Here is a 72,089-nt window from a genome sequence, read left to right as displayed (position 1 = left end):
GATGCAAAATTAATAAATTTGTGGATAGCTTGCCTTCTTATTCTAAAACTCATTAGATTTTCTTGTAAATTTTTCTTAATTTGCATTTTTATTTGACATTCATCATGATTAAAAACAGAATACAGGAACTGTACCTGTGTTCCTAGTTCTAGTGGCTTTTAACATTATTTCACAGAGAACATTCATTATAGTAATCTTTCAAAATGTGCAGAGTAAATTGATGCTTCATACAGCAAGGAGTATAATGTGTCCAGAAAGAAAAAATAAATTTTTAATTTGAAAAGTCTCAACAGCATTAAAAGGCCATTCAAAAACTTCAAAACTCTCAAATGATGCTGTAAGTGGTCTGGGGGGTGGGGGAGAGACTGGGAGGGAATGGCAAAAGCACACCATTGTGAGTGGTCCAGAGACTCCATGAATCCTTGGCATAGACTACCTCAGGAGAGGGTACTTCAAAGACCCAAAAGGCTACTGATGGGCTTCTGGTATTGCTGCTTTGGAGACTGAGGAAATTGAGCAGCTGTCCACCTTGCCTGCTCTCTCAGAAGATCCTTCTGCTGAGGGGTTGCTGAAAGTTGAAGAACAACAAGTGCCAATTGCGACCACAACAGTGCACCGGCGGCAATATCGCACCAACCGAGACTCCCTGATTCCCATCCATCAGCTGATCCGTAGACTGGAGAGTCAGGGGGTGATCAGCAGGACCTGCTAGCCCTTTAATAGCCCCATATGGCCAGTGCAAAAGTTTAATGGAGAGTGGAGACTAACAGTAGACTATCGTGGCCTGAATGAAGTCACACCACCATTGAGTGCTGCCGTACCGGACATGCTAGAACTTCAGTATGAACTAGAGTCAAAGGCAGCCAAGTGGTATGCCACGACTGATACTGCCAATGCATTTTTCTCAATTCCTTTGGCAGCAGAGTGCAGGCCACAGTTTGCTTTTACTTGGAGGGGTGTCCAGTTCACTTGGAACCGACTGCCCCAGGGGTGGAAACACAGCCCTACCATTTGCCATGGACTGATCCAGACTGCACTGGAACAGGGGCAAGCTCCAGAACACCTGCAATACATTGATGACATTATTGTGTGGGGCGACACAGCGGTAGAAGTCTTTGAGAAAGGGAGGAAAATAATCCAAATCCTGCTGAAAGCCGGTTTTGCCATAAAACGGAGTAAGGTCAAGGGACCTGCACAGGAGATTCAATTTTGGGAATAAGATGGCAACATAGACGTAGACAGATCCCTACGGATGTGATCAACAAGATAACAGCAATGTCTCCACCAACTAATAAGAAAGAAACGCAAGCTTTCTTGGGTGCTGTGGGGTTCTGGAGAATGCACATCCCAAATTACAGTTCGATTGTAAGCCCTCTCTATCATGTGACCCAGAAGAAGAATGATTTTAAATGGGGCCCTGAGCAACAACAAGCCTTTGAGCAAATTAAACACGAGATAGTTCATGCAGTAGCCCTTGGACCAGTCCGGACCGGGCCAGATGTAAAAAATGTACTGTACACTGCAGCTGGGGAGAACGGTCCTACCTGGAGCCTCTGGCAGAAAGCTCCAGGGGAGACTCGAGGTCGACCCCTCAGCTTTTGGAGTCGGGGATACAAAGGATCTGAGGCCAGCTATACCCCAACTGAGAACGAGATACTGACAGCCTATGAAGGGGTTTGAGCTGCTTTGGAAGTGATTGGCACTGAAGCGCAGCTCCTCCTGGCACCCCGGTTGCCCGTGCTGGGCTGGATGTTCAAAGGCAGGGTCTCCTCTACACATCATGCAACTGATGCTACATGGAGTAAATGGGCTGCACTAATTACACAACGAACTCAAATAGGAAATCTCAGTCGTCCAGGCATTCTAGAAGTCATCATGGACTGGCCAGAGGGCAAAGATTTTGGAATGTCACCAGAGGAGAAGGTGATGCACGCTGAAGAGGCCTCACCATATAATAAACTGTCAGAAAGTGAAAAACAGTATGCCTTGTTTACTGATGGGTCCTGCCGTATTGTGGGAATGCATCGGAGATGGAAGGCAGCTGTATGGAGTCCTGGACAACAAGTTGCAGAAACTGCTGAAGGAGAGGGTGAATCGAGTCAATTTGCCGAGGTGAAAGCCATCCAGCTGGCCCTGGACATTGCTGAACAAGAAAAGCGGCCAGTACTTTATCTCTGTACTGACTCATGGATGGTGGCAAATGCCCTGTGGGGGTGGTTGAAGCAATGGAAGCAGAGCAACTGGCAACACAGAAGTAAACCCATCTGGGCTGCTGCACTGTGGAAAGATATTGCTGCCCGGGTGCAGAACCTTGTGGTGAAGGTATGCCATGTAGATGCCCATGTACCCAAGAGTCGGGCCACTGAGGAACACTAAAACAACCAAGTGGATGAAACAGCTAGCCCTGACTTCCCTCCAACCATCATCCCAACTGAGAATGAACTTTGATAGAATCGGACGAGTTCTGCAGTAAAAGAATGATCAGCATCAGCAGGCAACAATCCAACACTGCACACAGCCTTTCCTGCCCTGAAAGATTGTTACAAGAGATGGAACCCGACATCATGGACGGAATGGACTCAGCAGCATTATAGGGATTGGTCCATGCACTAAGAAAATTGTCTCTTTCTCTTGGTCCCTGTGTGCATATGGATGTATATATATGGGAGAGTGATGGTATATTGAAAATGTGGGATCTGAGCATGACGTGAATGGTTTGGAATAAGGGGTGGATACTGTCCTGGGTTTAGCAGTAGCAGTCAATTTTTCTCCTTCTTGGTAGCTGGTGCAGTGCTGTGTTTTGACTTTCAGCCTGGGAACAGTACTGATAATACCAATGTTTTCAGTTGTTGCTAAGTGATGTTTACCCTGACCAAGGACTTTGTGAGGCTCATGCTCTGCCAGGGAGGAGGGGAAGCCGGGAGGAAGCAGAGACAGGACACCTGACCCAAGCTAGCCAAAGAGGTATTCCATACCACAGCACGTCATGCCTGGGGGGTAACTGGGAGTTACCCGGAAGGACACAGGGTCTTCTGGGTCAGACTTGTTTCTCGGGGAGTGGTATTGTATTCTCTTCCCTTGTTATTTTCTCTTATCATTGCTGTTGGTGGTGGTAGCAGTGGTGATTTGTGTTGTACATTGTTTGCTGGACTATTCTTGTCTCAACCCGTGGGTGTTGCACTCTTTCAATTCTCCTCCCCATCCCTCTGGGAGTGGGGGAGGGGAGAGCCCCCGGGGTGGGGTCGGGGCTCGATTGCTTCCAGCCGGGGACCACTCACTGGGAGTGAGTGAACAAGCTGTCTGGCTAGGTTTTAAACCACAACACTCAGCAGTTTTGGACACGCTGACATATATATGGCTTGCTCTTATTTTTAGCACTTAGGTTAAGCCACATCCTTCCACCATGCTGAAATGCAGAGAGGATCATAACTTTAAATACAATTTAATCAACCAATTTCCATAAGAATTGTAGTTTTCATTCCTCTCCTTTTAGTATTTACAAACTTTCTTATTTAATCCTGAGGTGTCCTAATCAACATGTACTCTTTTAATCTCACTTTGCTGATAGCAGTAGTCATTTCATTTCCCCTCCGGATTCTCCTTACCCACAGTAACCTACCAATGATAGCTAAATTGTTCCCACTGTCCTGTTCATAGTTCATCTTTCCCTCTCATAGTTATTCTTCAGGAAAAGTGGTGCAATTGGAGTGACTGAGTCTTAATTACTCTTCATTTTTAATTCAAATCTCTAGTGGCTTTGCCTTTTCTTAATATTTATAAGCAGAATTATATTTGTGCAATCATTCTTTCCTTTATGTCCAAATAGTATTGGGTGGTTTTGAACTATAAACAGAAATAAAGTAATATTTTAAATGTTTTAAACTTTTCTTAGTCTTTGAAAAAAGGCTTTGATCTTCAGAGTTATTTATGTTAACTATTGAAAGCTATTATTAGTTGAATCATTAATTACAATAATAACAATATGGGGAAAACAATTCCAACTAATCACAAAAAATCTCTTTGTTTCATTGATTTCCTGTTAATAACGAGTTCTTTAATACCTGAAAGCATGTTAATTTATCTCTGATTAACCAAAGCAATTTGTCATCACAGCATTTTTATACTTTCATATATTTCACAAGCTCTGGTGCAGTGTTTGTGTAGATGAGATAAAAATTCCACAGTAACATTGCCCTGCTGAAAATGATGATTGTAGAGCTTTTAAAAGCCATTGCCTATTCACTACAAAAAAAAAAAAAAAGGAAAAAGATGACTCAAAAAGAGTAAGACCATAGTAAAGTACTCACATTGTTAAATGAAGTAGTTAATAGATGCTAAAAAGTATCTTTTCATCTGTAGAATTGTAAATGCATAGAACTGTCTAGTACACAAGGATGAATTGGAAATACGAGGATCAGTCAAGGAACACACAGACTACATCCAAGAAATGGAAATCTTCATAAAGGTGTTTTTACAAAGGCCTACAGCTTTCTTGTCCTGCTTTGAAAATTTCTTCTGTTTTTAATGCATTTCCTTCACCACACCGTTTTCAACACTGCCAACATTTGTGATCTAAACAGGCAAATTCATTGATGGATTGATAGACTGGTTGTAAAAAAACTGAGAAAAAAAAAAGGATATAGACAAAAATTTGCAACAGAAGTCCTCTTATGCAGAAACTAGCAACACAGCTTTATGGAACTGATAAGTACAAAACCTGCTTTACTATGACATTTATACCTACTAAAAGATTAGAATATTTTAAATCTAGAATTTCCCGATGAGAATATTTTAAATCTAGAATTTCCCAATGAGAATATGATCGCTACAATGGACTTAATAACCATATATAGAGACAAAGTTTCTTCCCTCATTCTCTTTATGAGAATGTATTGTTTTTCCTCCTTCGATGACCATGACCAAAAAAAGAGACATGCAAATCCTAACTGATCATGTGGGAAAAAAAAGACGTTACCTAAAAAAAGACAAAAGAGTCTATGTCCAGTAAAAGCTTCCTAATGAGGATGCTGCTAACCTTAGAAATAGAGAAGCTGCAGAAATACTCCTGTGTAGCAATGAGGATTATATACAACTGTTCAGAGGAGAGTACAGTGCTGGATAGGTGTCCTGGGTTCAGCAGTAGCAGTCATTTTTCTCCTTCTTGATAGCTGGTGCAGTGCTGTGTTTTGACTTTTGGCCTGATGTTTTGGTTTGGCCAAGGACTTTTTGAGCCTCATGCTCTACCAGGGAGGAAGGGAAGCCAGGAGGAAGCAGAGACAGGACACCTGACCCAAACTGACCAAAGAGGTATTCCATACCACAGCATGTCATGCCCAGGATGTAACTGGAGTTACCCAGAAGGGCTGGGAAGGCGGGGTTGGAGGAGGTATTGGTCAGTGCTTGTTCGGGCTGGGGGGGCAAGTTATTGGTCGGCTGGTGGTGAGATGTTGTATTCTCTTCCCTTGTTATTTCCTTTATCATTATTATTATTGGTGGTAGCAGCAGTGATTTGCGTTATACTTTAGTTACTAAACTGTTCTTGTCTCAACCCGTGGGAATTGTATTCTTTTCGATTCTCCTCTCCATCCCTCCGGGAGCAGAGGGAGGGAAAGAACGGGGGGAGTGAGGGAATGAGTTGCCTGACTGGCTTTAAACCATGACACTAGGGTAACGGGCTGAGGGATCATGCTAATGCCTCACCCAACACCCAGTCACAGTCTCATGGTTTTACTAATTCACTGTGACTGGTTCCACCTCAATCGTTTAACTATACATTCACTGAGAAGTTCTAATACGTTCTGGCAGGATCACATAGATTCAGCAGCACTATTTGCTCCACAACAGCCTGAAGAAATAGTTATTCCCATTTCTGTCTGACCTTTTTACCAAATATTTTGCTTCTGTTTAGAATTTACATTTGCACATTCAGGCAATCTGCAATGGGAACTAGAAATTAAATTATTCCTTATGACGATGTTTTAAACACTGTTAACTGGGTCAATTGCTGAGGTGAGTAGCTCAAGAGAGGACGCCTTCCGCACCTTCTCCAGGGGAAGCTCTGGGTCTAGGAGCCCCAAATCACAGCGGCAAAACCCACCGGCGGAGCCTCAAATCCTCGACAAGACCTGCGCAGGAGCCGGCAGCTCAGATGACGAGAGCAGCTGACTCACAGGGGGAGGAGCCAGGAGCAGCGACACCAGCCCTGACTGGTTAAAAACCCGCCCTTCTCGCTCCCCAGACCGCCAATATGAGCAGGGTGTAGTGAGGTGGTTCGCGTGGGCCGGAGAGCCGGTTGGTTAGCACTCGCCTGATGACTGGGGCCCGGTCCGGGAGCTCTGCTCTGGCTGCCCCGGCGGTGGTCAGCGTAGGCACCCAGACAGAGCCGATGACAGGTGAGGCTGCAGTGCAGAGCTCGGGGTATAGAGAGTGCCCGCACTGGTCTTGTGAGGGGAGGGTGCACAATGGGCAGGGCTGCACTCGGTGCTCCCTGGTGGAGGTCCTCCTGCAGCAGGGACTGAGCTGCGGGATGCTGTTAATAGACTGCGAGATGTCAGGGAAGCTGAGAGGAAGCAGCACTGCTTGCTCCCGGCCCAAACTGTGCAGGGGTGTTGAGCTTCCCCTCTAGCTCATGAAGGAAAGAAGGAGGCCGTTAACCCTGGAAGCTGGGAATTAGTAACAAAAAAGAACAACAAAAAAAAGGAGAAAGAGGACACTTAAAAGCAAGGGGCTTCCGCCTGAATCTGTTGTCCGTGCCCAGAACGGCTTTGCTGTCCTGCAGGGGGCTCATGAGGAAAAGCACTCGCACCAGAAACAGCCGGCTGATGCACTGCTAAAGAAGATCTCTGATGGTGCTGCCAGGAAAAAGCGGCGGGTTGTAGTAGTAGGGGACTCTACACTGAAAGGGACAGAAGCACTCTTCTGTCGGCCTAACCCCGTCTCAAGGAGGTGTGTTGCCTACCAGGGGCACGGATCAGGAGTGTTGCAGAGAGGCTGACTGCTCTAGTAAGTCCCACGGACTGTTAACCACTTACGGTGATACATGTGGGTGCTAGGGACATAGATAGTAATAGCCTGGGGAGCATAAAGAAGAACTACAGAGCCATGGGAGAGGTGGTTAGGGGCTCTGGAGCTCAGATTGTCTTTTCATCAATTCTCCAGGATACAGGGGAGGACCTTAAAAGAACTAGGAGGATTGGCCAGATTAAATGGTTAAAATGGTGGTGTCATAGTCAAGGGTTTGGGGGTCAAGCTTGTAGGCCAGGTCTAGTGGGGGCTGGTGGAGCTGCTTGTGGTTTTTGGTAGGAGGTTTGCCAGACTTATCAAGGATGCTTTAAACTAGATGTGTTGGGGGAGGGGGGCATCATTCCATCCCAACACATCCAGTCAGTTGCCAGCACCTATAATAAATGCTCAGAGCGATGCAGAGATATTTCAGCCGCTCCATCCAATAAGCCGGCTTCATTTGGAGCTCGGCTCAGATGCCTCTATACAAATGCCCATAGTATGGGGAACAAACAAGAGGAATTAGAGATGTGTGCACGTCTATGGGGATATGATATAATAGGTATCACAGAAACATGGTGGGATGGCTGCTATGACTGGAGTGTTGGAATGGAACATTACAGGCTCTTTAGGAAAGACAGGCCCATCAGACAGAGAGGGGGAGTTGCTATTTATGTTAGGGATAGGCTGGAGAGTATGCAACTCTGTCTGGGGACAGGTGAGCAGTCAACAGAGAGTTTGTGGGTCAGGGACAGAGGGAGAACAGCGATGGGGTACATTACTGTGGGGGTCTGTTACAGACCGCCTGGTCAAGAGGACTCCGTGGATGAAGCACTCTGTAGACAAATAGGACTAGCCTTATGCTCGCAGGCCCTTGTCCTCATAGGGGAATTCAACCACCCTGATATCTGTTGGAGGGACGGTACAGCCTGGCACAACCAATCCAGGAGGTTCCTCGATTGTGTAGAAGACAACTTCCTTCTGCAAGTAATAGAGGAGCCAACAAGGAGAGGTGCCATGCTTGACCTCATGCTCACCTGCAGGGAAGGGCTGGCTGGAAACATGGTGCTCCAGGGCACCCTTGGCCACAGCAGTTGTGAGATGGTTGAATTCAAGATCCTCAGGGGTCACGGGTTAAAACTTAGACAGGGAAAATTTAGATTTGACATAAGGAAGAAGTTCTTTACTGTTTGGGTGATGAGGGACTGGAAGCTGTGAATGCTCCATTCCTGGCGGCATTCAAGGCCAGGTTGAACAGAGCTTTGGGCGACATGGTTTAGTGGGAGGTGTCCCTACCCTTGGCAGGGGTTAGGAACTAGATGATCTTAAGGTCCTTTCCAGCCCTAACTATTCTATGATTCTGTTCTGTGAAACTGCACTAAACTTTTTCCTTTTTTTGGTCACATTCATTTCTTACAACATTCTTGTATATATATATGGAACTCTGTATCCTTAATGAAAATTTTTAAAATCTTTTTTTTAGCCATTTAAAAAGTTTATGCAGTAGATACACAATAAATCTGATTCTGTAGTGACTTAAATCCCTGTTTCTCTCTCGTATGTAAGTACTTCATACTATACACATAGGCAAAGTTAAACAGGAATATATGTGGGGTATTTTTGTTTGGGGTGTTGTTATTATTTTTTGTCTATTTTTTTCTATTTTTTTTTTTCCCTCTGGATAAGCCCTCATAGCTCTTTCTACCCATAGTAATCTAAGTATGTTCAGTGTTGGATTATTTTCATATTCTGTCTGACCATCTGTGTATGAATTACTGCTGACAAATGTATAAATGTTAAGAAAATATAATAAGGCATATTCTCCTGCAAAAGTAGATTTTTAGTTATTTAGTTTTAATCATCTCTAGGGAATAAAATAAAATGCCCACTATTGAAACAATTAACATTTTTAATATAATATTATCATGCATTTTAGGTATCATTGACAAATCAGTGAAAATTACAGAGACAAAAGAAGAGGGGAAAAAATTACGTCTTACAATAAATATTTAAAAAACAAGACCTGAAAAAAGTAAGATCCAATATGTTAAATAAGTTTAATGCTTCCATAGAGTTCTCTGTTACCTCAGGGAATAAGAAAAATGAAGAAGAAGAAATAAACCTTAGCTTTTGACTACAGTTTTAGCAAGCAAACATTAGAAATATCTGCTATATGCCCTGCTTACACACTGCACAATACAAGAATATTTTTCATCAAATTGGACTAAAAGACCTATGCCCATGCCTAACACAGATTAACAGTGACACCTGTGGAGGATTATATGATAGAGGTATGCTTCTAATGATCTGCATATGTGAACAGTCTGCCAGCTTTAGGGCAACTTTTTGTGCCTCAGGAACATCGGAAGCTGAATGTTGTGCTTTCCTATGTGAGTTGATTCAGTAACCTTTTAAACCTGTACAAAATTATTGCGTCCGAAGCATCTTAGAAAAGCTGTTCCTATTCTGTATGAAAAGCAGATATCTGAGCTCTACTATATAAGGAAATAGCTCCTCATATTTCTTCTAAGACAGCATCCCAATTCTCATTCATATTTCTGTACTGCAAACAATAAACAAACCTTCGTTACCCAGGTTCTCCATGATACTTGCAATTTAAAACATTGATCATCTTTCCATTCAGTTGTCTTTTTTTGCAGGCTGGAGAGCCCTAATCTATGAATTGGTCTTTGAATGGAAATAATTCTGTCTCCTTCTTTAACTTTCAGGTACACTGTAGACTTGAAGTGAAATAATGCACGTCATTTGGTTTTGCTTCTTCCTATTAGTACTCTGGTCTTTTTTTTTTAAGCTCTTTTTGAACATCAACTTAGACTGCTTTGCAGAGCATTTTTTTATAAACTTCTTATAAGCAATACTTTGATTCCTTTTGTTTTTCAAAATAAATTCTATATATGCTCAGGATAAACAACAGAAAAACAGATTACTTTGATCTGTGGAAGGTGCTATTAGAGAATTAATTCTAATGAACAGCCCTGACATTTTAAAGTTCAAAAGACTGCTGCTTAGAATAAAAAAAATTAAAATTAATGAGTATGTAAAGTTATGAACACAAATGTTAATAGTATCTATATAAGTTTGGATCACTTTAAAGATAATCACTTGGAAGTTTAACAACTTAAAAATGAAAGTTATTTTCCAACTTGATGGGTATGTTTCCAATATGTTTTTAGGCTTAGCTGTTACTGTAAATTCAAGTTAAATATTATACTCGTTAAGATGGGACTGTAGATACAAGTAATATAAAAAGTACCTTCTTTTAACTGTGATAGTCATGGTTCCAGTTACTTCTATAAAGACATTCAAGTATTATCAACACCATTATCCTCAATACTTATTTTAATAAAAATAGTTTGCTATCAAGAGAGCAAGTATCTGGTGCCCAAACAGTCTGATAGCTGAATTCTAAGGAAAATTAAGCAATCCATTATCCAGTTTCTTAAGGCTCTATATGTATATATATTGGAGAATGTATCTCCCACCAGCAGATGTTATCATTACCACCACCATAAAGAGCAAATATATCTAAAAGTCTGTTGTAAGAAGTTCTTTCCTAAGCTTAATCCTTTATTGCCATAAAGCAATTAGTAGACTTCAGAATGGATTGCCTACTGTTTTGTGCTAGTAATAAGGAATGCAAGCAGTAAGAGAGGTGTAGATAGAGATCTCTATCTCTATTACTTATGCTAAAACCTAAGCTAGAAAAATAGATGGATAGATAGGTAGATAGATAGTAAAATAAATTAATTTACTCTTCTCCAAAAAAGAAGCATTCCAGGGACTTGTGATCCTATATTGTAGATGTTGTACAGCAACATCAGGGACCTTAAAACAGTACTGCCATGTGGGGAAGCAGGTTGGATTAACTAGTTCATGACAAAATCTGTCACCTTCCTTGATAATATATCATGACTTAGACAGTTAATGTAGAAATTGTTGTGAACATGCTTAAGAAATAAATATCAGTTATCTTGTTTTGTTTTAATTGTTTGGTATTGGGAGATCCACAGGACTGCCTGGAGTGGAATAGGCAAAAAGGAGATTGAGTATCATGGATAACAGCTCAAATGTCTCTGAGAAACTCAGACTCTGAAAAAGTATCTGTATTTCTGCTAGCTAACAAGAAAGAAAACCAACTGGAAAGGAAACTCTGCTGGGGATTAGAGATGTCCCTATTGGATTATCACCTTGAAAATGAGTCCATCAGACCTCAAAGCACCTGCATGCATCAGACAGAAGTGGATCCAAATCCTAAAGGATATGTTACTGGCCCTTCATTTTAAAATTTACTACTTTAAAAATCAGTAATACTCACTGCATGCTGAGGGAAGTATTCAGCAGATGTAAACTGCATGAAGAAATACAATCTCTGAGATACAAGCTAAGTAACACTAGTATTGTAAGCAGTGGAGAAACTAGACTTGGATTTTCACTTGTATTTGCTCTGTGGTGTTTTTGCTTACACATCAAAAACCCAACAAGTTGATTCAACTTTGTAGCAAGATGCCTGCCCTTAGCCACTGAATAGTAAATCATTTTTATACTAATGAGATAGTTACATAGTACAGGGGCAAAATGAAACTAGAAAATTTTGAATCCAAAATAAATCTGGAAGTTGCTACTCCAAGAAGAGCTATTAAATCTCAGTAAAGGAGGACATGCATGAACCCTGAAGAAAAATGTGCCTTGGGTACTGATTCTTGCAAATGCTAGAGGAGTTGATTATTTTTCTGATGATAAATTTTAGGTAGATGATTTGTAGTTCCTGTGGCTCTAAGCAAGCCTTAAAATGTCTAATATTGAACTAAAAATTCCAGAAAATCAACCATTCATATATATACTTCATTAATTTCTAGGGATGGAAAAAGCAGAGTAGAAAAATACTTGGCATTAGAATGGCATAGAAGGGTTAAAGTCTCCTCATCTCCTGTGAATCTGTGCTTGAGATATGTATTTAATCATCAAGTTTTTGTTAATACAAAAATTTTATTACTTTTGCGTTATAAATCATGGTGCATTGCTGCTCCATGCTTGAAGACCTCAACTTCTGTGGACATTTGTGTAGTCTGTAATGGTAAAGAAACCATACAAGTTTTCTGCTTTTTTGTTCTGAAGATTAGAACTGAATATCAGCATGGATGATTTAGAGATGAAATTATGCAAAATATCCCTTTATTACATCTGAAAGCCAGATAGATTTAGATGGCCATTTTTTGATGACAGAATGCAGCAGTAGTTAGAGTCCCTCAAGCCATTCTAGAGTTAGCTGACATGTCTGCTTTGTACAGTGTAACCTTAGTGAACTCTCAAAGTAGTAGTTGAATTGGAAGATAATTCAGCCTTTTTTAGCTCTACTGCCACGCCAATGTGTATGATCCAAAACCCATCCATTGTGCCTTACCTTGGGAATTTTGCCTTGTGTTCTTCTGCACAGGACAGGTAATGCTTGGCAGGATGTTTTTTTTCAATTCATTATATGTCAAAAACGCATAGGACAAAATAAAGTTTGCTAATGGCCCTTCAAGACTGAAGACTTTCCTTCCAGTTATGATGTTTAGGCAAACATCATATGTTTGCATTGAAGAGGAAATACTGCATATCCAGATATGTCAATGAAAGAAAAAAAAAACCCGCGAAAAAATAATTTTAACATCTCACTTAAAAATTAGAAGATATTGTTTTGCTGATGATGCTTATTAAGTATGTGACAACCACCAGTGCTTTCACTCATGTTTTATTTGAAGGTAAATTATATCACTGAGAGTCAGAACTAGAGGGTTGTTAAGCATCACTGCCAAAAAAAGAAATCCTGTCTGCCAGAAATTAAACTTTTTGTCTCAGTGTATCTACAGTCATACTTACCTCATAAAATTTCCTACCCACTCTAATCCAAGAGCTCTGTGGGAATCTTATGCCCTGGCTTCTTTCCCAGTTGTTGCTGCATATCCACTCAGGGAAAGTAGTTTCTGCAAGGAAAAGAGTGCTGCAGTGAGCTCTGTTATGTAAAAGATTTGTACAGGCTTTTCCAAAACTCTTCCAGGCCAAATACTGTCTTCCCTTCCCTCAGCTGGAGTTGCAGTTCTGCTGGTGTCAGGCATATGCATGTAGCAGTCCGTGTTACTGGCAGCTCTTCCCTTGGAGCTAGGGAAGTCTATGCCCACCAGAATGCTACAACACTCGTTACAATGTCCTAAGTTGCCCTGAGTCATATTTCCCTCTTGCATTAAGCACGGGTTATACATGCAGTCCATGCAGACTATCACTGTGTGTACCTGTCACGTACCCTTTTCCAACACATTGGGAAAGGAAGTGTAATGAATCAGCCTATCTTCCTGTAGAAAACCTCACCTGTGGAAAAGTATCGGTCACTGCTGTTACCCATACTACTACCCATATGCATATAGAATTGTACAGGGAATCACTAGCTTATCACTTATTAAAAAGTGAGACAGTTTGTGCCCTTCCTACTACTATCTAGAAGCTACTCTTGATTCAGCTAAAATCTGAATCTCTGAAATTAAACCTGTATGAACAACAGACTTCAGATATTTTTTTGTAAAACATTGCAAATGCTTTTGTTGCAAACAGTAATTCAATGATCTCAGCAGGTGTCATTCAAGACATATTTTAAGACTAAGATGGGTTCTGAGAAAATCCTGTTTGGATTCTCAATAGATATACTAGATTGATCATAAAATAGCCCAGGTTGGAAGGGACTTCAGAAGATTATGTGGTCCTCCTACTTTCGTAGGAAAGGGAGCCTAGATGAGATGATCTAGCACCCCTCCAGTTGTACCTTGAAAACCTCCAGTGATGGGGAATATTGTTTCAGTGGATGGTTGTTCACATTGTAAAAAGATTTCCTTCTTTTATCAAGATGAAACCTCTCCCAGTAAACTTATACTCAGTGTCCCTTGTCTTCTCCATGTGGCTTTTTTCAAAGAGGGTGATTCCATCCTCTTTGTAGATGCCCTCTAAGTACTGGAATGCTGTGATTAGGTTGCCCCTTGAGCCTTCTCTTCTTGAGTGAGAAAAGACCTAGCTCTTTCATTCTACCTTCATAGGTGAGGTTCTCCAGCCCTTTGATCATCCTTGCGACCCTCCCTTGAACCCGTTGGAGTTTGTCAGTGTTTTCTTCAATTGTAGAGAACAGAACTGGACACAGTAATCTAAATGCGGTCTGACAAATGCTGAAGAGAGTGGGATGATCACGTCTCTATCTGTGCTAGTAATACCCCTGCAGATGCAGCCCAGGATCCAATTTGCCACTGTTGCTGTTGTGGCATACTGCTGACTCATGTTCAGCTTGCTCTCCACCAGGACCCTCAGGACCCTTTCAGCAAGGCTGCTCCCCACATATGCAGATCCTAATACAAAAGGTGATTTATTGAAACCTGAGGAATAGTTGCATGAAGCTGCACTAACAAGTCTTAAACATAGTAGGGGACCTTAAAGGTTGGTGATTTCTGGTCTTGGAACAATTGCATTAAATGTGGTCCCACAGAACAATATTAATGTAAAAATCAGTAAAACTAAAATTCTTAGGCAGAGTTCTCCAAAACTCTTAAGAGGCTTTTAATTATTTTTAAAAGTTTGATTTAAATTCAAACCAAAGTAGGAATGTTAAAAAAAAAAAATCTATAAATCCTATTTTTTTTTTAAATAAAAAAGTCTAATCAAATAATTTAGAATAACTTTCCAGGGTCCAAATGGTCAGTTAGAGCAAGCACAGTTTTGAGTAAGTGCACATCTTATGGGTAAAATACTAGAAGGTGTTGGTGAGAAAATAAACATGGGCCAGCAGTGTGCGCTTGCAGCCCAGAAAGCCAACCGTATCCTGGGCTGCATCCAAAAGAGCGTGACCAGCAGGTCGGAGGAGGTGATCCTGCCCCTCTACTCTGCTCTTGTGAGACCTCACCTGAAGTATTGTGTGCAGTTCTGATGTCCTCAACATAAAAAGGACATGGAACTGTTGGAACAAGTCCAGGGAAGGGCCAAGAAGATGATCAAGGGGACTGGAGCACCTCCCATATGAAGGCAGGCTGAGGAAGTTGGGGCTGTTCAGCCTGGAGAAGAGAAGGCTGTGTGGAGACCTCATAGCAGCCTTCCAGTATCTGAAGGGGGCCTATAGGGATGCTGGAGAGAGACTCTTCATTAGAGACTGTAGTGACAGGACAAGGGGTAACGGGTTAAAACTTAAACAGGGGAAGTTTAGATGATAGGATATAAGAAGGAAATTCTTTCCTGTGAGGGGGGTGAGGCACTGGAATGGGTTGCCCAGGGAGGCTGTGAATGCTCCATCCCTGGCAGTGTTCAAGACCAGGTTGGACAAGGCCTTGGGTGATATGATTTAGCATAAGGTGTCCCTGCCCACAGCAGGGGGGTTGGAACTAGATGATCTTAAGGTCCTTTCCAACCCATCTATTCTATGCTTCTATGATTCTATGCAAGTGTTGGAGATTATATAGATACATAGATTATCTATATAGATATATAGATTATATATATCAATACAGTTAGATTACAGCACTCAGAATGAACAAATAATTTCACTGAACATCCCTTTGTATTTATGGTTTGAGACTTTATCAAAGTGAGTAACGCATCAAGGTATATGATGTTCATCTCTTACCTCCAGTTCCCGTTGGAAGAACTAACACTTGGAAGACCTGATTGCTGAAAAGAGCAGCACATGTGATTGCCTTCTGATTATGTGAGCAAAAATAGGGCTATGGTGACTTATAACTGATACACATTCTAAGAATATTTGATGCCTCTACAGTTCAAACAGTTTAATCAAAATCAGAAAAGAAAGATGTTAAACTTCTTAGAGCTTCTGATTCATACTTCATACTTAGGAGTTTGTCTAAATTACAGTTATTTTCTTTGAATTTCTTCATCCTTGGCATCAGGTACTGCCACCAGTAAAGAATAATCCTACCTCAGGTGTCTTACCAGATATGGGAAATTGATTTTAACTTTGAAGTATATCTTTCCCTTTCATCAATATTGTTCTCCAAAAGAATTCAAAAAATGTGCAGACTCTTTTATAGACATTTTCTTTATGTATGAAAAAATAAACATACATTTTTCTGTATAAAATCAAGTTCATAGCAGCAGTCATTTATCGGAACTGTTGTGAATAATGACTTTTTCTTCCTTCAGTTGTCATACTGCAAGGAAGTATATTCTGGGGATTGCTTAGGCATCACCTCCAGTTTCTGTCACATACATCACTAAACAGGATGATCAATTTAAGCTGTTAAAAATTCAAGTTAATTGAAATATTGTTACTATGTCTTATTTTGTTCAAATGATTTGTCTCTCAGAAAGCCTTTAAATATTTTAAATAGCTAATTTTAGTGTTTCAGTGAGGAAACTTACACCATCTGATTTCTAATATTTTTATACTGCTGTATCTGTAAACAACTCCATCAAAATGGGCTAAAACTGAAGTAAGCCAAAGGACACTGCCCAGTGTCTTATTCAGTTTAGGGAAGTTAATCTATAAGATTATGAGGACAAAAATAAAGACAAATATTTCATGCAGCTTTATCTAATAAGACCTAATTAAAAACAATTTTCTGCTCCTTTTCATAAGATGAGAAGTATTAAGGTTAATCATAGAATCATAGAATAGTTAGGGCTGGAAAGGACCTTAAGATCATCTAGTTCCAACTCTCCTGCCATGGGCAGGGATGCATCACACTTAACCATGTCACCCAAGGCTCTGTCCAACCTAGCCTTGAACGCTGCCAGGAATGGAGCATTCACAGCTCCCCTGGCAACCCATTCCAGTCCCTCACCACCCTAACAGTAAATAACTTCTTCCTTATATTCAATCTAAGCTTACCCTGTTTAAATTTTAACCCATTACCCCTTGTCCTATCACTACAGTCCCTAATGAGTAGTCCCTCCCCAGCATCCTTATAGCCCCCCTTCAGATACTGGAAGGCTGCTATGAGGTCTCCACGCAGCCTTCTCTTCTCCAGCCTCAACAGCCCCAACTTTCTCAGCCTGGCTTCATAAAGGAGGTGCTCCAGTCCCCTGATCATCGTCGTGGCCCTTCTCTGGACTTGTTCCAACAGTTCCATGTCCTTTTTAGGTTGAGGACACCAGAACTGCACACAGTACTCCAGGTGAGGTCTCACGAGAGCAGAGTAAATCACCTCCTTCGACCTGCTGGTCATGCTCCTTTTGATGCAGCCCATCATCTTCTTAAATTACAGTTTAAGCATTCTGAATTTTCTTTTTCTCAATCATGACTCTTTATAAGTGGAATGTGCTCTTTCCTTCATGACATACGCATTGCTGTAGAGGAAAATCTAACCTCTATAATTCTGCTCTTCTTCAGTATTTTCTGATTTCGTAAGTTAAAAGTTGTTAGTATTTTCAGAAAATCAGGGTTTTTTATTGGCTGCATTCTGACCTATTTAGACTTCTGAATATCTAATGAAATTATGGCTTACCATTCCTTGCAATTAATGTTTTCTACTACTAACCTGTAGATATTAAGGGGGGGGGGGGGGAGTGTAAAGACCTTTTTCTTAGATAATGTATTGTAGAGTCCTAGATAGTAATGTCCAAATTTTATTATGAAAACATTAAAGGATCCCAGAGTGTGCCTAAGTGGTGGATCACTGATTTTCCATCATTAGAATTAAGAATTAATTCATTCACTCTTTCCATACAAGTCCACACCAGACAGATCTGTCTCAGAGGAAGGTAGTCATAAACAGTGTTAATGCCAACTGCACACACCACTTAGACTCAGCATTACTCAGCAATAGTTTTACAGCTTGAGGCTATGATTACAGTAGCAAACTGAGCATAGACAAGATGCAGGACTAAGCACTGGTGAGTCCATTACCTGTTAGTGTGCCTACTGGTGCTGGGTCAGTAATCATTCCTGTAATCCAGAGTAGGCCTACATAACACCTTGGCACACTTCAGGGCATAAAATGGGATAGAGAAGTATTGATGAAACCACTTGTAAACTATGGAAGTTATAGTTAGCAAAGCCTTAAGATAGAATAGTATAGGGGCAGCATCTTTGTTGAGGAAATAAAATTTAAAAAAAGGAAAGACCCTGAAAGGATTTGCTTCAGGCCAGCATGGTACAGTCTCTTTATATGAAGTTTAAGATATATTTTATTTCAGGACATGTAATTTATGTAGAAAAGCATAATCTGAAAAGTCTTATGCTACTGGGCTCTTTGAACAGATAAAGAAAGAAGTTATTTTTTCAATCTCTTCTTACTTGACCTAGCCACCTATCTTTCTGATGAGTATACAGAAAGATGTCACTTTCAGAACAAAACAGCAGCTGAGTTTACCATAACTCATGATGGTAACTGTGTAGGCCTCATTTTGCAGACCTGTGCTCTATTGGAATCAATTCATTTTTTGTGTGATGACACTGTGTTATCCTAGACATAGCAGAATGACACTATTTTGATAAAAAATAAATACTACAAATACCTTAGAAAATTGTTATCATTTGACTCTAGACTATTTGGGTTTTTGAAAGGAGTATTCATTTTTAAGAACAAATCCTACGAAGTCACTTGCTTTTTAGGGAGTTAAGTTGATATGGGCTATTGTACAAGGGGGTTAGGTGAATTGTACAGGGGGGTTGTACAAAGGGGTTAGGTAAATTGTACAGGGGGGTTGTAGAAGGTGGTATTGCTTAAGTTACATAGCTTGCTTAACAGATATATCGCTCAGCAAATACCTATCGTGCTTTACCAGGCAGTACCAGAGCATAACCTCCTAATAAGGGAAACAGTTACTTAAGTTTCAGCAAAAACCATTTGGACATAGACCAGACTCATCCAGGCTCCTAAAGAGCATGCATAAGGACCAAGGGTGAAAAGTTCAGGTCTGAGGAAGACTTGTTTACTTCATCTGAAGACCCCTGCCCAAGACCACCAGGAGGCACTACGCATGAGCAGAAGACCTTTGAGCTCATTCTAATACGAAGCGGGGATAGGACATAAATATGTATAGGCGTATTGTGTAACCTAATGCATATGTAATACTTTAGAGGATAAATGTAGAGGAAAACGACACTGAAGCGCGCATGCCTTTGGAGGAGTAATCCCCCATGCGTCTTCAGCTGAATAAACGCATACCTACTTTACAACTTTAACGAGTTATGGAGTCTATTCTGACATCAATTTGGTGAGCCAGCCAGGAGACGTCTGTTTGACTGCAGGATCAGCAGAGGAGCAGACATCCTAGGCGCCCCAGGCCACTTGCCTGGAGGAGCTCCGCTCCTCATCCACTCACTGTGGGGACAGACAACGACCTGCGCCAGCAGCGGAAAAATGGTATGCTTAAACTTTGTTGATAATTTTGGAGGGTCTGTAAGTCGTACGCTTGACCTGGGGCTGCTGGTAAGGCACGCAGAGACATCTGGCGCACAGCGTAGTTCCCTTGGTAGGGCTTGCAAGCACGAAAGGATTCACTGACTGATAGAGTGGCCGCTAGCGACCCTGGGAGTGGGTCGGGTGAACCCAAGGATTCATCTGCTGATAGAGCGGCAGTTTGTATTGGACGAATCCTAAGAGGTCATGGGCTAGGAGAGCCCGCCGATAGAGCGGCCAAACATCAGTCGAGCTCCAGGTTTTGCTGAAGGGTGCGAGAATCCATCTGGTGGTAAGCGGAACCCAGTATGAATGTGTGTGGTACGAATGTAAGTGGCTTGTGTGACTGAGACGTGGCATAGCTACGAAGCAAGTGCAGAGTCCCGATCCGCGGTTCCGTACTCTCTGCGAGGGGAACGGCCGGAACGAAGTGTTTATGTTGTCTGTCCTGTCTGTGTCATATATTTTGTAACCATAAGCTGCTAAAAAGCTGGGGGCCGAGGTAAATTGCCCTTCCCTCAGTGAATAATACTGTGAAAAATACTCACTGATCGAAGGGAAGAAGGGGGCTCGTTTCTTGTCTTGCAAAACCCATCTGTAATCATTAGGCAGCTTAAGAATTGGGGAAGGGTACAATTGCCCCTCCCACAGTGGTTAGCTTTACGACAGATAACAGATCCTGAATTTTTGGTGCAACAGACAGAGCAGACCCTTCAATACTCAAGAGGGATCCCGTGTGTCCCCTGTAGAAATTTTACTGTGTACTGTAAGTGGCATTTTGCGTGGATAATACGGCAGTGTCCACTGTGTGAGTTTTACTTTTAGTCATTCACAGGAACAGTGGGTTTTGAGATACTGTTTTGGGTGTAGTTGGAAATATTGGAGAATTTATCACGCTCACCCTGAGGGATATCTTTTGGGACCCAAAATATACGGTTTGGTTTTTGGAAATAGTCACAAAGTCCCAAGAGCTTGCCTGGAAGTAAGGGCAGATCAGTGGATTAAAATTTGCAGGAGATAGCAAAGGAAGTTTAAGGGAAAGAAATATCTAAAGTAAAAATGAGGGCAGGTCAGAGCAAGGAAATTTTGAAAAAGAGCCCTTTGGGGTGTATTTTGGAACACTGGAGGGAGATCGTAGGACCCGGGGGCGTGGAAAATAAGAGGACCTTAATTAAATATTGCAATCAATGGTGGCCTCTTTATAAGTTAGAGGACAAAGTAAAGTGGCCACTTAACGGGACACTGGATTATAACACTATGTTGCAACTAATGCTGTTTCTGAGGAGAGAAGGGAAATGGGATGAAGTATCATATGCGGATATGTTTTTCACCCTCCGAAACCACCTGGAGTGGCAGAAAGCTTGCAGAATGATACCTCCCCAGGATCCCCTTGTTTGGCCATGGAAAGAGAGACAAGAGACAGCCAAATTAAGCCCAAATACTGCTGTTCCTCTTGTGATATTGGTCAGCGGTGTACCAGACAGGAAAAGGTCCGGCACCATGGTACACAGCAAGAATTAATAGATGTCTTTAAGCCTCCACCAAGGAGACGGGAAAGCACAGGGTGGTAAAGTTCAGAAACTCCCTCAGAAGGTCCAATTTTCCCCCGAACATGACATAAGTTTTACAGGCACCCCTTCGGGAAGCATTGGGACCAGAAGGAAATACCATGTTAATAAAGGTGCCCTTTATGACGTCAGATCTAGAAGCCTGGAAAAAGGTAGCCAGAGGTTATCATAATGATCCAGTTAATGTTACAAAATATTTACAGTTTTTAGTGAGACAGGACAATCCAGACTGGAACGATATACAGATACTATTAGAAGCAATGCCAGAAACTGAAAAACAATTAATTTTAAAAAAAGCAAGTGATCTGGCTGAAGACTATTATAAGACTAGACAACAGGATGTTAAAGAATTTTTCCCGCTACAGGACCCTAAATGGGACCCTAACCGATTGGCAGAGCGAGAAAGGTTACAGGCATATCAGGAGTGGATCATTAAAGGGGTGGAATGAGCTATCCCAAAGAGCATAAACTGGTCAGCATTATATGCTGTAAAACAGGGTCCTTCGGAATCACCTTCCGAGTTCTTAGATCGGCTCAGAGATGCAATGCGCCGACACACACCACTAGATCCTAGCTCAGAAATAGGAATACAACAACTTGTGTCTCTGTTTCTGGGTCAGTCAACTGGGGATATTAGAAGAAAGCTGCAGAAACTATGCCCAACAGAGGGAAGGAACCTAGAAGTGTTGCTGGATGAAGCTTGGAGGGTGTTCAGTAATCAGGAAGAAGGTTATAAACAGGGAATGTGAAGATTAGTAGCAGTTGTGGAGAAATAGAGGACCGAGACAGAAACCGCAGCTAGGAAGACAACAATGTGCCCTATGCTGAAAATTTGGACACTGGAAAAATGAATGCCCAAGAAATAGGGAAAATCAAAATCACCGTCATAAAACAGCCAAGAAGTGGGTAGTGGCACATGTAGATGATTGACGGGGACCGGGGGAATCCTCCCTAGCGGATCCACTGGTTATAATAAAGCTAGGGGATGAAAAAGAAGAAGTGGCATTTTTAATAAGACACCGGGGCAACATATTCAGTTTTGAATAAGGCATTGATAGCTGTAGGAGGAGACTACATTACTGTAAGAGGGGCAACTGGCCAAAGTGAAAAGGCATACTTTTGTAAGCCACCGAAATATCAATTGGGAAAGCAATGGGGCATTCATAAATTTTTATATATGCCTAATGCCCCAAAGGCTCTCCTGGGGAGAGATTTATTGGAACAGTTAGGGGCCACTATTACCTTCAAAGGAGGCAAGATCATTTTAAAAGTAAATGACCAGCAGTACATAGAAATGTTAAGTCTAGAACTGATTACACACCAAGCGGAAGAAAAAGTCAGGGAAGACGCATTAGATCAAGTATTCCCAGGAGTATGGGCTACAAACGTACCCAGAAGAGCCAAAAATGCACCCCCGATACAGATTAAGCTCAAGGAGGGAAAAAAACCAGTTAGGGTTAAACAATACCCTTTAAAAAAGGAAGATAGGGAAGGAATTTGTCCAATAATTGAAAACTTTCTGCAGTTAAGATTACTAAAAGAGTGCCAATCTGATTTTAATACCCCTATCTTACCTGTCCGTAAACCTGACGGATCATATCGGGTGGTACAGGACTTGAGAGCTGTTAACAAAATCACTGAGGATCTTTACCCAGTGGTAGCGAATCCATACACCTTACTAACTTGCTTAACTCCAGAACTAGCTTGGTTTACCGTTTTAGACCTTAAGGTCTAAAAGGCGTCTTAAGGACGCCTTCTTTTGCCTCCCTCTCCATGAAACCAGCCAGAAAATTTTTGCATTCGAATGGGAAAACCCCAAGAGTGGGCGCAAAACCCAGCTCACATGGACGGTGTTGCCTCAGGGATTTAAGAACAGTCCCACCCTGTTCGGAGAACAACTTGCCAAAGACAGTCTTAGGAAGCTCCACCGGAGGAAGGAAGAAGACTGCTGCAGTACATGGATGACATCCTAATTGCCACCCGGACAGAGGAAGCTTGTGTGGCTTGGACGGTAAGCCTCTTAAATTTTTTGGGACTCCAGGGATATAGGGTGTCTAAGAAAAAGGCTCAAATAGTAAGACAGAAAGTAATCTACCTGGGCTATGAGGTGAGCGCTGGGCAACGAACTCTGGGACAGGAGCGCAAGGAAGCAATATGTCAAACCCCAAAACCTCAAACAATAAAAGAACTACAAACTTTTCTGGATATGACAGGGTGGTGCAGATTGTGGATTTATAACTATGGACTGCTTGTAAAGCCTCTATATGCACTCATTACTAATGGGAACAGAAATCTCCAGTGGACGAGGGAAGCTACGCAGGCCTTCCGCCAGTTAAAGAGTGCTCTTATGTCAGCTCCAGCTTTAGGGCTCCCAGACGTAAGTAAACCATTCTTTCTGTTCTCCCATGAGAAACAGGGGATTGCTCTGGGGATACTAGCACAGAATCTGGGTCCATACCGATGAGCAGTTGCTTATTTCTCCAAGCAATTAGACACAACGGCCAAGAGATGGCCTGGTTGTCTTAGAGCCGTAGCAGCAGTCGTGCTAAATATCCAGGAAGCACGCAAATTCACTTTGGGCCAGAAAATGACAGTGCTAGTATCTCACACAGTGTCTGCCATACTGGAAGTGAAAGGCGGGCACTGGCTTTCTCCTCAGAGATTCCTGAAATATCAAGCCATCATGGTAGAGCAAGATGATGTTGAGATATGTAACTAACATTGTCAATCCAGCCTCTTTCCTCAGTGGAAATGAAGGAGAACCTGTACATCATGACTGCCTGGAAACCATTGAGGCCACCTATTCTAGCCGTCCAGATTTGAAGGATACTCCTTTGGATAGCACAGAAAGTTGGTTTACTGACAGGAGCAGCTATGTTGTCAGCGAAAAGCGATATGCTGGGTATGCAGTTACTAACTGCAGAGAGGTAATAGAATCTGGACCTTTGCCTATAAACACTTGCAAACAATCTTTTCTTAGTTCTCTAAGAAGAAATTATAAAATTCAATTTTCAATAAATATTAGTTTGAATTACTGTTTACCTTGAGAAGTAATGTTTGTAAATTACTAACTGTTCAACTGTAGCCTTCGTATTACAAAGTATTTGTCCTGGGTTCAGCAGTAGCAGTCATTTTTCTCCTTCTTGGTAGCTGGTGTAGTGCAGTGTTTTGACTTTCAGCTCGGGAACAGAGCTGATAGCGATGTTTTGGTTTGGCCAAGGACTTTGTGAGCCTCATGCTCTGCCAGGGGGGAGGGGAAGCCAGGAGGAAGCAGAGACAGGACACCTGACCCAAACTGACCAAAGAGGTATTCCATACCACAGCACGTCATGCCCAGGATGTAACTGGGAGTTAGCCGGAGGGGCTGGGAGACTGCAGGGTTGGAGGAGGTATCGGTCGGAGCTTGGTCGGGCTTGGGGGGCGAGTTATCGGTCAGCTGGTGCTGAGGTGTTCTCTTCCCTTGTTATTTTCCCTTATCATTGTTGTAGTTGATAGTAGCGGTGGTGATTTGTTGCTGGACTGTTCTTGTCTCAACCCGTAGGAGTTGCACTCTCTCGATCCTCCTCCCCGTTCCTCCGGGAGCGGGGAAGGGGAGAGCCCCGGTGCGGGGAGGGGGGGAGACGGACACGGACCTCGATTGTTGTCAGCTCGGCACCACTCACTGGGGGTGAGTGAACGAATTACCTGTCTGGGTTTAAACCACGACAGTATTCGTTTGTATAGCTTCCACTGCAGTATGTTGATTACATTCAGATTTATTATTAGAATTATTTTGAAGGTTAATAATCTCCTTTTGGATAGCTAAGCATGATAAACTGTTGAGAGATCAACATGCTGATATTCTAGAACCATACTTCTTTATGTTCTTGGGACTGCTGCACCATTTGGATTTGCTAAATAATCATGACTAAAAATGCTATCAAATTTTAGAAAAGAGAAGCCTTCTGTAGGAAAACCAATTAGCCCTGACTAGGACTTAACCATAAGAATCATCAAAGTCTATGACAGCTAACAGCAGGGGAGGATCTGCTTTTGAAATGAATGTGCAGCCCATAGGCTTGCTTGTTTTACAGGTGCACCAGCTCTTTATATGAAGTATTTGTGATAAATCTTCCTGAATGCCAGGAAGTCCTGGTGCCTGGCTATCCTTGGCTAAACATCAAGGGAAAGTGCCACTGCAGTGGTTGAGGGGAATGCCTCCATCCCTGCCCTTCTCCAGGCGGTGTGTGTGTCTGTGTGTCTATGTGCACAGAGGTGAGACTGGCTGTTCCCCACAGTGCTAGCAGAACCTGCGGTGGGAAGCAGCAAAGGGGCAGGGAGGGCATTCCTGGTGTCTCCTTCTCATGTCCAAGCATTTATCCATTATTATTGAGTGCAATTCTTTCAAGTGGTATGTGGAGAGCTTAACAACAGAATGGCTAAGTAACAGAGGTCATGATACTGTGCAGCTGGTGGAAATATAGGCCTCAAGGCTGCGCCTCAAGGCTGCGATAATCTTGTGGTTAATGCTTATTCTGAGTTGCTCAAGAAACAGGATGTACATCTTGCTGAGATAAGCGCAACGGTAATGCTTGAGCAAGCTGGGACATGGTGAAACATGTTGAAACAAGAAGTGGTTACAGTTATTTAGAGACCCCTGCGTCAATACAGACTAACCAATGATTTGCTGTATCCTGGCAGACAATGTACCTAACACCGCTGGCTATAAAAATGATTGTATCTTGCTAAATAAACGAGACTTGCTGACCATGATAGCATGAGGCTTGTCTCCCGCGACTCCAACAGTGGTACAAGATGAACCTTACTCACACGGGGTACACATTGAAGTCCCAAGAATTATCAAGTATCTTCTTTTGTACAGCATCTCTACGATGTCTTTTAATTCTCCAAGCAATCCTCTCTTTCTGTAAAATATAATTTTTCAGTCTCCCACATTGTTACAGTTGGAGATTTCAGCGTGTTGGGTTTTTAGTTTCTTTGCTTGCTTTGAACCCTGCAGTATTGGCTTACATAAGGTGTAGCTCGCAGCTGGAAATAGCTGTTCTAGTCCACAACATGGAAACTGCCACTGTTGCAGTAAATAACTAGAGAAAGGCTATTAGTATATGTCTAAAAGGCTATGAAAAATATGGGCCAGGGAATGAAGCTGAACACTAAATCATAGTCCACACTGTCCACACTGCATAGTTGTTAGTTCATATGCTGACAAGGTTTTGGATTGAGCTACTTAATGCATTTCTTTTTTTAATTTTTTATTTTTATTTTTATTTTGGTAGTGATATAGGTATGCGGACTGACTTATGCCATCTTCCTACAATTAGCCCTCATAGAGATGAATCTTTTATTGGTATCACTAAACAGGAAATAATTCCTGAAGTGCTTAATTTCTGAGAACCATGGGTCATCAGTTTCAGTATATAGGTCACTGCAAAAATATATAGGTACACTGTAATCAGTCAGTTAACCATACTTGAAGTATTCCCATGGAGATGTTTTGAAAACAAATATACAACAGAAGATAGTGAGTTACCTAATTGTTGAAACACTGGGGATCTAACAGCTACCTGACAAACTTTAAAAGTGTTCATGCAATTTATGAAAACCACATTTCAAGTGGATAACCCTGAACTACATAGTCACGTCTGAAAAGAAGACAATAACTGCAAGTCATCTAACAACCTTAAAGATAAGGTGGTTTAAGGAAAAGGATGATTATTTTTGTTTACTAAGACAACACATTTTATTTATGAAAACCAATTTTAAATGAAAAAGAAAATTATTGTATTTCAAGTTTCCACAGATCATTATGAATTTAGTACACATTTGGACTTGTAAACTGTAGTTGTACCCACTTCTGATTAATAACTTGCTAAATAGTATTAAAAATTAAACATCTGCTTTCCTTTGCAAAACAAATATATTGTTGTTAAATTTATAGAGGGAGAAGATGTGAGTTCAAAAGACTTAAGCTCCTAAACATGCTAACTGAAGATTGTTGAGGATATTAAAAACTGTTTTATAACTCAAGTCTCATTAGCACTTAAATCATGAAGCTTTAAAATGCAAAACATGAAGAAATTAATTAGCTGAAAGGATGAGAGGAAAACTATTATTATTAATGCTAGTAATAGTAATCATAATAATAAATAATGACAATGTTTAGGAGCAGGTAAACACATGAGAATGAGAAAAAAAAAACTACCATGCCGTGATTTTGCATAAACCAAAAAAAAAAAAAAAGAGGCTGCAATAAAATGCAAGCATCAGAAGTAAACACATTTTAATCAAGATGTAAAATTTCAGAAGCTTAGGGGTTTTGTCTGTCATCAAAAGGTTCCTTTTACCTTTTGCATGTAGGATGCATATCACATTCAATTATTTTTCAGTGTTCTTCAGTGTACACAATGATAATTTAATATGAAAACTGAAGCCCAGTTTATGCTCATAGAAACTAAATGTCACTCATTATGATGCAGCAGCCACCTATTATGATGGCTTCCTAGAGGAAATAATTACACTAATACAGAATTGCCCAGGTTGCCCAGAGGACATTAGTCTATCAGAATGTGTAAGCCCCTCCTTCAGGTTAAGCATGAATCACACACTGAGGCCTTTGGAAATGCATGTCTACATTCTTAATATAAAGCTTAAGTGCTTTATATTCGACTGGTAATTACGCTTCCAGTTTTATTTTTCATCTTTCATTTGCCAGTTACATCAGGCTTGATTCATCTGCTGAGATGTATAGCGGACTTTAAGATGCTGTTGTAAACAGGGCTGGAAGGACATTGAAAAACTCACACTACCCCTGGATGAGGACTGGAGGCCAGATGAGGTACTAGAGGAAACCTCAGAGGTCACTAGACCACTGTGTGCGGGGAACACAGACAACCTCCACACTTACTGTCATTCACATTTGAACACAGAAAACTTGCAGCCAGCCTTCAGCCAAGAATTTTCTCTTGACTGCAAACAGGCCACAGTGGTGCATGCTGATCCCTCTAGTCACACCTCCTGTTGCAGTGAACTCCTATGCAATGTCACTGAAATAGAGCATAAAGCTCTTCTTACTCTGCTGAATTTAATGGATTGTGTCCACAGAACTTTTTTGACCATAGGTCAAAAGATTCCCCTCACAGAAAAGCGGAGGGAATCCTTACTAAAAAGGGATGAATGTTACTGATCTGTTGTTAGTCATCTCGTTGCCTTCCATAGTTAATGGGGACACAGAAATTACTTCAAAAGGTAAATAATCCTACATATGAAATTAAGCAACTATTTTAAAATAGGTTAAACAATCTTATGCATGTGCCTCTCTCCTATTGTAGCATTTTAACCTGACAAAGGTTAATTTATTACATGCTATTATGCTGACTTTTACTTACATCAGGGACAAAAACATTATCTTTAGAATTAAATGGGTCTTAATTGCTGTAGAAATGTGAAAGTATCTTTTCTGTCACTGTGCTTGAGTACCTATGCATCTATGGCTCTGACATTCTTGCTAATTGTAATTAATGCTTCATTCGATGATTAAATTCCAATCCCACTCTTTTCATTCTCTGGAAGAGGGTATGAGTGGGTGATTGTTAGTATCTTAACATCAAAATATTAACTTCCAGGTTTAATTTATTCATTCAATTTCCACACCTACAAGGTAGTGATGATTTAACTCGGTACTGGATTTTAGAATCTTTGTAACAAGCTAAACCAAAGTCCCAGTTTCATAAGATTTTTTAAATCTTTGACATAGTATAGTTGCGGCATTACCCAGTATCTCCCACATCACTCTGGTAAACTATTTTGTTGTCAGGGTAAAGACAAAAAAACTTTCAGACAGTTGCACTCACCGACTGAACTTTGCATATATGGGAGGAGGATGGGAGACCAATTTTAGAGACCACTGATACTTAAGAAGTACAGAAGCAGCCAGAGGATACACTCCTGATAGTGATAAAAATAATACAGTATGTTTTGACAAGCACAGTGGACTCTTTGCATAGTCTAAATTCTTTGCTAACACTTAGTTCTTGAACCTTAATGTTAAATGTGTTTAATTTTAATAAGCTGCTAACCCTCTATGTACTCAATATACATATATGCAAGTATGTCATTTCATTAGTTTAAAATGCACAGCTGTGTGGTCCATGTTCCCACAAAAGACCTCAGACACTTTACGGACTGTGTTAATTATGAATCACTGAGATATATCAGAAGGTATGCAAAATAAAATAGAGTAGGTTTATGACAGCAATCAGCTGGCCCATCATACAATAAATACATGTCATGGGTTGAGGATATTTCCATGAATCCTTTCAAATTACTGTTTGCCATGAGAATAAGATTTTTGAGTGCTTGGTACTGCCACAGACATACTAAAATGAAGCAACTGCTGAGCACAGATAACAGCCAGGTTATTTTCAAGGACAGGAAAAGAGACAAGCAGTGAAAACCAACAAACCCATGGACTAGGTGCTATTACACAGATACTCAAAGACAAAGTGCTTGTTAAGTAATTGATTGAGACTTTGCATGGGGAATCAGCTTTCTCAAACACAATGGTCAGAGACTAGCTGGATGGTGACAGAAGTCTGTGTTGAAATGTTCAATGTCATCTCCAAATGGAAAGCATGTGCCTGCTCTGTCTGGATGCTCAAATGCCCTGAGAACTTCTACATGACACTAAACATTTTTCTGTAGGTCAGAGAAAGCTCTCTGTGCAGATTAAATAAAGTGTTTGAAGTTAGATGTCTAGAGCTATTATTAGGTGTCATAATTCCTTCCTGCTTTCAAGATGCAACTTGACAGTTCTTCCATTGATCCCATGTCAGATATGTCAAGCTGAGACCCTACTTGGAGTACAGTGAGACAACATTCCCCCCCCCGGAGAAATGTGTGCAGTTCTGGTGTCCCCAACATAAAAAGGACATGGACCTGTTAGAACAATTCAGAGGGCCATGAGGATGATCAGGGGGCTGGAGCACCTCCCATATGAAGACAGGCTGAGAAACTTGGGGCTGTTGAGGCTGGAGAAGAGAAGGTTGCATGGAGACCTCATTGCAGCCTTCCAGTATCTGAAGGGGGCCTACAAGGATGCTGGGGAGGGACTCTTCATTAGGGACTGCAGTGATAGGACAAGAAGTAATGGGTTTAAACTTATACAGGGGAAGTTCAGGTTAGATATAAGGAAGTTCTTTACTGTGAAGGTGGTGAGGCTCTGGAACTGGCTGCCCAAGGAAGCTGTGAATGCTCCATCCCTGGCAGTGTTCAAGGTCAGGTTGGACAGAGCCTTGGGAAGCATGGTTTAGTGGGAGGTGTCCCTGCCTATGGCAGGGGGATTGGAACTAAATGGAACTAAGGTCCTTTCTAACCCTCTATGATTCTATGATTCTAAGTATTCTAAGGCATCTAAAATTGCTCTTTATGTATACATGTTTAAGCATTTTGATTGCTTTCCTACATTTATACATCTAAATTTATTTGTATACAGTCTCATACTGAGAAATACCGCAAAGGATTCAGTTCTGTCTCCTAGTAGTTTCGGTTCATCTGAACTGTTTTTGAAATCTGTGTCAGGATGAAATGAATCCAGTTCTAAAAATGCTAATTTTCTTTTGCTCTTTAGCACAAAAGATGACCCCACGTTTTGACAAACAGGGCATTTAATCTCACAGGTTGCAATTACATGAACAAATGTTGAATTGCTTATGGCAGTATACATATCTTTTACAGACTCTGGAAAACATAAACATTTTCAGAGTGCCTTGAAGGAAATAATATTCCAACATTTTAGCAGCAAAGTATGTCAGTGCAAAAGCTCATAGGAAGGAAAGATGAAAGTATTTTAAAGCACAACTGATTTCAGTCTCTCACACTTTCATACTCACAAGTCCCAAGGCACATGTAAGCAGCTTGCAAGCATGAAGGCACTAAGATGCCTGTATCCAGGTTGTCTATGCAGGGTTGCTTGCAAGGGCATGGATGAGCTGGGGGGGAGGGATCAAGTGTGTTGAGCCCCTCCCCACACTTCCTGTGTTCCTTCTGGGTGTATTGTGATTTTGGATGTGTATCATACCCTTTAGGAGATGACAGTGATTAATCTATCTCTCTAACCTGCCCTACCTCTGTGAATCATCAGGATTTAGCCCCTGTGTCTGTTTCAGATCTCCTTGTCTTGAGCAATTGCAGGTTTTACCTGCATACTGGGATCTTGTTGAACTGATGCTGCTTTAGCAACACATGACATTTTTATTACCATTACCTACTCATATTTTGCCCCCATATATTCACATTTCCATCCAGACAGTGGTAATGGTAATATAAAATATTGTTATGGCAATTTTCCACAGCTCTAGAATTTTCCCAAGCATTGATTTTCTAATGCATTGTTGCATTGTAAAAAAAAAAAAAAAAAAGCAAGCCACATTTTATGATTCCTAAATTGTCTTCTCAAAAGATTACCAGGCTCACGGTGTTGCCCCTCTGTGTCTCAGCCAGTAGAGTATGGTAAACTTTCCACTTTCCTGGCCCAGAATTACAACTCTATGCAATCATTTATTCTCTAAATTCCAGTTTGAGCAAATCTTTATACTGTCCCTCTCTGTTTATAAGAATCACCTGAGCTTTATGGTGGGCCCTCCCACTTTCTCATTCTCTATCATTTACTTTACATTATCACTTTTTATCCAGGAGAGAATGGAAAAAAATTTGAGATGAAAGGGAAACAACATTTGCCATTGATAAGATGGACAGAAATAAACCTATCCAGTAATGGAAAAAAGCACTTATAGGTAGTATTCTGAATACTCTTTCATTGATTGTCCTGATCATTTAGCAAGGACTGCTGCATTATCTAATCAGAACTTGGTGGGTTGTAATAAAGATGTCAGCTGACATCAGATATTAGTCTCAATCCAGGTTCTATATGGGAAAAAAAGCCACATAATGATAAACTATCAATGTCTGAAGGGCAGGGACATCCTGGATATCCTGACCAATGAGATATTCCATACTTTATGATGTCATGTTCAACAATAAAACAAGGGGTTATTGGTGGGGGACCCATTGCTCAGGGATGGGCTATGCGTTGGTCTGTTGGTGGTGCACAAATGTTTTCATTTGCATCACTTGTCTTTGTTGGGTTTTATTTTTCTCTGTTATTACTATTATTATTAAGTATTTATTTTATTTTAGCTATTTAGATTTTTTTTTTTTTTTTATGTCAATCCATAAATTTTCTCACTTTTCTCCTTCCATCCCACTGGGTGGAGTGAACAAGCGACTGCATGTGCTTTGTTGCTGGCTGGGATTAAGCAGTGACACCTGTTTAAGCTATGAATTTATTTTTATGATAAGACATACCATTACACTGGTTCTTAAAAGAACCTACTCTGTGCTTCTTTCAGTAGACTTTCAGATCTTGCCGTCCTGTTTGTTGAGTGGGTTACCTTTCTTAGCCAGCTATCCTGTTGTGGAGAGAAGATTTAGTTTTCTTTCTCTAATTATGTTTTTGCTTGATGTGGAAATTTATGGTGTAAATAAACTCCAGGAAAAAGAAACCAAACTTTTGCCTGTGTGTACGCTCCTGTTTGTATATAAGTCTAAGTCTTTTGTTCAAAAGTTTCTTTCAAATAACATTGTGATGTAAGAAAATTTGATTAAAACTGTGACAACCACCTAAAACAACCTGTCCTTTAGACCCTTCAATATTATATATGCCATGCTTGGCTGTTTGCTTCCCTCAAGTCTCCTGTCACAGAACAAATGGAGGTAGATCATTTCTATAAAACAGAGCAAATGTTTCCCCTGGGTACAATACTGTGACATTTTACAAAAATACATCTTTTTTTCAGAATGTCAGAGTCTCAGTGATTTTTTTTTTTTTTTATCTGAGGATTTTATTCCAGTGTTCCTTTTCATCTGTCAGATTGACTATTATATGTTTGATATATGTTTACCCCCAGCAATGTTTCATTTACTGAAGACAGAGAAACCTGCATTTACTAATGGTAATAGTGAAAAACCTTAAAGTTGAGCTACTAATGATGTCCAAAATAGCTTACTCATACCCTGACATTGCAAGTATTGGATTTTAACTTAATCACAGTTAACTCAATTACAGTTTAAAAGGAAGGGCTTCAGAAATTTTGTAATGATATGGTGAACTCTATGGAAAATAGCTTTGGCATGTCTTTATCTGGAGCTCTTGAAGTTTCAATAACTGTGAAAGAATCATGGAATCAAAAGCTGTACAGCAAACTGTTTTCCTTGATGCAAGCTTTAGGCAATGTGGCTTACTTGTCTCCTTATTTATGAGGCTGCTAGGAACTTCTGGCATGCTTGTAAAAATGGAAATAGTGCGAAAGGCAGTGTTTTACACTTAAGGTACTTAAGGTACTATCTGTGTTTCTACATAGATACCAAAAAAAAAAAAAAAGCCATGAAAGAAATAAAATACATAGTTTTGCCTGAAATCCATCATAGAATTCATTTTTAAGCTATATAGGCTAGGTGTTTCCATTGTTTCTTTCAAGAAAAATATTAGATTTTGGGACATTTCAAGTGAATTCTCAGAGAGCAGTGTGGCTAGCAGTGAAAAGTAAAAGTGTGTCTTAGTATAGGTTGTTTTAAAAATATGAAGTATTAAATAGTAATAGTATTAAATAATATAACAGTTGCCCTCACATGGGCAATTTCATTTTTCATAAATTTCACCTGCGTTACCATTTCCCAATACACCATGCTTTCTTGGTGTGAATGATCAATAAACCCTTTAAGCAGAAGAAAGATTTACAAGGGCAACATGCTCATGAAGCTCAGGGAAATTTGTAGGGAATGACTGACTACAGCTCTTGAAAATACAGCTGAAATTATTTCACCACAAAAGAAGGGGGGGGGGGGGAAGAGGTTTTTATTTTAGATAAATGCCTGCAGCACTTGAATGTATCAACCAGCTGTGTTAGCTGGTGAAATCAAGCAGTTGTATCAGCTGAGTGAATCATCAGCTGTGTTAGTTTGTCCTTGAATTAACCAGAAGATTATAAATGTCTTCCTGAGTTAGTCAGACCACTATAGTGGACGACATTGTATATACGGCTTAGTCCAATGTGTAGTATAAAATTGAACAATCAACAAAAAAACTTGGAGTAGAACAACAGGTTTTAGCTGGTTTAAGCACATATATTCTGTCCCGGGTTTTGGGAGTGCCCAGCATCAAGATGGTGATTATATTGTAAATGGTAATAAGAATCACATTTATATTGTAAGTCAAATGTATATTGCAATTGCTGTAGTCTGCTAAGCATAATTTGTGCTTGTGTTTTGAGCACATTGCTATATTGCTCTGCTAAATCAAAATCCTGGTGTAAAATCATGTATCTTCAAGCAAGTAAATCTGGTGTTAAACTCTCCACGTGAAGAATGTCTAAAAAGAATCTGGCAAGAGAGTGTTAAACTCTGACTTGTTTTGTTACTAACTTGTCTTTTTTTATAAAGAACAACCCTGGATTCCCTTCCATTGAAAACACCTTTATAGAAGGCTTATCTTCACGGACCATGAAATCTTAAGCTTCTCCAGTATACTTGTGAAGGTCAGCTGCAATGCAGAAAAACCCACAAAATTTCAAGGAGTCAGAGAAGGAGCAAGTGAAATAAAACATGGTTATTTAACTTAATATTTACACCATGCAGCAGAAAAGGAAAGGCTTCTGGTTCCAGGATTCCTACTCAGGTGTTTGCTTATATATTTCAGGTAATGGCTGTCTAAAACATTGTCTTTCTGAGAGGAAAGGATAAGAAAGGTTAGAAGCACAACCCCATGACATAAAACTATCAGCATTACCTCTTAAATTAAAAATCTTCTCTCTGTTTTCCCAATGAATAACCATAAGGACTCTTTATATATGTGCCAGGTGCTTCAGCTTTGAATAACTTTTTGAGATTTCAAAACAGAATTGTCCTTGAAATGTCTCCTAAGTAAGTCTTCACAGTTTCTTTCTTTCTGTAAATAAGTATAGCAAGTTGTCTATCACTCCTCTGGAGATATAATGCACTTACCATCATGACGCAGAAACCATTTCCCAAGGCAGAGAGAGATTTTCTAATACATAATGTTTGAGAGCCTAGTTCCTTTATTGGATTTAAACTCTGAAAGTTTTGTTTGGGGCATTTTTTCCGTAATATTAAAGCCCAATAGGTACAAAATAATTTAGGAAAACAATGCCTCAATCTTCCTAAAAAATAATTCTATGGGCAGGAATACTCTTGGGGAACAGTTAGAATGCACTGTTTTAAGCTGAAAATTGTCTTAATACTTCCTCCTACAGTAACTTTTTTCAGATCTGTTTCACTTGGAGTATAGCAAATATACTTCAGATATTTATTTATGCTTTTTTCCTATGCTGTGCATCAGTTTTCTACTCTGAAGCTTGCTTTACATGTAGCAGTTGTTCCAAGTCCATACGGTACCATCTTGTATTGCATTCACTGCACTGTAGAAGTTGAGAAGATCTTTAAAATAGACCCTATGCTTTTCCTTTTTGTTGTAATTTCTCTTCAAAACAGTATTTCAGCAGCCATTTAATATTCTCATTATGAACAGAATAATGAACATGAAAAACTATGGACTTAACTGTATAGAATCTAGAAAATATTATCGGGGAATATGAATGTTTTGTTAACTTTTTGACTGTGAGTTCAAAAAAACCAAGGAGTTTCAGAGATTCTGAAAACTGAGCAGCTACAGCATCCTCCTTTTGAAGATGTAAAGACTGCTCTGAATAATAGATGAAAGATGAAGGAGTATAACAAAGTTGGGAGCCTTTCATCTCTCAGTTACTAACTCAAAACTAACCTATAACCATATTGACCTTATTGACCAAAAGAATATGTAAAGTGCTTGTTTAAAATATATCCCTACCTCAGTCATCTCCTTTCCTGGTCTTGCAACATCATCATGCTAATAGTGGTTTCACATTATCAGTCATTAACAATTATTTTCATTACATTCTTAAAGCAGTCAAAAGAATCTAATATTAAAAGACAAAATGTTGTATTAATGCTGGTGGCACATGAATAACAGCAACAAAATAGGATAAAATAGGGTAGTATTTTTCAGACATGAAAGTAAATACTAGAGGAAGGTGTCTTTCTTTGAAGAAAATTTATTATTAGAAAAAAACAAATATGAAATGTCTATAATATGTAACTAATGCTGTATGGGGAGTGGGGGTGGGGGGTGGGGAGCAAGTCTCCTGAATTGTTAATTTAGGATCACTAGAATAGAATAAACTATTTATTTCAATTGGAAGTGACCTTTAACAATCATCTAGTCCAACTGCCTTACAAATTCAGAGCTGACCAAAAGCTAAAGGATGTTGTTAAGGGCATTGTCCAAATGCCTCTTAAACATTGACAGTCTTGGGGCATCAACCACCTCTCTAGGAAGCCTGCTCCAATGTTTGACCACCCTCTTGGCAAAGGAACATGTCTGTTTTGTTAGCTGTGTTTGATGTGATCTTGAGGAGCTGTTGTCAACTAATAAATAATGATGTTTTATGTGACAGGAAGAAATGTTCCTTTTTTGTCCCTGTCAACTGTGCTAGGTTACCAACCAAAATAATGTCTCTATAATGCTAGAAAGGAAGTGACAGAACAGCTGTTGAGCATAAAAAACAAGGCTTCCCTGCAACATTCAGATAAAACTGTATTCTTCCATAATATGATATTTTTACCTGAAAATATTCAGACTCAGCAAATTAAATAAATATATCACCTTTCCTTTAGGAATGAGAACGTCATGTATTTTTAAAAGTGGAAGGAAGAAAGAAATGCTCTGTCTTCTCTAAACAGTTGCATTAATATGACACCTTGATAAATTCCAATATGTACTGATGTACAGGGCTATTTGTTGATCTGATTATTACTCCAGAGTGAAAAGATACCCTCAAAACACACATCACTAGCTTTGCTAATACCAGATGGGTCTCTACAAGAGATCCTTTTCACTCAGAATTTCTAAAGGGACTTCTGATCAGACTGGCTCTCCATGGCCACTCCCCAGAGACAAGAGATCAACAATTGACCTGTTGTCATGGTTTAAACCCAGTCAGGTAACTTGTTCACTCACTCCCAGTGAGTGGTGCCGAGCTGACAACAATCGAGGTCCGTGTCCGTCTCCCCCGCCCCCCGCACCGGGGCTCTCCCCTTCCCCGCTCCCGGAGGAACGGGGAGGAGGATCGAGAGAGTGCAACTCCTACGGGTTGAGACAAGAACAGTCCAGCAACAAATCACCACCGCTACTATCAGCTAAAACAATGATAAGGGAAAATAACAAGGGAAGAGAATACGATACCACCGGCCAAGAAACGAGTTCCACCCGGAAGCCCGTGTCCTTCCGGGTAACTCCCAGTTACCCCCCACCCCGGGCATGACGTGCTGTGGTATGGAATACCTCCCCGGCTAGCCCGGGTCAGGTGCCCCGTCTCTGCTTCCTCACAGCTTCCCCTCCTCCCTGGCAGAGCATGAGCCTCACAGAGTCCTTGGTCAGGGTAAACATCACTTAGCAACAACCGAAAACATCGGCTTCACCAACACTGTTCTCAAACTAGAAGTCAAAACACAGCACTGCACCAGTTAACACAAAGGAAAAAACATGACTGCTACTGCTGAACCCAGGACACCTGTGTATGGTAGACCTGTCTTAGGTTGTTGTGTAACCACAAAATTAACTATTTACCTACCAATATTCCTTATTTAGGAAGTGTGCTGACACATTTCAAAAAGGCGTGAAAAGAAGAAACACATTGATGTATTCTTTCAGATTTGGTTCAAAAAATCACAGACTAGTTAAAATAATGTAGTTAAAACAAAAGCAGACCCCTAACTCTAAGTGGTTCTGTCTTGAGCATCATTGGATAGCATGCTTTTTTCCTGTAATAGTACTTCATTCTTAAAAAGTAGGTTAAATTAGGAAGTGCACATTTTATATTCCTCTTCAAGAAGTTATAATGATGCATAGACAAAATTATTCAGAATTCATTCAGTTATAGAGAAGGAGCAAAGGGGGAGTTTGACTTTCTAATCAGTTGAGAAGGTAATTAGTCCAAAAGGACAGACCTGGAAAGCTTATCTGAAAATTTAATAATTATAAATTAAACAGGACCCGTTTGAGCTAATGCAGGTAGGGTGAATTTCTTGGTATGTAGGAAGCAAAAATTATTCCTCTGCCCCACAGTTCAGATATAGATGATGAAATTCAAGATTATTAAAAGAAGGGGATGCACAGGCAAACAAAGTAAGAGCTATGTATGACAAAGAATCTTCTTTAGATAATTCTGAAGAATAGAAAGAACTACAAATAAAGCATAGTGTTGTAAATTAAGTTAGTTGAATTCTTTTATCTAGATGTTTGTCTAAATGGATTCTCTTAACAGGAGTAACTAAAGTTCTTGAAGCCTTAGGCCACAAGCTGCTGAACAATTGAACTTTCCTTGAACTGTTGATTGGTTACAGGAAAAGGAGGTCCAGAGGCCCTAAAGACCAGTGCAAGCTGGAAGATAAGGAAGCCCTGACTATTAGTAGAAGGTGCAACCCATCCAGAGAAGAAACAGACAAACACTGGTCTGGGTACAGACAAAGATTCCAATAAGATCAAGAGGATTCCAGAACAAAAATCATCATGAGACCAAGAGGCACATGAAGAGCAGAACTTGAGAAGAATGGGTACATAGACTCTGTGGGTGTAAAGGCCCAGGGATTCCTTTGTTCTGGGTCCTTCCCCAGAGGCACCCAGCTTGAGCTGTTTCTACTACTGTACCCCTTGAATAAATTACTTTATTGGACTTAAAGCCTAAGACTGCTTTATGGAATACCTAGGGTGAACGTATTTCTTTAACAATAGATTAGAAATGGAGAATACAGAAGAAAATGTTATTTTGTTTCTATCCAAGACTATAACCAACAGTTTCCATATAATTATAGGAATAATGTGAGTTATTATTTCTTCAAAATATTTTATTTACCATCTCTGACATCTACCTCCAGGTAAAAGTTAGTAAACAATAGGAAAAATTAATTAAGTAGCCCTTTATATCACTAATTACTATCAAAATATTCAGTCTTTGCTTTCTACTTTAAAATTATGGTGCCAAGGAAAATTACTTTCTTGGGTAAAACTGTTATGCACATTAACCTCTGCTACACATCCATTTCATGATTAGCTGGGACCTATAGAATTCACTCATGAATAGGTTATTGCCTTTCAAAATCATGGAAGTGTAGTAATCCCAGCTAAACTTACATTATAGTAAGGTATGGATACATATGTAATAATTCATTCCATGGTCTCAGAATGCTTTGAATATTGTATTCAAATGTTGTATTCTCATACATTATTTATTGATTTACTAATTTGATTCTATTATTGTGAGAGGACATCCAACAATGGCTACTCACGGTATTTAATCATGCCCAGAGATACTTTTTTTCCTGACTGTAATGTCAGAAAACTATGTGGTGCAAAGAGATACTTCCCTTTTATTAAAGCTATAGCACTAATTTACATTAATAAATGAATGAGGCAGAAAACTAACTGAATGTACAGTATAGAAACTGATTAGTAAGCACACTGCAAAACGTAGCACAGGGGAGTTAGTTAGAATCAAAATAACAGACACATCATCTCTAAGGAGTGTTGCATAGTGAAATGCACTTAAACTTCTCAGAGGCCTTAGGAACACCCTTTTCCTCTAGAACTTCAGTTTCATGTCACTGGAATACATTTAATTTTGATTCATAGAATCATAGAATCATAGAATCCTTTCAGTTACTTGTTCCTAATCTGTTACTAATCCCCCTCTGCTAAAAGGCTAGACATCTTTCTCAGGGAGCTATTATTTACCATTTTCTTTGCCATGGGATATGATTGTTGCTTCTGATTCTACTTTAACTGAAATAAATAATCAGAGTTTGTTTCTAGGTAATTCTGCATCGTCGAAGAGTATCAAATATGTGACACAAAATCTGTGAAAAAGAGTGAGACTTATTTAACAGTAAGATATTCCAGATGTGACCTATTGTCCCATACCTGTAATTTGCTAAATGCATAATTAATATTAGCACTTAGGTATCTAGGCACTGAAGATCATGAATTGACTATTGACTATGTCTAATTTTGCTGAAGTGTCTGTTACAAAGATGTTCTCTTCAACTTACATTTGGAGAGTTCAAACTGTCCATTCCCAAATTTTCTAAATTGCTTTTAAAGTATATACTCTCAATCACTGTAAATGAGTATGAGCAAACTCCGTGTAGTCAGAGGGTTTTTTTGTTGTTTTTCACTTGACAACATTTTGTATTACAAACTCTTCAATTTTTGCTTCAAAAATATAAAAGAGAAAGTCAACTATATGATTGTTTTTCTTTAATAGGACATTCATGTTGATTTTAATGAACCTTATGATTCCCATATACAATTACGTAGGTTTAAAACTAAAGTCTATTTCACATATTCAAGGGAACATCAGTAGTACATAATTCCTTGTAAATGTTGTGCCTAATGTACATATAGTTTCCTCCAAGATCTGATGCTTCACAATGTCCTCTCTAGACAATTCACCACTTCATTAGTCTTACACTAAAGAGTTTTCTTAGAAACATGATTTCCAAGACTATAATATGTGTTCATGTACCCTGTATATGAATAGTGTATGTATATCCTGTATAGTGCATGTGTCAACAGCTAAGCTAGTCATATGGGAACTCCTTTTTAGTCAGTGTAAAGAACTAGACACTTTGAAGGTGAGCTTCCTCTTCTCAAATATATGTAGATGTTCTTTATGATGACATGAATGGAACCTAGAAATGTCAAATTTTCTAATATTATGCATAAAGGCAACCACAATAGATGAGTATGTTACAATAAAACACACTCTTCAACTAATCTTCAAAAACATGACATTGACTATACCTGAAAAATGACAGGTGACAGGCAACCTACAATAAAAATGGCTTTATGCAAATGACAGTTGACAGTTGCAGCCTTCAGCTACCCTGCTTACTTACAAATACAGCAATAAGGCAATACTTTATTTCATGTTTTATCTTGTTCTAAAACCTCATCTTAAAAGGATTTGGATCAAGGCTAATACTGACCATTAGAAAAACTCTGTCTAACTGTGAGACCGTTACTAGATGATATGGGTGAACACATTAGAAGGGAGAAGAATCTTACAAAGAGACCTTGACATGCTGAAAAAGTGGACTAACAAGAAAGCATGAAGTTTACAAAGGAACCCTCACTAAAAGAAAGACATTGAGGTGCTGCAGCATGTACAAGTAAGAAGGGCAATGAAGCTGGTGAAGAGTCTAGAGCACAACTCTTATGAGAAGAAGCTGAGGGAACTGTTTTTTTTTTAGCCTGGAGAAAATGAGGCTGAGGAAATACCTTATTGATCACTGCAACTACATGAAAGCAGGGACATGGTTTAGTGGTGGACTTAGCAGTGCTAGGTTAACAATTAGATTTCTGATGTTAAAGGTCTTTTCCAATCTAAGTGAGTCTATGATTCTATCCACATGAGTATTACTAACAAAAATAAAGATATGATCATCCCACTCTATTTGGAAATACTGGTGGATGGCCAAGGCAGGACTTAAAGTGTTCCAGTACTGAAGAGCATCTTCAAAGAGGATGGAATCTCTCTTCTCAAAAAGCCACATGGAGAAGACAAAGAACAATGGGTACAAGTTACACTAGGAGAGGTTTCATCTTGATACAAGAAGGACTTCAGTACAGCCCGAATACCCATATTTTTTTCCTTGTTTTCTTCCTTTTCCCTTTTATTTCTAAAGAAAAAAAATAATATCTGTGATGCTTCAAATCGTGGAAATGGAATATTTTCCTGCTTATTATCAGTTATTTGATTTTTAACAGTTCTCCAATAGCTAATAGTTCTTTGATTGTATTAGCTCTTCAGTAGTTTGATTTTTAGAGATAAAAATATCTATTTTCTCTTCCACAGATATTTTCACATTCAAAAAAGTGATGTTTATTTTCAGCTGTCATATAAAACACCCAGTGTCATGTAGTTGATGTGTTTTTCATGAACTTTACTATTGCTGCCAAGAAATATGATCAATGTGAAAATATGGATAACACTAAACTGATCTAGGTTCAGTACAGCTAGATCTGTGAACCCAGCTTTTTTAGATATTAATGACCACCCATCCAGTTTTTAGTCATTACTGCAGTGGATCTACACTTTCTTATTGATGCAAAACTAAAAGATGGAACAATGCATGTTGTATATCCAGAGGAAACAGTTTCTTTTCTCTAATTAAAAACATATTGATCTTTTTTTTACCATTAACTTTAGAATTAATTGATGACTAAATGCTACTTTAGACTTAGATTCATGTGTTTTCAGAAACAATAAGAGGATGCTTTCTTTGATTTTATACTGTCCCATGTTTCCTGTAGAACTAGGACTTTTATTTTTTTTTTTTGTAACAGAGTGCTTTCTGTCTTACTAAACATCCCTGTGGGAAAAACAAAATCAAACAAACAAACAAACACAAATTAAAAACGATGCCTTCCCTCTGGCCTTTGAGGTACCTTATCTTTGTGTGTGTAGCTGAAATGAGAGCTTAAATATGTTACCAGTAGACAATGCCAAGGCCTCAGGCAAATAATGAGATCAATCATGATGATGGTACAGCAGTCCTACTTCCCTGGGCACTTCCCCTACACTGTAAAGGGGGAATGGCTTGATGTTATCCATTTATTCTTAAGTCTCACTTAAGACATCTGAAGGTAAAAATACAACAGATGGATGGATGGATGCAAAGAAAGAAAAAGCAAAGAAAATACTTGCTATTGTCTTGCAGATTTAATGGGACAATGTATCAGAAAAACTGAGGAAGTTACTCTAGGTATTGTAAGAATTGTGAAAAGTAAATGAACCTGCTCGCTTAATTTTCACCCTGAAATATTAGTATTTTTAAAATGTGATATTTTCTGTATTTTGTCTCATAGGAGGCTTACACTGAAATGATCTCCTACAATTAACACTTAAACAAAAACCGTATTTTGATTTCAGGAAGAAGAAACTCCAAAATGTTTCAGACAAATCATGAGTACTGATCCCCTGATTAATTCCATGCAACTACAATAGTAGGCGTCAGTAGACTGCTCTGTCAACCATAGAGGTGCTTTCAAGTCTATATAGATTAGGTTTGCCTACATTTCCTTAATGACATTGTGCATGAAGAACTATATAGCTAATTTTACCCTCAGGTTATGAATGTGGCTTTTGCTTTTGATATTGAAACTGATAGAGAAATATGCTAGAACGATGATAACCTAAACAAAGCAAATCCCCAAAACAGCAGCTTTAAAGTAGTAAAATTAAAACTCTTTTTACTGTGTGGCATTATGGTTTATGTTGAAATAGACCTGTGAGGCAGAAAATAATGTTTTCTGCATAAGATGGAAAGTGCAGTCTCCCATGACTGTATAAAGACTGAAGACTTTTATCCTACTCTTTCTTGTAAGACAGAACATCAAAGTGCCAGCCAAAAAAAGGATTCTGCTATATATCACTGGCAGAAGACCATGGTTTCTTATGATGTGGTTATATGCCCCACAGTACAGATTTGGGGGTTTCAGTGAAAAGCTCTGTGATAATCTTAAGAGACGGTTTCCACAAAAAAAAAGTACATTGGATTACTGGAGACAACCTTTTTTATTATTCATGTCTACTACTAGTCTTTTTTTTTTTTTTCTTTTTTTTTTTCCTACCCCTCAGGAAGTGGGAGAAAGAGGGAGAATGGAGAACCAGAGCCGACTAGTGCTCAGATAGCACTGATTAAAAACAAATAAAAAGAAGCTCTGTCTAAAAATCCAGAAACTGCTCGACCTCTTGCTACTTTATATTTGCAGAAGGAAATGACTGCACACATTTGCTGTCTTAATTCCAGTGGTCTTTATGAAAGAATGAAGAACTGCTTGCTCTTTTTGTTAACGTGGTGTCTTTTGCTTCCTTACTTTTTCCGCTGCCTGAATCCATAGGAGGAAGGGTTTTTTTAATACCTTTATTCACAAATGTTCTGATTCCTTCTGCTTCCTTATATCTAGTATTCAGATTTCACCAATTTCTTTTTACTTACCTGTATATACATTAACCCACAATAGCAACAGCCACAGGAGAGTGGGGCCAGCGGGCACAGCCATTGTGGCCTCCTGAGACCTGACTTGCCCCTGACATAGCTATGGTGATAGAGGGCACGGGGGAGAGAAGCAGGGAGTGAGGGACATAATAACTCATTGGAATCTATGACTTACCAATTAATTAAGAAAAATACGGATCTCCAGAGGACAATTCAGCTCAATATGTATTTGCTCTACAGGTTGTTCCAGCTGATCAGTAGACATGATGTTTAATCTGCAAACATCTAAAGTATTCCATGGTCTTGGCATAAATGGCTTCAGAAAGTTTACACATCTTCAAAGCATTCCTTAGAGTCTTGCCATGGTCAAGAGACCTAGTGTCTCAAAACCAAAGTATACCTTCCTAGGAGAAATGTCATGATAACACCTGAATCACATCTGTCTTTTCACTACTAGACAGCTGATAGATTCTGGTTTATTTTGTTTTAGTTTGGGGCATTTTTTTGTAAATTTTGTAAATTTGAAATCAGTCTTATCACTTACAGGATAATGGAATCCATGTTAATTTTCATTTTGGATCAGTGAAGATGGCTGCAGAAGTGAGAAAAGGAATACTAGAATGTCTAAAACACCAAAATAAAACTGTGTCAGAAGAAAGAACACTCAAATTCAAGGAAACCTCAGCCACCCACTCAAGCCTATATCCATGTCTGAATGATGGAGTCAGAAGAGTTTTGTAAGTCCCAGGTCTGAAACAACCTCAGACCAGAAGTCAAACAACCTGACAAGAAGTCAAAGTGAGACCTGGACAATTCAGGGCCATGTCTTGCTCTTGTAGGGTTGCAGGGCCAGCTGCAGGACAGTCTGGGAAGCAAATCTAACTCCTTTACGGTATAATAGCTTCTGAGGGGAAGTGCATGAGAGTAAGTACTGTGGCACCTGTCTCCATTTCTGTCTACTTATGATTTTGTTTATCAAAATCAAGCTGCTCTAGCTTAGAGATAACAAAGAAAACTCGCACAAAGTAAAAGCATAGTAAAAAGGCATCAGAACAATTCTAAAATGTTATTATAAAACGTTAATGTGAGAATTCATATTGGAGTACGTCAGTCTGATTATCATGTGGTTATCTGTTTCTCTCCTAGGCAAAGCAACATCAGCAAAACAGAAAAAAAAAAAAAATAAAATTGCACTTGACAGTCAGTTTAACCATCCTTATCTCTGTGCAGCAAGGGATCCAAAAAAGTTATGGCAGCTAGAGCCTCTTTTCTAAAACTGACAGCCAGCACATTTTTTTGACAGAAGCTGAAGCAGACTCTCAGCCTCAGTGATGGAAAGGAAACTGGTTCACGTCTGCAAACAGTCTGGAAAAGGTATCTGTGGACTTGACTTCTGTGGAGCTAGAAATTAGGAAGGCTCCAATACCCACATTTCATTGCCTTGGAGAAGCTCTGAGAATAAGCAATTGCCCTGGGACTGGATACAATATGAACACTAAAGGTACTGCAAAAGCAAAATGAAATGGAGTCTGGGTTCTTAATGAAATGCAATTCCAGTACTATTTAAGCTCTGATTTTAGCCTCTCCAGCAGACTTCAGGCACCTGAAATTCAGGGAACTGAGATCTTGTCCAGTTTTTAGTTTAATTATTTAAAAAAAAACATGTAATAAGGTAGCACATTTAGGCTACACTGAGTTTACAAAATGAGCCTAGTATTATGATATTATTTTCTTCAATGTTATCAAAGAATTGGACCGTGAAACCAAGGTGATAAAAAATAATAGTTGAACTAAAGAAACAACTGCAACATCAAATGAAGCATCTAAGTCATGTTGTCAGCTCTTATTTCACCTTTTTTTCACTGTTAGATTTTTAATAGACTGAGAGATGCACTAATGTGCTGCGCTTTCAGCCAAAGAACATATCAGTGCTGGCATAGATTTCATGACCCTGAAAAGTTCAGATAAGTATCTCACACTCAGATCTAAATCTCTTTCCTCCCTTTGTCCATTTAAGTTAACTAGTTAACTTGATTATTTTATTTTAATCATTGCCATATTGCTTTTTTTTTTTTTCTGTTTGTTTTAATCCTCAGTGATAAAAAAATCTGGTTTAAAACCAAAATGAAAATTAAGTTCACTTCATTTTTGAAGGTTCACTAATTCACAGACATAAATGTTTAACCTAAGGAATTTATTTTAATTCTGCAAATTTTACATGTATACACACATGAATGGGTTTATTAGCATGATTTGGATTGTTAATGTGCCTAAAGTTCGACATTTATTTGTAAAGTAGGATCTTTCTTACACTGAAAACACAGTAATGACCACAGTGCACATGCAGGTACACTGGAGTGAAAAATTGTGCTGCAGTAACCTAATACCCTAGGAATACCTATCTCTTCCTATGGAGAAGATATTTTTTGTATAGCTACATCACATTTATTCCTGTCTCTCTTTGGGGGTCACATAAAGATGATTTCTTCAGATACTCTAAAAAGCCTTAGAAATTTGGTGTCTGGTATAGAAATGCAACCTGGTAAGCCCTGAAGTGATCACAGAACAAGACAGAAAGATAACCTGAAAAACTATTTCTGAACAATAAAATAGCCCAAAGGAACAGCAACATATTTTAATATTTTCAAATCAGCAGAGTAAGTATTTCACAGCTATAAACCTAAAGAAATTACTATTATTTTTCTTCTTCTCTACATATTGGGTTTTTATTTTTTTTTTTTTTATGTAAAAAAGAAAATATGTACTAATTCTTATAAAAATAATTTAGATAGAGAGATATACAATTTCACAAGCCTGAGGGACCTGAGGATAAAACCTTTATCTTCCCTTATGAAGTTGTATGTGATTACATTAATACACTATAAAATATTACCAGGCTTGTACCTGATACCTGATATTTCTGTATTTGATTGTTTGGGATCTGACACTCTTAAAAATTTGCATTTGTTTGTTTTTTTTTTTAAAGAAGAGACTTTATGGTAATATATTTGATTATATGTGCTTCAAAGATCTGCTTGTTTTTTGTTTTGGGTTTTTTTTTTTTAGTTAGTAAAAGACTTTCAAAATATAATTAATTGACTTGTCAGTGTACACTGAGGCTTCCAACAGGCTGGATGCAGTACCCTGAGACTGATCCAACCCACACATTTGCATACACAGGCTCCTTTTCTGTAGAAATTAGAGTGCAGATCTTGACCTATTCGTGCCTCACTCCAAATCTGAAGCCTCTATGAACTTAATGTGGAGAGATAAGAACTGAATTTGGCTCTGTGAGTTAGGGCATAACTTTATTCAAACAGGAAAAGGCCTTACGAGATTGAATAAATCCATATAATATTTTTCGTGAGCACAGAAAATAACCCTGAAAACGTACCATTGACAACTCACACTTGGAATAGTATTTCTTCAGTGTTGTCAAGGAACAAATATTATTTTCTATATTTGTGGTCTATATATATTTCTATAACCACAACTCCACTGTGAACAGCACAGACAGACCCATGGAGAGTATTCTCTATAAAATAATTAAGGACAAACATTAGGAAAATGAAAATCGATACCAGTGTCAGACCCAGAAATATTACTTCTTTTAGGACACATTCCTAAGAGAAACTGGAGGGCAACTTTCATCTTTAGTTAATCTAGGAATAGACACAAGGCTTTTGCTGCGCTGTCTCTGGATGATACTGTAGCAACCTTGTTTGTTGTTTATAATATTTTTAATGTTAACATTAAGAAATATTTTCTGTTAGATCTTTCTCGGAGCAAGGTATTTTATGTATTGCTGAATTCCCTTAACCTAAATCATCTAAATTAAGTTTTAATATAAACTTTGTAATTAGCCATTTAAAGAAAGAAAAGAAGAAATTGCCTCTTTGCCTTACTGAACTGTAAATAGCACTAAGATTGGTTTAATCAGTCAGCTAGACCCATGCAGACACCATTCCTACAGGAATGCTCTACATAGGTGCTGTTTTCTGCGTATTTTCCCCAAGACAAAGACTTGATGAGAAAGGAAAAGTTGAAACCTTGTCTACTGTGTTGCTGTGTCAGCAACTGAGAAGTAGACTGAATTCTTCTCATGTACTTTGGTTTTTATGTTGCTTTCCTTACTAACCCTAGATTATGGTGGGGGAAAGAAAATCCAAATGAACATGAATTCAGTTATATGCTTACAGTTCATATTCTGTCTCATATTCAGTTACAAATCTTTAGTAATTTCGTAGTGATTCATAGTGTATTTAAAAATTCAGATTTTGACTCCTTGATTACGTAGCACCTTGCATGAATAACATAACTGGGATTATTTATGCAGCACCGTATCAGTAAGGAATGGTTTCTCTCAGAGTACACAGAATAGTAGTCAGATTTTCCCTGTTATAGGATGTCTCTCTAACTGGGGAATAATGGACAATCTTTCTTAAACAGTAATTGTTTCCCCTTCAGCAATCAGAACAAATATGCACAGACTACTACATGTAAAACACAGACTATTCAGAGCAGTTAAGCACACATTGCTCTGACTTCCAGCTGGCCATGAATTCTTTGCAATTAGCAAAACACCCAAGGTTCTTTTTTATAATCATAGGTTTGGCTTCCAGCTTCCATTAATGCTTTGGAAAAAAAGCCCAGAAACTGCAACATAACAAAATCTCACTTATGTAAAATTTTGGATGTGCAGAAATACAGTTGTTTATGTATAGCTTTTATGATTTGAAGTTTCCATAACAATTTAGTTCAGCTTTTCTTCTGGTTGCTGCTTCAAGCCATTTTTGTTCTGACTGGAACATGCTGCATATGCTCTGGTAATGATGATATCTACTAAAACCATTGTACTAACCATCATACAGCTGTTAATCACAGAGACACGAGTTTTTGTGGCGGGTCTGAAAGTTATGTAGCTCTTAAATCTGGATATGCCTGCACCTCTGCCTTAAGTAAGCACATCAGAAACACTGAAAGGGCTTCTAATCTTGAAATAAGAAAATCAAAGCAATCAAACCACCCTCCATCCCAGGAAAAGAAACAATTTAAGGACTTTGGAATAAATTTTTAACACAAAGAAGATTAGATACAGTTAAGATAGACTGTAATACAAAGGGGCATGCTAGCAATTCCACTTATGGTGGAATACTACCTCTCCTTTTTTTCTTAAATGAACAACTTATAGGATGACTTTTGGGGCATCATAATCTTTAATATGTCTCTATGTGTTCCTAGAATATGGGCTATTCAGTTGCTCTCAGAGAGTTTGCCGTTTTTTCTTTCTAAATGTTTTTACCCGAATTTGACCAGCCATCAGGAAAGAGCCTTCCTTTCTATGACCTGGTGCAGTCTTTTAGTAGAACATACCATAGAAACACTGGATAAACAAAAAAGGTATACCATTCTTCACAAAACAAAAGTTTAACCTAAGCAACATCATGTTCTTAAAAAGGTGTCTTGAAGACCAACATATAAATCAAGCACATTATTTCCACTAAATACCAGTACACATGGAAAAATTCCACATCAGAAAACATTTCACCATTATTGTCTCTCACTATTTCTGTTACAATGCATATTCTAAAAATAAACATACAGCTAATAAGAGGATAGAATACTTTCTTCTGCTTTTAGGGAATTTGGAATTCAGCTGACATATTAAGTTTAGCAAATATTCTGTAATTGAGTGTAATAAATCTCCATTAGTACACTTCTTACCTTAAGGATTTCTAGGAATGATAATAAGTATTATAACAAAAACCTAATCATATTTCTACAGAAGTCAGTGGAATTTATAACTCATTGGCTGAAAGTCATATGTATTATCCATATGTGCCTCAATATTATATATTACCTAGTTAGGAAACTCTTTTAAAGGGGTATTATAAGGTCCTGAATTATTTTCATGAACTGTAATATTTACTTCAAAATAAATTCTAAATTTTGTCCTCTTCTTTTGGAACAAAACAAGAAACACAAGCAATTTTTTTGCTAAGTACCACATCTTCCTCTTTAGCAATAGCCAGTGGACTTCTCTGTACATTTATATAATGTAATCTGGCTCTGATTTAGAATAATTTTACTAAACTAAGACATAAATACATCACATCTCTATTAAGAACTGGTTTCTCCAAAATATGACTACAATCAACAGACACTGCTTTTCCTGTCCTTTGGCTATAAAAGATGCCTGGGGTAACTGGACTCAGTTTAACCATTTTTGCTGTATTGCTAGAATTGAATAAGCAAATTGAGTCATATATATATATCCTGTTAAAAGATATATGAATTATAGTTTCAATCTCTGCTCTTGCATGCACACACATATAGGCAATACATGACTATATATAGATAGATATAAATAAAACGCGAGGGGTTTGTACTTGAAACAGCATTCATAAGATGAAAGTACAGTAGAGTGTTAGAATACAAGTAATGATTTTGTATAAAAAGTAAAAGCTTAATGTATGCTTATACTAATACTATAGAAGATTGGCATTTTATGGCATTGTTTTGGGGGGTTTTGGGATCAGGTCACTGTGATTAATGACAGTAAGGCTTACTAATGTTGTCAGAGAGGTTTTGAACTATTTAAATTAATACTACTGAGTTCTTATATGCTGCAGTTTGTATGTGTACATGTGAATATGTTTGTACTTTTAATTAAGTCTTGCAATAATTTTAATATCTTAGAAACTCTAGAGAGCCTGTTAATGCCAAGAGTCAGCAAGAGCTGGAAAAAAAAAAACAACCCCAAACCTGCTTTGTTTCATCTCTTACAATGTCCTCAAGGTGGGATGTTATCTAAGACTAATTCAGGCACTGTTAATTTTAACTACCTAATTACGAGATCCACATTTTCGTCTTCAGCAGTCAAAGAAATTGCTTTGTAAAAATCTGGAGTTTACAAAACTAGTGTTTAAATCCCTTTCTTTGCAACTTATAACTCAAGTGAGATACTAATTTATCAAATATTGAACCTATTTTAGAACATGCACTAGAAAAAAATAATAGGGACAAGATAGCATGCTTCCTTACTTCTGTTGAGACTATTGTTTCTATTCAGAATTAGAACACTATAGCCTAATTAAAAATCAACAAATATTCCTGCACATATGTCTTGATGCAATAGAAATTGGCCTATGTTGATACTTGTGTGCACAGATTAGTTACTACAGCTACTTTAACCATGTGAAAGCCATTGTCCTTTCCTTTATGCCCTCCAGAGCACCAAGTTTAAAGTCTAATGTTCTACTTTGCCCTTTGGAGCTTATCTCTAAACAGTGAGACATGGATAAATCTTACCACCAATTTCTGAAAAAACATCTGTAACGTTTTCATAAAGCAGGACACGATAGTAAGAAAGTAGTGACATGAGTAGGTCATCATGAGCAGGATATCAGCAGACGCAGGTGTCCAGTAAGACCCTCTGTCCTGGGTTCAGCAGTAGCAGTCATGTTTTTTTCCTTTGTGTTAACTGGTGCAGTGCTGTGTTTTGACTTCTAGTTTGAGAACAGTGTTGGTGAAGCCGATGTTTTCGGTTGTTGCTAAGTGATGTTTACCCTGACCAAGGACTCTGTGAGGCTCATGCTCTGCCAGGGAGGAGGGGAAGCTGTGAGGAAGCAGAGACGGGGCGCCTGACCCGGGCTAGCCGGGGAGGTATTCCATACCACAGCACGTCATGCCCGGGGTGGGGGGTAACTGGGAGTTACCCGGAAGGACAGGGGCTTCCGGGTGGAACTCGCTTTCTTGGCCGGTGGTATCGTATTCTCTTCCCTTGTTATTTTCCCTTATCATTGTTTTAGCTGATAGTAGCGGTGGTGATTTGTTGCTGGACTGTTCTTGTCTCAACCTGTAGGAGTTGCACTCTCTCGATCCTCCTCCCCGTTCCTCCGGGAGCGGGGAAGGGGAGAGCCCCGGTGCGGGGGGGGGCGGGGGAGACGGACACGGACCTCGATTGTTGTCAGCTCGGCACCACTCACTGGAAGTGAGCAAACGAGTTACCTGACTGGGTTTAAACCACGACACCCTCTTTCCATACCATTCTGTACTGGGTTCAGCAGTAGCAGTAATTTTTATCCTTCTTAGTAGCTGGTGCAGTGCTGTGGTTTTGACTCTCAGCCTGGGAACAGCGCTGATAACACCAATGTTTTTAGTTGTTGCTCAGTAATGTTTACTCTGGGCAAGGACTTTGTGAGCCTCATGCTCTGCCAGGGAGGAGGGGAAGCTGTGAGGAAGCAGAGACAGGACACCTGACCCAAACTAACCAAAGGGGTATTCCATACCACAGCACGTCATGCCCAGTGTATAAACTGGGGGCAGTTGCCCAGAAGGGCGAGATTGCTGCTCAGGTCGGGCTGGGTATTGGTCAGCAGGTGGTGAGCAGTCGTATTCTCTTCCCTTGTTATTTCCTTTATCATTATTATTATTGGTGGCAGCAGGAGTGTTTTTTGTGTTATACCTTAGTTACTGGACTGTTCTTATCTCAGTTGGTGGGAGTTACATTCTTTCTATTTTCCTCCCCATTCTTCTGGGAGCTGGGGGGAGGAAGAAGGGGAAAAGTGAGCTAGTGGCTGCACGGTTCTCAGTTATCGACTGGGCTTAAACCATGACACATTCATAGCTCACATAGCTCATGGGGCATCAAAGTGTAAAGCCACAGTTATGAAATGTGCAAATGATTGGATAATGACTCATCCAAAACTGTTTTCTTTCTTGTCTTTGGAATTTTTGTTTTTTCTTCTATTTCTGCTGTGATTCATCTTAAAAGAGAACAGTTATCCTCCCCATCCCACTGCATGGGGAGCATGAATGAGTAAGTGACTGCATGGTACTTAGTTGCTGGTTGGGGTTAAACCGTGGCAAGTTCCAATACACAACAGAACACTTGTCTACCTTATGATGAATGCAGTGTCAGAGAGTGTGATAGTCAAGAGACCCTTTTTTTGTGTATCTCAAAACAGCTCAAAAGACAGAAGGAACTGACTGAGGCTGAGAGCCTGTCCGTGGTGCGCAGCGGGTTGTTGCTTGGGTGAATGGCAGAGGGGAGAATAGGGGATGGTGCTTCAGGAAGCCAGGGGATGGTTTCCTGTGTGTCTGCACTGAGGCCATGAAGATCAACTGCCCAGAGACAGCAGCATAGATACCGCGGCGCCCATCAGTGCACAACATCAACTGGGCCGCAGGCTTACCAGATCCCCCTGGCACCACCTGGAACATTCCAGAACAGCTCACGACATAATGCAGCCTTGAAATGAATGGGAGGATCCAAGAGAGCCTGACCCATGCGGAGTGTTCCCGTTCACAGTGGATGCTGTCGGAGTTAGTGGCTGGAAGGATTTTACCAAGGGTTAATCAGTTCAAGGGACTACAGCTGGAAGGACTATAGTTTGCTGCATTGAGAAGACATAGCTGAATCCATTGGGTTGGTGAGCCTATTTCTTTATTTCCTTCTTTTTTTTCCTTTATTCTTTTCTCCCTCTACTTTGGATCTTTGCTAAGAATAAGAACTTGAGAAGTTTTTGTTCCTTTTGAAAGAGGTCTAGGGAAGCTTTCAATGAAATTGTTGTTCTGTTTTTCAGCCTCTGGAGAGCCAGTGGTTTCTCCCACAAACTGTGTGGAGTCTGGTAAAAGATCTTGAGTACATCTACCCAGCTCTGGTTGGTTGCTTTGTTGTTTTGTTTTATATTTTCTAGAAAGTAGAGGGAAAAGCCAAACACTAGTACACATTTATTTTTTTCTTTTTTTTCACACTTTATCATTTGTATGCCATAACAACTACCAGTCATTTAGACACACTGTTAATACAGGCATTAGACGTCTCCTTAATAGACAAGTTGTTGAATGTTTGCTCCTAAAGTAATGCTTACTCACTGAAGATCATTATCATGATATCAATGTTCTTTTTAATGATCAATGTTACAGAACTACCTACATGCTATTTAAATCTTAGCTTAAAAAAAATATCATTGAAAGGGAAATGAACTGTAATGCAACCTACCATGAAGAAAGTTGAGTTGTGGTATTACTATTTAAAGCCAAAACTAAAATATGGCCAAGTTTTTGTCTTTTTAGCTCAACAAACTTAATTCTGATAACAGATTTATGTGAAAGAGGACTGATAAGCTGAAGCTTTAGGCATTATCATTTTAAATATTTGTTAAACGGTTTTGAATATTCTGAGATGAAACTAAACACATCCCACTCATAAAGGAAAACCCAGCTAGTTGTTTTACTAGAAAGGCAGTGAAATCATTGTGGTTTGTTTTCAATGATGCATAAATGATACTTTATAAATAATACTAAAAGGCAAATTCTCAAGTTCAGATGCCTTCATTCAAATTTTAATTAATATAACTGAAGATGCTAAGATGTCTAATAAAAATTCAGCATCTTCTTTTCATTGTCATATTCCTTAGATGCTAATGTGAAGGTCAGGTGTGTGGATAAAAAGTTTTAATACTTTTAGCTGAAGATGGTTCTATTATGAATTAAGTAGTCATCTGAGCCTCTTTGAAGACATAGCACTGGAAAATTTTTAGAGTCTTTGGACCTGCATAAAGTAAAGATAGTAGGGAAGAGATTGTTTTAAGAACACGTATTTCCTGTGCAGTTCCTGGCTCAGAGGAGAGGGTTCGGATTTTATGGTTGATTTTTGGTTTTTAGGAATGTATATATCTTGTGGAAGCATCTAGTGCTACTGATGTCTATAAACACAGTGTTTTGTTCTCTGCTATATAGTTCACTAGGTAAGAGTTGACCTGAAATTTGGCAAAATGGTGACTTGAAATTTGGCAAAATGACAATCTATCCAGAATTATTACTGACTTTGAAAGTAAATGATCTCTTTGGACCACTGAAGATTCAGATCCAGCCCTGGAATGAAGCATTTCATAACAGAATTTTGTGCATTGTCTGTTTTCCTTTTCCGTCTTCACCACCTCAATTACTTAAACTATATTACTTAAAATGTTTTAAATTTCCCCAAGTTTTTTTTTTTTTTTCCCTGAATACATTGCTAACAATTGCTATTGACACAAAAGTAAGTTTGGCCAAAATTATAACAAAAGGAATTCAGAATGCACATGAACATCAAAGGAATTTTGCCATTTTCGCTTTGCCCTTCTCAACAAGCAATGTACCAGTGCTTCCCAGATGTTTCATGACTATGTTTCCTGACCCATGAAATTGCTTTTTCTACTTAAGTATTTGTTAACAAACATTGATTTATTGTGTCCTCTCTGTACTAAATGGGTCAAGGGCAATGCACTATAGATTAAATGCTAGGGAGGTGTGTGTCTGGTTTGTTCAATTTTTTTCTCTCTCTTTTTTTATTATTTTTTTTTAACATGATGTTTATTATAAATATATGACATAATAAACATTATTTCATGCTGACTGAAAATGCGTAATACAGTTTTGATGGAGCACCTGGAGATTAAAATATTCTAAGTATCTATGTCCTGGGATCAGCTATAGCAGTCATTTTTCTCTTTCTTAGTAGCTGGTGTGCTGCTGTGTTTTTTGACTTTCAGCCGGGGAACGACGCTGATAACACTGATGTTTTCAGTTGTTGCTCAGTAATGTTTACTCTGACCAAAGACTTTCTGAGTCTCATGCTCTGCCAGGGAGGAGGGGAAGCTCGGAGGAAACAGAAACAGGACACCTGACCCAAACTAGCCTAAGGGATATTCCATACCACAGCATGTCATGCCCAGTACATAAACTGGGGGCCGTTGCCCAGAAGGGCTAGATCACTGCTTGGGTCAGGGTGAGTATCGGTCAGTGGGTGGTGAGTGGTTGTATTCTCTTCCCTTGTTATTTCCCTTATCATTATTATTATTGGTGGTAGCAGCAGTGGTTTGTGTTATACCTTAGTTACTGGACTGTTCTTATCTCAGTCGGTGGGAGTTACATTCTTTCTATTCTCCTCCCCATTCCTCTGGGAGAGGGGGAGGAGGGGGAAGAGTGAGCGTGTGGCTGCGTGGTTCTGGTTTACCGGCTGGGCTTAAGCCACGACATCCAGTAAAAGTCACCTGAGCTAACAAGACTAACTAACATAGAGATATGTTTCAGCTTCAGAAACTCTAGGTCAGTTTTGTTTATCAAATTATTGCCTTCATATAATCTGAGAAGTCTTTGAATTTTGTGTATTGCACTATATTCATAGTCTAGGCAGCAAAAATGTTCTTGGTCTTTCTGCAGTTGTAATTGAATCATGTTAAATCAATTGAGATGGCAGATGTCAGCAATTTCTGTATCTCTTGATATTATAGGTTCTTTTATTAGCCAAAGACTTTAGTCTTGTAATGCTCTGCCAGAAACTGAGATTGTCTCTTAATGATGTAATTTTAAGAATATCAGATTTTCTAAGCAGGCCTTTCTAAAAGCTTATCTTGTTTCAGATCCTCTTTTGACAGTGAGTTATTTGATGTATTTGGTTTTGTTTGGTTTTGGCTTGTGTGGTTTTTTTTTTATTTGTTTGGTTTTAGGGATTTTTTTAGTACATGAAATAAATAGGTTTCTTTGATGAACAGTATTTTTTCCTGCCTGTTTCCTTAGGTCTCTGAAAGTAAGAGAGATCTCAGTGCTATATACAGGTATTGGCATACTGGTACAGATGTTTTCTTTTCCTGTTGTTCCAGTTCTGAACTTTGCTATTCTAGGTATACTCTGCAGGAGCAAATAATAAAAATGGAAATTAATATCTTGAAACATAAAAATACCAGCAAAAAGTTTTTTTCTAAAGGAAGTGTCTGAAGAATGCAGTGACTAAAATGGGAACTCCTTTATTTTTAAAAAAAAAACAAGGCACAATATTTTTTAAACATACAGCAGTCATGTCTAATATTGATTTTTTACTGTTGTGTGAAAATAAACTTTAAAAATTATATTGTGTGCTTCTTCATCTTGCATGGTTGCAAGAAATTGCAGTCTTGAAATTACAGGTAGAAGAACTACAGAAAGAGTGAAATTATTAGAATATGACAACAATACAAAAATGAGATTGAGCTTGCAGGTGGCATATTAGGTTTAGATGTAAAAAACTGAGTACAAAGCATAAAAGAAAGATAAAAAATGAAATAAGTTGTTTCTACATAGAAAATGTAAGGACATGGAAAGTAAGTGTCACGTAAGTCACAAGTCATACAAGTATTTCCTATTACTACATAAGTTTGTTGTATTACAGATAGTTATTTAATTTTGCTTGACTTCATTGGTGATTAAACCAAAAGTGCATTTAGCTGGGCCCAAGGTTTTTTTGATGAACACTTTACTTCTAATCTTTTAAAATTTTATTTTAAGTCATACTGCATAAAATGGAGATCTGTATCAGATCTAACAAGAAAGACTGCTCAAGTGTTGTAACAAGGGGTAGATGTTAAGGAGGTGTCCTGGGTTCAGCAGTAGCAGTCATGTTTCTCCTTCGTGGTAGCTGGCGCTGTGCTTTGACTTCCAGCCTGGGAACAGTGCTGGTGATACCGATGTTTTCGCTTGTTACTAAGTGATGTTTACCCTAACCAAGGACTTTGTGAGGCTCATGCTCTGCCAGGGAGGAGGGGAAGCGGTGAGGAAGCAGAGATGGGGAGCCTGACGCGGGCTAGCCAAAGAGGTATTCCATACCACAGCACGTCATGCCCAGGGTGGGGGGTAACTGGGAGTTACCTGGAAGGACACGGGCTTCCAGGTGGGACTCGTTTCTTGGCAGGTGGTATCGTATTCTCTTCCCTTGTTATTTTCCCTTATCATTGTTGTAGTTGATGGTAGCGGTGGTGATTTGTGTTGTACATTGGTTGCTGGACTGTTCTTGTCTCAACCCGTGGGAGTTGCACTCTTTCGATACTCCTCCCCATTCCTCAGGGAGCGGGGAAGGGGAGAGCCCCGGGGGGGGGGCCTCGATTGCTCTCAGCCCAGCGCCACTCACTGGGAGTGAGTGAACAAGCTGTCTGGCTAGGGTTTAAACCATGACAGGAGGGGAGTATCCTAGAATCATAGGATAATCCAGTCATTTAAGTTGGAAAAGACCTTTTAAGATTATTGAGTCCAATCACAAAATTAACACTACAAAGTACACCATTAAACCCTGTCCCAGAGTAAGTGCCTCATCTCCACATCTTCTACATACTTCCAGGGATTTAACCACTTCCCTGGGCAGCATGTTCCAATATTGAACTTGGACACCTAATCACCAGTATTGACTAATTGACACTTGCATTGACCTAAATGCAAGTGTGCTAACATTGAGCTATATTCTGTTTTTAAATCTAATGTTGTACCCCATCACATCTGTATTTTTTAATGGTCAATAGTGAAAAAAATTGTAACTTTGTTTCCAATCCCATGTACCATTGTACTGGTTTTGGAGAAGATAGGATTAACTTTCTTCTTAGTATTTTGTATAGTTTAGATTTGTGATGAAAACAATAATAATAACACACTGATGTTTTACTTCTTGGTGAGCAGTACTTACACAGTGTCAAGACCTTTTGTTTCTCACTGTATCCTGCCAACAAGCAGGCTACAGGTGTGCAAGAAGCTGGGAGGGAACACAGCTGGGACAGCTGACCCCAACTGACCAAAGGGATATTCCATACCATAAGACATTGTGCTTAGCAAAAAAGCTAGGGGAAGAAGAGAGAGGGTTCTCAGAATTTTGGCATTTATCTTTTCAACTAACTGTTACGTGTGACAGAGCCCTGCTTTTGTGGAGATGGCTGAACACCTGCGTGACAATGGGCAGTAGTGAATAAATTCCTCATTTTGCTTTGTTTGCACATGCAGCTTTTGCTTTATCTATTAAACTTTATCTCAACCCCTGACTTTTCTCACTTTTTACCTTTGCAATTCTCTCCCCGTCCCACTTGGTGGGAGTGAGTGAGCTCCCAAATGGGGCTTAGCTGCCAGCTGTGGTTAAACACAGTTTATAATAGCAATGTATTAAGTATGTTATTTTCATTTTTAATGGGAAATTTCATATTTGATATCTGAAGATTTGCTATTAATAATGCAATTTAAATATTCTAAAGCTCAACTTGAAAAATGAATGACTAAATGTGTCATAAGTGTAATAACCCTAGAAATGTGATTAAAGCAAAACTATTTTCTTTCTATTCATTCTTTCTTCAAAACTATTCATGACTTAATATGTAAGGAACCATAACAATATAGTGAGACTTTATTGATTTTAGCCTGCTATGAGTATTTCCAGAGTTCTCTAATAATGCCAGAAAAGTATATGGTATATTTGAAGAGTCTCTTAAGTGCCATTTCTAAGGCAAATATTTTGCATGATTTTGATCTATTCAGTCTTGTAACTCTATTTACTAGTTCCAAAACTTTTGGTGAAGGAATATGTGTTGCAGTAAAGCGTAAGAATTACCTTAATTTAGTGGCCTGTTTCTAGGGATACCAAACTCCAGTGTGACTGAGGTGTCACTGTTTTTAAAGAAAAACCTTCTGGGACAAGGTTTTGTATCTCTTACGTAGAAAGTCCGCATCATCTGAGTAGGCTCAGATGACCCCAGAGGAAACTACTACTTTGAGTGGGGTTTGAGTGACTGTTCAGGAATATTTTTGTAAATTCACTGACCTCTGTGGTCAAACCATTTACAAAATTCTTACACAAAGTGAAGGTTTTCATAATGAAAAAGACTTACAAAATGACCTTACTGAATTCTACTTGCAGAAAAAGGTCTCACCATTGCAAAGAGGTAAAATAGTAAATATTATCCTTTCTATGATTTCAGTTTTAATGTTATTTCTTAAATTTCAAAAATTTAAACTATTCGTCTCTGCTATCTTAACTGTAGAACATAGCTAGTGAGCTTGGAATTCAGTTACAAATGCTAATACTTTTATTACTGTTATGATGTTATGATAAATACATCTAGCTAGTCACAGGAGAACATAATCATGGAGACAAATAGATAGTTTTAGAGAGAAAGGATGTCATTTACATTTATCTTGTGCAAATTATTCTCCAGAGGTGCCTATTTCATTCCCATGTTTTTGGAGGTACTAGAGTAACTAATTCAGATTGACATACAGGCTATGACTGAGATGTCTATACACAGGCAGTTTGTGCCATTTGAGACATCCTCAGATAGCCAAAAAGATCATATAATGATGATAAGTATGGCAAAGGAGATAAGTATCTTTATGAACCAGTAGTCAGAGACCAATCCATATACTCTGTGGCATCAGCTGGCACTGCACACCTATGATTTAGGAAGCTGACTAGCACCTGAAGTGTGATTCAGCTGTGGATTCAGATAGCAGTGGCTACACATAAGCAAATGTGAACATTACCAAACAATAAATGAAGACTATTGAATACAATGAGTAAAGTCTACTGTGTATACAGAGGCATCTATTGCTGTCCAAAGTGCATTAGGTGATTTATTTAATCTTTTCATGTAACTGCAGTACATGTATATAGCAGAGAATTGAAGATGAGTGTGATGGGAGTGTTTAAATGACTCGTAAATCAGGTCACTTTTGAAAATTAAAATAAAAATCTTGCTAGAGTAACACTAACAATATACTTCATCTTAACATTCCTTACTCATTACTAGTTGTTATCTTAGAATCATAAAATGGTTTGGGTTGTAAGGGGCCTTGAAGATAATCTAGTTCTGACTGCCCTGCCATGGGCAGGGACACCTTTCACTAAACCAGGTTTCTAAAAGCTCTGTCCAACCTGGGTTTGAACACTTCCAGGGATGGAGCATCACAGATTCTCGGGGAAACCTGTACTAGTGTGTCACTTTCATAGTGGAGAGTTTAATGCTCTTAAAAAAATGTTTTGTATGGATGACTTGCCTATATGCAACTAATAAGTTTCTACTAGCTCATAGTCTGTATTTTATGATCTAAACTTGATATTCAAAAATAGGCAGTCATTTGCTTTTTAAATGCAGGGATATGACATCAGAATTGACATATCACTAGAGTGAAATTCTACTAGAGATGATAAGTTCCACTTTTTCTGAATGTTATTGATGATCAGTAGCAAGCAATTGTTGCTGTATTATAGCTATAACAGGAATCAGGAATCAGAATTTCTTCCTAATGTCTAATCTAAATTTACCCTCTTGAAGTTTAAAGCTATTCCCCCTTCTTATATTGCTACATGACCTTGTAAAATATCTGCCTCCAGATTTCTTGTAGGTTGCCTTTAGGAACTGGAAGACTGTTAAAAGGTCTCCCCATAGCCTTCTTCAGGCTGAAGAAGCCGAGCTCTCTTACCCTGTCTTCAGGAGAGGTGCTCCAGCCCTCTGACCATCTCTGTGGCTCTCTTCTGGAATGGCTTGAGCAGGTCCAGGTCCATCTTGTGTTGGGGGTCCCAGAAGAGCTGAATGTAGTACTCCAGGTATGGTCTTATGAGGGCAGAGAGGGAGAATGGCTTCCCTTGATCTACTGTTTACACTCCTTTTGGTGCAGCCCAGCATATAGTTGTTTTTCTGAGCTACAAGCGCACGCTACCAAGTCTTGTTGAGCTTCTCATCAATCAACACCCCTAAGTCCTCAATCCATTCTATGCTCAGCTTGTATTTGTGTTTGGGATTGCCCCAGCCCACGTGCAGGACCTTGCACTTGGCCTCCATGAACTTCATGAGGTTTGCAGTCACCCACCTCTCAAGCACGTCAAGGTCCCTCCAGATGGCATCCCTTCCCTCCAGTGTGTTGGCTGCATCACACAGCTTGGTGCTGTCGGCAAACTTGCTGAGGGTGCACTCAATCCCACTGTCTATGTCACTGACAGAGATGAACAGCTGCCCTGACTATTAACTCCCACACTACCTGTCCTTGTTTCCACCCTCTGTAGGCTGCCTTCTTATGCTGGAGTTTGTCTAGGATCAACTTGTTCATCCATGCAGGACTCCTGGTGTTCCTGCCTGACTTATGCTTTGTGGGGATCCATTGCTCTTGAGCTTGGAGGAGGTGATAAGTGAATATTAACTAGTTTCTTTGGGCCCCTCTACCTTCCAGGGCCTTTATCCCTTGGAATGCCACCAGGCAGACCCTCAACAGGCCAGTATCCATTCTCCTGAAGTCCAGGGTAGGAAGCTTGCTGCACACCCACCTCACTGTCCTAAGGATCTCAAACTCCATCATTTCATGATCACTGAAGGCTGCCCTCCAGCCTCACATTCTTCACCAGCCCCTCCCTGTTAGTGAGGGTATAATCCACCTACTCTATCACTTGGAGAAGGAAGTTAACATCAACACATGCCAGGAGACTCCTGGATTGCTTATGTCCTGCTGTGTTGGCCCTTCAACAGACTTCAGAGTGCTTGAAGACTCCCATGAATAGCAGGGCTTGAGAAAGTGATTCCACAACTATCTGTCTGTAGAGGGCCTCATCCTCTTTCACTAGTAAAAAGGTGTTAGCAACTGAAAGAGAAGTTGAAATCAAATCTGGATAAACATATGTTTCAATCCTTGCCAGTTATCACCTAAAAGTGTATTTACAGCATACAGATAAGTAGGTGAAAACAGTATAAACAAGTACTACCTAAAATGTATTTTAAAACTGATATTTAAAATAGTAACACATAAAAAGGGTCTGTGCTGAACTTAAAGGGCTAGAGATGCAATCCAAAATGCAGTTGTATTGACTTGACTAATTTGGGAACAGAGTTGATCAGCAAAAACTGTTTTGTTTCATGTGGGATATCTTGGGTTCAACAACGTGTCACTTAACCCTGGTTGGGTGCGCTGTAGCAGACCCCCCCAATAATGTCCCCTGTCCCTGCTCTCATTTTAATCCTGACCCATAAGTTCTCAGTCAGCTCCTCATCCACCCCCAAGTAGTGCTCTGTACACTGCAGCTGGTCATTGATGTAGAGAGCAGTACCCCCTTTCATCCCCAATAGACTGTTTTCTTAAGAATCTGTATCCTTCCATTCCGATAGTCCAGTCACAGGAGGTATCCCACCACATCTCTGTGATGCCGGTGGGGTTATAGCCCTTCATGTGTGCTCACACCTTTAACACCTCTTGCTTGTTTCCTGTGGAGACAGTGTTCTCACAGGAGAATGCATAATTGGTACATAAACTCTGAATAATCCTGAAAGATACAGCAAGGCCATGAGAGGCCCGAAGAAGCTTAAGCAAGCAAGATAAGAGGCTGGAATTCACCGAGTTAATGAGAACTGTGGACTGTTGGAAAGCTTTCGAGGTCGAGTTCTCACACCTGTGTTTAACCACTTACATGTTAGTCACTAAGGGTCTTCAGGACATGTATCCAATCATAATATGCCAAATCACTGTAAGCGCATGTAAGAAATAGTATATAAGGAGTTAAGGATTTGTATAAGACGAACAAGAAGCATAACTCATATTGAGTTGTTCTCTTGATTCCGGTCACTCTCTCTGACATTTGGCGCCCAAACAGGGACTTGAGGATAGACTCGGACTTCTTCAAACTGCGTCCGCCCGTTGTTGCAAAGACACAGACGGGAGAAGCAGAGGAGATGACGGTGCAGGAGCGTCTACTAGCAAAAGCGGTGAAGCTCCGCTAGAAGAGACAGCTGTTGTGGACTGCGCACCCACGCCTGCACGGGTAAGACCACACTCTAAAACCCGCTATGGATCGAGAGGTGGCACACTTTTGGAACAATTACTTGCTAAGCAAGAGGCTTGTGTGAGCACGAAAAAGCTCTGAGAGCTATGCCATTGGGCTTAAGAAAAAGGACATTTTAAGGATCCACAACTAATGTTTAGCGTTACTGAGTGGTAGGAAGTTGTGGACTCTTTGTGGGACGCTACCATTGAAGGGAATAAAACTGCTAAAGAGGAACAGGCGGTAGTGAAGCTCCTCCAACACATTCTCTCTAAGAGAGGACTGCAATATGATAGTGCCGCCTTACAGAGGCTGTTAAAGTGGTCCCATGATCGCAAGGTTAGTAAAGGGACCAAAGATGCACAGAAACGCTCCACGCTTTGGAGATTGGTGTTTGAGACTTTGAAAGAGATGAAATTGGAAAGGGCAGCAGTAGCTTCTGTATTTGCCACCACAGCTCCAGAAGGGGCTGTCTCCCCTAACCCCCATCATAGTGCTGCAGCTATGACTTTTGCACCTCCTGAGGTACCTGGAATGGCACCGAAAAAATCAACACCCCGAGCAGATGAAGGCAAGAGCCAGGTCCACAGATGGCCACATACAGAATGAGAGACACCTGACAAGAAAGACATAGCTGCAAACAACGGAGACCCTGAGTTCGACCCAGGATCAGACTCTGAGTCCCCTGAATCCCAGCCAAATTTATATCCTCTGACTCTTCGTCTCCTGGGTTGGTGCTCAGCTCATCAGCAACTACTCACTGGCCTTGGAGACGCTCAGGTGCAACAATTGATGAAAAAGCTTGAAGCCCTCAAGACTCAGATTGACACATCTCTATTGGTGCCACCACTTTATTCTCCGCAAAACCCTTTCCTTAAAGAAGGCAAACGGGGGGGGGGGGGGGGGGAGAGGTATCGAGGGGCACAAATCCTGCGCACCATTGGAACGGGTTAGTCAAAGATGCGATTATTACTGGTGAATTTTCTGCAATGGGCCTCTCTGCATATCCTGCGTTTACTACACAGCAGGGGGCTAAAGAGTGGGAAGCTTTTGATCTCAAAATAGTTAAGGAGGCCTGACAGGCAATGACCACATATGGCTTAAAATCCTCCTATACTCAAGCTGTATATGTTATGATTTTTCTTGCAATTGACAGGAGACTTTAATGACTCCCCTGCTATAATACATGGTCATAGAATCATAGAATCATAGAATTGTTAGGGTTGGAAAGGACCTTAAGATCATCTAGTTCCAACCCCCCTGCCATAGGCAGGGACAACTTATGCTAAATCATATCACCCAAGGCCTCGTCCAACCTGGTCTTGAACACTGCCAGGGATGAAGAATTCACAACCTCCCTGGGCAACCTATTCCAGTGCCTCACCACCCTAACAGGAAAGAATTTCCTTCTTATATCCAACCTAAACTTCCCCTGTTTAAGTTTTAACCCGTTACCCCTTGTCACAGTATCACAGTATGCTAGAGATTGGAAGGGACCTCGAAAGATCATCTAGTCCAATCCCCCTGCCGGAGCAGGAACACCTAGATAATGTTACACAGGAATGTGTCCAGGCGGGTTTTGAATGTCTCCAGGGAAGGAGACTCCATCCTATCACTACAGTCTCTAATGAAGAGTCCCTCTCCAGCATCCCTATAGGCCCCCTTCAAATACTGGAAGGCTGCTATGAGGTCTCCATGCAGCCTTCTCTTCTCCAGCCTCAACAGCCCCAACTTCACCTGGCTGCCATGAATTCTCAAGTATGATGGCCAGCGGCTTCGCAACTTCATTTGCCAGCTCTTTCAGGACCCGCGGATGGATCCCATCAGGACCCATGGACTTGTGCACCTTCAGATTTTTAAGATGGTCTTGAACCAGATCCTCTCCTACAGTGAGAGCAAGGTCTTCATTCTCACAGTCCCTGCATCTGCCTTCCAAGACTTGGTGGTTTGGTCAGAGCCTTTGCCAGTGAAGACCAAGGCAAAGAAGTCATTCAGAACCTCAGCCTTCTCCAAATCCTGTGTACCTAGTTCTCCTGAGAGCTTCCTGAGGCGGCCTGCATTCTCCCTAGTCTTTTATTTGCGATGTACCTGCAGAATCCCTTCCTGTTATCTGTAATACCTCTAGCTAAATTTAATTCTAGTGAGGCATTAGGTTCAGGTTATATGACTAAAACTCTGGGTATTCTGGTCCAGTGCAGGGATTTGGAAACCGGCATTTGGAAAGGTCCTGTGGAAGTAAAACTAACTGGTCAAGGTTATATGTGTGTAAATTACAGATTCTGGTTTGCGGTGGGTGCCAGATTGATGGGTGAAACCCTGGAAAGAGTCAGCATCACCCCAGGACACCCCCCTTGTCAGTGATTGAATGAATTGTAATTTGAGCTCAGGACATCCGGTTTATGGATGTTTTCAGTCTTTCTTAAGGGAAGCGAGATCAGCGCGGGATACAGACGTATTGTGTGATTTTCTGGTGGTGGGAAGGTCTCTCCTATGCTCTTATCAGGGGTATTGGGCATTCTGTGACACACCGTGGACTTGGGACCCCATATACAACTCATTTAATACAGTTTCTCTGTGATACTCATGTACTAGAAGTTGGTAAATATAAGTATGTCCAGGTTTCCGTCGACCTTTGGAGACCTTTAAAGATATTGCTGGCCACTTCTTCCAACATAGGCTGGCCACCTGTGTCGGAATGAGTGTGCATTTTGGTCAGTATAAAAGCCCAAGCTTCATACGATGTGGGGGAGGCAGAGCCTTTGTGGGGATGCCCGCTAGGGATGAGCCTGCCACCTCGCACTGCAATGATGCTTCTCGGAGTTGGTTTGCTGTTAGTCTCCGCAGGGTCCTTGTGCCACGTTCTGTACGTGGAACTGTAGTGGAAGTAATGATTGTCTGGATTTTGTGCTTCAAATATTGTAGTTGTGTGGTGTGTGCTTGTGGGATCCCATACGTGTGTGTGTGTGTGTGTTGAGGGCAGACGGTGTTCTGTGTATTTTTTGTTGTTGGGTTCATGTAAAAGTTTTTAACCGATAGCAGTTTAACATTTCGGGCAAGAAAGGGTTAATGCAAAAGTGCGGGTGCCGGCAGGTATTTATGGTTAACAGGCAGCTGTAGCTGCTGCCGAGCAGGCAGGCTTTTATAGCTGCTGCTGAGCAGGCTGGCATTTGTAGCTGTGCAAAGCAGGGTGAGAGACTTTTGGAAAACAAAAACAAAAATGAAAACAAACAAAAAAAAAACCAAAAAAAAAGCTGACCTCCGATTCAGCTCCCAGTGCTCCACCAGCAGAACGCCCAGGATGGACGCCAGAGCCAAGGAGTGAAGGAAAAAAACAAAAAAAAAAACAAAAAAAACCAAACCAACAAAACAAACAACAACAACAACAACAAAAAAAACAAAACCCAACCTCTCAATCAATTGAGGTATTGAGGCAATTTGTAGAGACACCACAGACAAAGCCTAAAGAGCACCCGCAACACAGTGGGTGCATGGTAGGAGCCTTGCTTAGTATGTTTAACGTAGCCTGGGGGTGAATCCAAGACTTGGAGGAATAGATAGATCGGTTGAAATAAGAACTGCTAACTGAAAAAGCGAGAGGGGTAGTGCAACCACAAGCTTTATGAACCGTCACCTAAGCAGCATCAGGGTGGCAGAAAAAAAAAAAAAAAAAAAAAAAAGAAAGAGGCAATGGTGCAGCAAACTCCTCGACTGTTAACAATGGGCAGTTTAACCTGTCTGCTTCTCAAGAACTGATAACCTGGAGGAGGGGCTATATTTGTGTCCTCCTGCCTACAGGTCCACGGCAACTGCCTGCAAAGTTTGTCAAGCCTTGCCATGAGCTGGACAGACGAATGGAAAAACCTGATGCCTCAGCTACAGGAGCTGACCATGAATACCCCAAGCAGAATGAGATAGAGGAAGAGAAAAATGAATGATTGCAAAACATCACCTGGGGGCAACTGAAAAGTAACATCCTGAATATGGGTGCTTGTAAAGTAGCTATTATTAGAGGCTGTGATTTTATGTATAAAACCACCTGTATTTACTAGCCAGTTTCTAATGAGGAACTATGCCTTGTATTGTATAGATTTATCACTTGTGAAAGAGATGTTAGAGTATGGAAATTTGCAGTAGCTGCTAGAAAATGCTAAGGCAAAAGCTGGAAAAATTCTAATACAATGGTACTGTTATAAAGCAGGTGATGGAACAAATTAAGAGGGTGGGAGAATTCCACTGGTAAGAAATTTCTTTGGCTAGTCCCTCGCTACCATCAGCATCTTCAACATGCCGCAATAGTTACTCTGCTAATGTAAATTTGTGTGTGCCTTGCTGTAGTAGTAACTTGTTACTGGATGAAGCAGGTGAAACTGCATTGACAACAAGGTGCAAGGACTGAGGCTGACAAAAGGCCTGCTACCACAGTCAGGGGCAAGACTGGGTTGGCTTCTGTGTTTGCCACCAAGAAGAACCTTTAGCTCCACTGCTGGCTGCAACCCGGCAGGCGTGGAGCGGTGGGGACACATGCCATGCCAGACCTTGATGTGAAGGATGGCCTCCCCTGTTACCAGAGAGCCATACAGCAGAAAAAAGGGGCAGGCCCAGCAGCCTGTAGTTGGCGTACATTGGAGATATAATCTAGCCCAGATCCCCTGCTCAAGTACGGTCACCCAAAACATATATAAAACAAAAAAGGGGAGATGTGGAGACAGTGTTCTCACAGGAGAATGCATTAATTGGTACATAAACTCTGAATAATCCTGAAAGATACAGCAAGGCCATGAGAGGCCCAAAGAAGCTTAAGCAAGCAAGATAAGAGGCTGGAATTCACTGAGTTAATGAGAACTGTGGACTGTTGGCAAGCTTTTGAGGTCAAGTTCTCACACCTGTGTTTAACCAATTATATGTTAGTCACTAAGGGTCTTCAGGACATGTATCCAATCATAATATGCCAAATCACTGTAAGCGCATGTAAGAAATAGTATATAAGGGGTTAAGGATTTGTATAAAGTGAACAAGAAGCATAACTCATATTGAGTTGTTCTCTTGATTCCGGTAGCTCTCTCCGACAGTTTCCCATGCTACATGTTTTGGCACAGAGGCATTTCCTTTGGGCCCCTGATGATGCTGGGTTATTAGCTGGAGTGGTAGGAAGTCATTTGCTTTTCAGGGTCTCCATTGCTGACCTATGATTTCCCTCCAGGTTCTGGAAATCTCCTACTGGCACTAGCATCAGACTGGTATGAGTGGGATGGATTGTGGTCCCCCTCTCCCGGCAACTTTAGTTTAAAGCTTACTTCACCAGCTTGGCAAGCCTATCACCAAAGATGCTTGTCATCTTCTTTAACAGGTGGAACCCATCAGCCCCACGGAGACCAGGTTTCTTAAAGTGCCCTTCGTTGTGGCACCAGTCCTGTAACCATTGGCTGATTTGCCACATCCGTCTAGCTTTTTCAAATCCCTTGCCTTCTACCTGGAGGATTGATGAAAAGACTACCTGTGCTCCTGAATCCTTGACAGACACTCCCAGGGCTCTGTAATCCCTTTTGATTGTCCTCACGTTGCTTCTATCCATATCTGTGTTGCCCATGTAAAACAACTACAGCAGGTCATGGTCAGCTGGCCATACTAGCCTTGGTAGTCTTTTGATGACATTCCTGATACAAGCCCCGCTAGACAGCACAACTCTCTGGAGAATGCATCAGGCCAGCAAATGAGTGCCTCCATAACTCTCAAAAGTGAGTCACCTTCAACTATTGCCTATTGTTTTTTCCTGGTTGAGCTTCTTGTTACTGTTCATGCAGATCAGGCTGCCACATTTACCTCTAGTGTTTCACCTCCTGTGGTGGGTCTTTCATTATTGGTCCTGTGGAGCAGTGAATTGTTTCTGCAAGATCACCTCTGGCTTTGGCTTTGTATCATTATGCTTGATCCTTAGTAATTATGACACAAGAAAAGACCTGCTTTGTGGTTCATGTAGTACTTTTCTTGATAGTGAAAAAGGGGACCATGGTGTAAATTTTAGAGAACAAATTTAAATCCTATTCAAAACAAAAAGAACATTGTCTATAAAAGACAAAGAAACAAAAGAAGACTTTCAAATATACGAAGTTGACTTATGGGCAGTAAGTAAAAGAAAATACGAAAATGTTAAGAAAATAAAGGTCAAGCAATTGAACTTCAGTACTGTACTGTCAGACAAACTGTAATGTCCTGATAGGACATCTTCATTAGTATAGTGGACAGTGTGTGACAAAGTGATAAAGTAATCAAGTCTTCCCTCAAAAGAAGAATTTTGGAAAGGGTGAAAAGGGAATAGGGAAGAGAATGGGACGGGGGGAAGGCAGAAGAATGAAATTTAGCCTTGCAGACAAACTAAATTTTGTCTTAAATGTCTACATTGTCTCTAGTGAAAATAAGATTACATACAAATCAATAAAATAACCCATATAAAATAGTCAAAACACCCAGGCTAAATGACCAAACTGCAGAAACGATTGATCAAACACTTGAATCATAAGAAGATTTCTATATCACTGGTTTCCATCTGTGCTTACAGACACTTATGTAGAAACAATAAAACTGAGAGTTGGTTGACAAGGGGCAGTCAGCAGGAAAAACATTTCTTATGGTGTGTGACTTTCTGAAGTACTGTAGTATGCACCATTTAATGAACACTGTATCAATTCCAAGGACTGTGTATTGTGGTACAGAAATAAATCTTAGATTGCAGTAAATGACTTTTTTATTTCTTTAAAGAACTTGAAAACTTTAAGATTAATTTGTAATAACTTTTCTTCTCATCATGCTGTAGTAGTGAATTACACAAGCAAGATTTTGAATCCTGTATATTGCTCAACATCACCTACATTTTTCTTTTTAATGATTTTTATTGTCAAGTTACTGCTAGCTGTTTACTACTGATGTGTTATTTTATCAACTAGGATAGGTAAGTGGATTATTTATACTACGTTCATGTGTGGATCACATAAATGGGCAAGAAGTCGTATCTTAGATCCATCTTCTAAACCAGGGTAGAAAGGCTTTGTATTTAAGAGTATTACTGATGATACATTCTACTACTTTTTTGATAACCCTAGTCCAGAAAACATCTATTTAGATTAATAATATATACATAGTTCATATTCTTTTCAACAAATGCATTAATTGAAATCACTTTTTATCTACAAGTGGTTGAACGATTAGCTTTGAAGGTTACCAGACGAGGACCTGAAATAAAATTTTCTAGAAGCTGGATTTAAAAAGCAAGTAAGATAACAGATATCGGATAGAATAATTTTATTTTTTTGCCTCTTGTGAATAAAAAGCTGAAAGGATTTCTCTTTCATTGTATAACTTCAGGAGTGGCTTCAACCCTAGTATTAGTATGGAAGATGAGCACTGAGTCATGTGAGGGATACACATTTCTTCCATCTCAATCACAAGGGAAGCAGCACTTCCAAATGGACTTTCTGAGGACTTAGCCTGGCCAGAAGACATTAATATATGTATTTTCAGAAGTTTCATGACATCAAGTTACTCTCCTAAATTGAAGTGTACATAACTTGTCAACACCAAGGCACTGAAAGATAGCTAGGTCTTTAGAATAAACCCTTGATTTCCATTACACAAAACAAATGGAATGCATAGTAATGTGCTGGTTATATCTAGTATAAAGCTGTATGAAGCAGGTCAGTATTTTCCTATAATAATTTCGAAAAAATCAAGTTTTCTGTACTTCCTAGTACACCATCTATAAAAACCTTTGTATGTGACCTTTAATACATTTGCCCTTTGCAAGATGTTTCCAAATCTTCAATTTCCTCCAAGAGAAAAATCACTTCAGTACTATACTGTATTTCTACCACCAGTAGGAACTAGGCTAGCATCTTTTTCACTTCTCAAGGGAAGCTCAACTTCTTAGACACAATCTTTAATTTACGACAGTTGTTTGCTACTCACAGATTGGTTTTATCCTATTACTAAATGTTCTTATACTCATCCATTCTGTCCCTGTTCAGTGTTTGGCTTCCTGGGAGGTGTTAAAGATGACTTACCTAAATAATATTATTAGAGTAGATATGCAACATAAGTAGCTGTTTTGAGGTAAAGGTAGTTATTGGAGAAATAATCAGTAAACATCTCACTGCTACAGCAGAGATCAGTTTGGTCCTAATTCTGTAAATAAGAAATGTGTATTTCAGTACGTCTTTTCTGTTAACAGAGCAAACAGTTTTCTTGGTTCTTGCTGATAAATGATTATGGAACAAGGTTTGTGTCTTCATCCAGAGTTTTATCCTATGTGGAAAAAAATAATAAAAAGTCCTTTGGGGGCTTATGGTAGTAAGATTAAATGAAATCACAGCATTTCTTTTTCATGAGAATACTCCCTAC

The sequence above is a fragment of the Pezoporus flaviventris genome, unplaced genomic scaffold (assembly GCF_033815535.1).
Source record: "Pezoporus flaviventris isolate CSIRO_AGI_PZ_B2104156 unplaced genomic scaffold, CSIRO_AGI_Pfla_v1 ptg000003l, whole genome shotgun sequence".
Classification (NCBI taxonomy): Eukaryota; Metazoa; Chordata; class Aves; order Psittaciformes; family Psittacidae; genus Pezoporus; species Pezoporus flaviventris.
This window is presented reverse-complemented; position numbering follows the sequence as displayed.